The sequence below is a fragment of the Cupressus sempervirens genome, chromosome 2 (genome assembly GCF_028749045.1).
Source record: "Cupressus sempervirens isolate cs-2001-9-10 chromosome 2, ASM2874904v1, whole genome shotgun sequence".
NCBI classification, from domain to species: domain Eukaryota; kingdom Viridiplantae; phylum Streptophyta; class Pinopsida; order Cupressales; family Cupressaceae; genus Cupressus; species Cupressus sempervirens.
The window spans coordinates 669,213,216-669,285,304 of record NC_143119.1 but is presented as its reverse complement, the minus strand read 5'-3'; positions in this window follow the sequence as shown (position 1 = coordinate 669,285,304).

Here is a 72,089-nt window from a genome sequence, read left to right as displayed (position 1 = left end):
TACTGTCAAAACTAGGAAGAGACGAGCTATCCATTTTTGGAAATAGTTTTTATAGAGGTGGTCATTGGTGCATGTTATAGGGGGTTTTGTGCTTTTAGTGGGATTCTCAGTTCTAGGAAATGATTTCATTAATGTAGTTACAAAATTTAGTTGGTAGTTGGGATGCATTTGATTTGCTTGGTTAGATCAGTTTGTCAAAATTTGATGCATAATTATGTATTCTACCTCTAGCTTTTCACAATTCGTTTTCTTTTTTATGGAACTTCTTAGAGATTTTTTTCTTTTGCAATCAATTATGATTTCTATCAAATATCTAAGATACTTTATGCTTTTGGGATGCAAAATGATGAAGGATTTGATTCACCGATTGCAAAGAGAGATTAGAGAGATGTTTTGCATCTAGAGAGTGAAGTTTTCTAAGTGGACACATGTCAGATATAGAATAGATCCAAGAATTCATCCTCTTCTATATCTTGCTTTCTCTCATTCATTTTAGAGGTTCTAGTTTTGGATATTTTTCTCATTGTCGTGATACTAGGTTATTGTTGGATTTACTTCCTATCTAATTGAGTAGAGCTCTAGCAGTGAAGGCCACACATCCACTCTTATGTAGATTTCATTTCATTTTATGTCTTGTTTCTCTGAGATAAATGGAAATTAATGATAGATCATATGACATATTTTGAGTTTCATTTAGTGTTACTAGTTAATGTATTAATTATTCCCAAGGATAAGTACAAAAGGTGATTTACAATGAACTATTTGTGTTCTATTATTCTATCTCCTAATTCTTCATATGCTATTAGCTTTTTGATTGAATGAATAAGGTTCATTGAATCTAAGGAATCTTGCATGAGTTGTATGTCAGATCTGTTGTTGCTTTTAATTCGAGTTAAGTAAATGCTTCAATGATCTGATAATGTTTTTGGGTGCATGGAGGGGATGCTAGTAAGAATGGAGTTTGGGGATTTCAATTGATAAACTTAATTGTAAGGTAATCAAGATAGGTCATCCTATTGGTAGTGACTCTATGTTACAATGGATAAGGCACTGGTCACTAAATCAAATGCAAGCTAAGATGAAGATCATTTGCACAAATCTTTTAATCAAATTAGTTTAGTTTACACATTTGTAGTGGGCTGAAAGGAATTAACCCTCACTTAGCTTATGGGTTCATAGGTTATGATTTGTAGCTATTTCATTACTATGTTGTTGCATAAGTATTAGAAGATAAAAGGGTTTCATCTATTGTTAATAGGTTTAGATTATACATTTAATTATACTAGTACCATATATTAGAACCTCAAGGTTAACCTACCTAGGTCTTTGCAGAGCCTAAAGTGAAGAAGGAGTTATGCCTTATAGTTGGCCCAAGACTGCAGTTGAGTGCATCCATCATAGGAATTTTCTAGCCTTAGATGTATTTTTTTGATTTCTTGGTTAATTTTTAAATTTTTAAATGAGGAGCCAACACTTCAAATGTTCACACAAGTTTTCCTCAACCAATGGATCCAATCTGGTAGCATTATTATCATAAAGAGCCCAAAGAAGGGTAGGAGGCTGAAAATTCAATGGCATCCATAGTTCCTTTCTAATTTGTCGTCCCAATTGTATATACTTATCCACCCTATTAATAGCTACCTCATACTGATAGGTCTATGTGGTTCTACCTTTTTGAAGGCTTCTGAAAATCGGTTCCATCGATTCCTAGGCCTTGCAATAGCTCTTTGTAAGGCCATCATGCTTACATGATTTAGCCTATAGTGGTAATGGTTCAGATTTCTCAAGATCTCTATAGGTATCTAATTGCCTATCATAATTTATCTCATTGTGCATCCAGGACATTGAAGTTCTAAGGTGAACATCCCCTATGTAAAGTAGAGGATTCCACTCTGTCTCATGTGGAATTATGAAATTATGTAAATAGATTTCACACAACAAGTTCTTTTTCCATGAAGAAAAAGTTTGATGCACATTGTAGAAATCTTAAGAATTTTTAATTTCACAATCAACATCCCTTATTGTCATCATCAGTTGAAATAGTAGAAACTACTACTTCAGACAAAGGGAATACACCCTAGGTGGTGGCCTACAAGGCATCGTCTAGTTAGCTAACTTTAAAGCTTTATTCATTTGTTGTTTCAGTTTCTCATGTTGCTCTTTCAATGACTCAATTTCCTCATCTTTATCAAATATTATTTTTTTCATTTGGTCCCTTTCTTGCCTCCACAAAGCCTTTTGAAAAATGAAATTATTGTAGAGACCACATAATTTAGATTGAATTGTTGATGAAGGGAATTCTTGAGCCATAGATTTCTTCTTTTTCTCCTTAGCAACTTGCTAGAAGTAATGGTTATTCCAGGATGATCTATAAGGTATGATAGAAACATTAGAATATACAGGGAATGGTGGCATGGTAGGTTGATCATTTTTAGGGGATTTTTCTAAGAAAATAGTGGGGTCTAACTCACACATTTCCTTACTCCCCTATGGCATTTCATTAACAGACTCATTTTCATTTGTTTCCACATTTTGGGGTTCCAACTATATAGGAAAGTCATTTGGAATATTCTCAACTAATAATTTTGTATGAGATTTTGAAATTGAAGCATTAAGGTTTTTAGTGGAAGCTGGGGATACTCAATCTCACATGCGAGGGCTTCTATGCATAGGAACCTCTTTAGCTTCAACCATTTGGTGGGTCTGCTTTGGTTTAGGTGTGACTAGGGTAGATGCTGTAGGACTGGTTGCTATAGGAACAAACCTTTTTCTCTTTGTTACTTTAACAAAAGGGTTTTGGGCTTCCTTTTCAAGATTAGGGCTTCCTTTACCAACCTTATACTTGCCTTCATCTCTTGAAGAACTAGGTATATCACCTTCTAAAATAGGCTCAATAGGTTTATCAGAAGAGGGTAATGTTGGTTCTTTTTCTATTTTAGCTAGATTCTAACTAGGCATTATAATTTCTTCCTCATTCCCTAAATTTTGTGGAACAGGGTTGGCTTGAGGCTACAAGGTTTTAAATTCAACAAAGTATGTCCACAATATAGGTGAGGAATCCCTAAGAGACCTTTCAACTAAAATTTTGATGAAGGCATGATGAGAAATAGAATTTTAATTTCCTTTTTAAGATTACTCAACACTAATACACAACATATTATAAAGAAAACTAGGGACATTAACTTGAATTTTATGTCTTATACAACTGAGCAGCTTAAAATGGTGTACATGCAAGTTTGAAAACCTACCTTCACAGGTCAAATACCTAATGATATGAGTTTCCAATTCTAGATATTGAGCTAGAAGAGAGAGTCTTTTACACCCTTGCTTTGAAATCTCCAGTAGAGGGCCACCCCACTAAGAGAACTGCACCTGTGAAGACCTAGCATCATGTTCATTTGGATAATGCTCTGAATTAGCTAGTAGTCCTGTGACTTCAATTATCTACTCCTCAGTAGCAATTAATTTTAACCCCCATATTATGGCTTCCTCGTCATCAAATGTTCTCATAAACTCTATCGCTACTTCTTCATTGAGCTCAGTTAATTGCACGAAGTAGCCAAGCCATCCACAGGCATACAATCATTAGACTGCATCTATGTCTACAAGTAAAATATTACAAACAATCGGCTCATATCTTTGCAACTATCCTCCCATCTTCAAAATGCTTAGCCTCAAATTTCTCTATTCTCACCACCCTAATCAATTTTACCCCCTTTAACACTTCTACAAATACCCTCTTCTCAAAATTTCAAATTGATCTTTCTAAGAAATACCAATACCACATTCTCTTAACAAGACTCTGTTATGTTTGACATGTAAAATAATGATACAATTAATTATGAAAGACATCAAGGTTTAACTAGAACTGTAATCATAATAAATCATAGTCCTCATTTAGTCATGTGGATCACAAAAGATCTTTCCCAAAATTGTAATGAAAAGGTACAGCAGATACGAAAAGATTTTTAAAATTAAAATTAGACCACTTCCAAATTATAACCTATAACATGGACATGACTAAGGTGATGTGGAGATGACATTTGGAAATTAATACACTTTCTCGACCCCCCACTAAATTTTGACAAGTTTCCACACTTAAAAATTTTGGTATAGGAATGAGAAAATGGCTTAATGCTTAAATGATACATTTTATGCAGTGTTATATATAAATATTAAATCTATCCACTAAAAATGAATGATAAGTAAAAAAATGTTGTACCTAAAATTTGAGAGCATAATTTTGCATGCAAATTGATGAGGTGGTGAAGTCTAATTACTGCAAAAAAGGTGTTGATGGTATGGTTTATTGAAAGCAGTAAAAATAGAATTTGTGGGTGAAGTGGATTGTGAGAAGATGATAGATAAAGAAATGAGATGATATGATATGAAGAAAATGAAAAATGAATGAAAGAATGGACCTCAAATTAGATGAGAATTTATTATGAGTGCTCGGTGAGGGTTTGTCATGATATGGCTGCAAGAAGAAGGTTTTTAACTTCTACTACAAGAACAATGTCAACTAGTAAACTGTTTAGTTATTAACTATTGTAGGAACTCATCTTTGGTATTTGGTTTATGATAGAGTCAAAACCTATGGCCATTTATAGGTAATTTGAACTGGACAGGAGCAATGGTTGTTAACTAGACTGCTCCATTATTGAATACATGTTGAATTTCATAAGGCCCTAACCACCAAGTCTACAACTTCCCTGGATTCTCTTTGAAATGGGAATTGTATAGGAGAGCCCAATCTCCCTCTTGGAATTGTTTATTACTAATATGGACATCATGCCACTTCTTTTGCTACTATTTAATGATCTCTATTCTTTCCAATGCTATCTTTCTCTTTTCATCTAGTGAGTTCAAGTGGAGAAGTCTCTCTTGTTGTGAAATAGGAAGACTTATGTTCAATTTGAAGGTAGTTCATAGTGTTTTATGTTCAAATTCAATAGGCAATATTGTTGCTTTGTCATACAAAAGTTAAAATGGAGTGAATCTAGTTGTTGTCTTCCATGTAGTTCAGTATGCCCATATAGCTTTAGTTAACCTGTTGCTCCAATCCTTTCTATGTATTTGCACTGTCCTATCCAGAATAGCCTCAATTTCTATATTGGTGACCCCTACTTGCCCATTTTCTTTAGGGTGACAAGGAATGGATTTTTGGTGCCTTATAATGTATTCTTTCATAACTTTAGTGATCAAGTTTGATGTGAACTAGGTGCCTTGATCTGTGACAAGTTCTCTTGGTACTCCATAGTGTGTAAATATTTCCTCATATAAGAATTTACCTACTTTCTCATCTCTTGAATTTTTCATTTCCCTAACCTCCACCCATTTAGTTAAATAATTTGTGCATACTAAGATGTAGGATTTTCCATTTGATGGTGTGTCAATTGGACCTATAAAGTCCCACTTCTCAAAGGGTCTTACAATAATCTATGGATTGAGTGGCATCTCATCTAACTTGGTTGGTCAGCCCATCCTCTAGAATTTTTCATTTTTGGTGGTATAATTTGTTGCATCCTTATGTAATGTTGGCTAATAATATCTAGTTGTAAGTGCCTTCAGTGTTCTTTTTGCTACAAAATGTCCTCCACATGGTTTGTCATGATACACATGTAGTATGTCATGTATCTCATCCTCTTTGACACATCTCCTTATGACCTGATCTGGTCCAGTATAAAAGAGATTGTTATCTATCCATGAATAATAAAAACTTTTCTCTACTAGCTTCCTCCTGTCTTTGTGAGAGAAGTGTAGGGGCATTCTATTTGTAGCAAGATAGTTATCTATGTCTACATACCATGGTGTATGAGTTGTTATGTGGAACAAGTGCTCATCTATAAAGGTATCTTCAATTGGAGTTAAATCTTCATCAGCAAGGTGCAATCTGGAAAAATATTCAGCAACAATGTTGGACTTGCCTGGTTTGTCAATAATGGTAATATCAAACTCCTACAACAACAAGAGTCATCCTGCCAATCTAGTGGTTACAAAAATCTTGTTCATTAAGTACCCTATAGCAAAGTGGTTAGTATGAACAAAAATAGGATATCCAATTACATAATGTCAAAATTTGTTCAATGCATAGACTATAGCTAAAATTTCTTTCTTAGTTACTATGTAGTTTAGTTGAGGACCATGGTAGCTTTTTACTAATATATTAGATTTCATTTTCAAAGTTAGCAAGCTTCTGTCCTAATACAACACCTACAACATAGTTTGATGCATCAGTATATATATGAAATAGAATTGACCAATCTAGTTGCTTCAGAATTGGTGTCATGGTGAGGAGTTTCTTAAGTTGCAAGAAGGCTTCATTACATGTGGGTGTCCAATTCTGAATTTAGCTTCTTTACTCAATAGTATATACAAAGGACTAGCTATTTTACTAAAATCTTTGATGAAATGCCTATAATAGCCTGCATGACCTAAAAAAGATCTTACATCCTTTGGTTTTGTAGGTATGGGCAATGTTAGAATTACCTCTATCTTAGTTGGATCCACTTGTATTCCTGTAGTTGATATAAAATGACCAAGGACCACTCCTTCCTACATGAGTATGAAACATTTCTCACTATTGAGTGATAGATTATGTTCTTTGCATCAGACAAGAACCTTTTCAAGATTTATCAAGGCTTCCTCAAAGGTGACTCGAAATGTTGTGAAATCATTCATGTGTATTTCCATGTAGTCATGTGATATATCAGTAAAAAAATTGATCATAGCTCTTTAGAATGTCGCGGGAGAATTACACTAGCCAAATGGCAAGATAGAATACGCAAAAGTACCCCATGGGCATGTAAATGTGATTTTATCTTGATCTTAATGAATTATACTTATCTAATTGTAACCACTATACCCATCAAGAAAAGAAAAATATTTCTTACTAGCTAGAGTGTCCAGAACTTGATCATTGAAGGGTAAAAGAAAGTGATCTTTCTTGGTTTCTTTATTCAATTCTTTGTAATCTACAAAAATCTTCCATTTCCCTCCCTTTTTAGGTACTATAACTAGAGGTGATAGCCATCTACTATTAGACATAGGATATATAAAACCAACATCAAACAAATTTTGCAGTTCAGTTTTAACTATTTCTCTGAGTGTTGAATTAATCCTCCTTTGGGGTTGGTGGAGTGGCAGGCACCCTTCATTGATATATATTCTATGAGTGCATAATGTAAGACTTAACCCTTTCATATCCCATAGTCACATGCAAAATTCTTTTCATATTTTTGAAGAAACTTTGTTAACTATTTCATCTATTTGGGAGGCAATTTGTGATTGATATGGAGATTATGACTTTTTGACAACTCAACAATAGTTGTGAGATCAACCATAGCAATTTTAGAGATCGTACTTGTATCTAGTTCACATGGTAAGAGTTGATGGATAATGTCTGGCTCCTTAAGTAGAAAAAAAATCTCATTAAATTCCTCATATGCAATTAGCTTCAACACAGAACTATCAGATACATCCTTTTCTACCACACAAGTATTATTAAGAATAATTTGAAGTATTAAGAATATTTTGAATTATTGAATCTTCCTCTTGTAGCTTTAGAAAAGATTGTCCATGAAACATCATAAGTTGTGCTATAGAGTTTAACTCTTCCTCTCCATCCCCTAAATTTGGTCATATGGATGTCCTTAAATTTGGTTGGGGTTCTATTAGAGGATACAGGTCAAATTTCTTTGTTGCCTATCCATCTAATATGGTCATACTCCCTGACTTAGAACTTATATTTGCATTGGTTGTAGCTAACCATGGTCATCCTAAAATGATAGGGTAACTAGATAATGCTTGCTCATCCTCTCCTTCTATCTTGATGTACTCAATTGGAAGATGTTGGTTCTCCATGGTAGTGACCAATTTTCATTGACAATATTTCTTCTACTTCTAGGAGTGTGGATAGTACTTAACTAACTACACCTTAGCCTCTACATGCTTCTTCTTTGCAGTCATTGTGTCAAGATGTGTAGCATCATTTATGATGTCCTATTTGAAATCTAAGAGTAGATTTGATATCTCAAGCTTTGAAATAGCCTTACTTATCCCTTTAGTGGCTATGGACTAGTGTCCTCTACCTTTCTTCATAATTGACCTTGAGTAGTTAAGACATATTTTCTTGAGGTCATCCCAAGAAGATTGATATACATCACCACTAGCCATCAGGTCTAGTGCTTCTAGACAATTATCATTCACCCCTCTAAAGAAGAGTAGTTTCTATGAATCCTCTACCAGTACATGTTGGGGGTTATTCTACAGTGTATACAAGAAACATGAAACATAGTCTTCCAATATTCCATCTTCCTTTTGTGATAATCTAAAGATGCCATCTCCTCTTGAATTATTCTCCTTGCAATACTCTTTGTTTTTATCTAGAAATGGAGATTTTATTTTATCCCAAGTACTTGTTGCAGTGGCTCCTAAGCCCATGAACCATCATAAATCTGATTCTTTTAGTGTTGCTAGAAACAACTTGAGCTTTATGGGCATTGGTGTTATAGTCAAAGCTACAATAGAGTATGTCAAACACATACAAGAAAGTATCAAGATCTTTAGTTGCAAGGCCATAGAACTTAGGAAGAATAGCTATAGGTATATTTTTGAGGTTAGTATTGGTTATGAGGCTTGGGAGAGGAAATGGAAAAGTAGGTTGTGCAATTACGGAAGGTATTTGATTATGGGGTTGCTATTGAAAAGGAGCATTGACTATAGGATTGTTAACAATAGGTGGATTTGGTCTAGAACTTTCAAGAAAGTTGGCCAACATTTCAGTAAAAGGTCGAAGACCACTTCTGTCCAAAGGATCTGCTCTGGAGGAAGATCCTATAGGAAAATCAAGGCTTGTTTCCTCAAAAGGCAAGTCGGCTTCTTCTTCAATTTCTTTGTTCAAATTAATAAAATCCTATGGAAGAAATCTCCCATATTCATCTTGTTGTATTCCTCTTTGATGCATGTAATTGAATTGGTGACTTGTTAATCAAGCCCACAACTTTGCAATTTTTAGCTAATGACCTAATTTGAAATAAAGGACTCACGAATGTTCCTAGTTTGACACCATCCCTAGAAACAACACAAAAAATGTATGGGTTTCATAATATATGAAGATAATCACTCCATTTTGTTCCTCAAGAATACTATATCTATTTTGAAGACTATCTATTCCATCATGAAATGCACTTGAATTGTCAACCCAAGGATGTAAGACTTGAAATGGGTCAGCACAATATGTGCACTAAGTTCCTTTAAGAGTCTTAACACCTATGTTGTAGGAAAGTAAAATTCCTAAAAAGAATCTATACTACTATGATAAAATAGTAAACATGCTTAGACTAATAATAGATAACTATAGAAAGCTTTAGAAAATAAATCTAAACTATTTAACAACTCAAAACATCCACCATGATCATTTTCCACAAGTGCTACAGGAACTTTCACAATAACAATGTTGCAGGACTAATACAGTAAATCTATCTTGAAAATAGGAAATTGAAAGGAATGAATCTACTCTACCTAAATCTATTCCACCTCCCAAGTGGGCCCCCTTGGTTGGTTTCAACTAACTAAGAACACAATTATTTCAAAATTAATCTTTCATTAGAATCCTTCTTTGATTACATCGAATGAATAATTCATGAAGAGCAAAAAAAGAGTAACTTCTAAATCTTAAACTAACATTGTCTATTTTCTCATTACCATTTACTAAGATGATCCAAAATTGATTATATAGAGGATTGGATACTTATTAAAAATATGACATAAAAGCCTTGAACAAACATTGCCAAAAAAGAAGGTAGAAGATCAACCTTGACATAGTACATTTATTAAGCAACAGAATAACAACTCGCAGGAAATATAGCAAGTCAGATCTTCCTAGATTTTTTGGAATAGTCACTCATCTATAAGTGTGGCTTATCCATAGGAACTGAATTGTACTTTCCTTGCCATGATTTATCTCCATCATCTTCTTCCTTTAATATAGTAATCACCACCCTTTTGCACTACCTTTCATTTCCTGAAAGTTATAAACATCTGGAACACATATGCAAGATAATATTCCTACTCTTGTTCAGGTATTAGAACATAGCTTTAAATATTTATATTAAATACTACATTATATGTATAATATTGAGCAAAGTATGGCATACACACTACCCATAGGTTTAGTAAGTTCTAGTTGTCTCTTGCATAAGTTCACAAGATATTTAAACAAATGTTTTAGTAGTGTTTTTCACAAAGCACAAAGAGTAATTCTAAACTATAAAAACTATATCAAAATTAAGACATTAATATGCCTCATCAATGTCCATAATTTTGACAAATGTGGCAATATCTTTTAAATCTTTGTGTTCTTGAAGTCTTGGTTTCGTATTCATGTTCCTATTGTCCTTGCTTGTTACACTTATGAGAGAAACCCATTAATTTATGCATAGGGTTCTAATTCGCATTGTTGCTCCTACAAACATTTGTTGTATGACCTAAATTTCCACAATTATGAAAAGTATATTTGTAGTTCTTAACTTTGTTGTTTCTTTGTTCACCAGTTTTAGATGATTCTCCTTCCTCAGTATTGGTGTATCCCAATCTAGTAGTGCCATTGTTAGATCTAGGAAATCTCATCAATTTCTCAATGTATTTAATGGCTTCTCTAGATTTGTTGAAACATTTAGAAAAATATTTTTCTCTTCTTAGTTCATTCCTCAGTTGTTCATTATGTAACTTCAGAGCTATGGTCTTGATGTCCTTTCCATTCAATTCATTATTTTCAATCATCATTTGATACATTGTTTCCGGTTGCATTTTAGCAATCCTTTGTACCTTTGATGTCTTCTCTTCTAGTTTGTTGGTCAGTGTCCTTTTTTCATCTTTAATCTGACTTCTTCTTCCTCATATTTATTTTTTTGCTTGGTCACCTCACATAGCAATATTGATTTGACTTCTTGTTCTATCTTAATATTTGTAACCTCTTCAGTTAGGGCACCATTCCTTTCCATCAGATCTGCAACCGCTACATCAAACTCACTTGAGTTTCCATCTGCAAACAATTCAGTAGTGTCTTCCTCTTGGTAATGTGTGTCATTTCCTTGAATAGCTATCTATTTCCATATTTTTAATGAGTGCTTCAAGTGATCTATTGCTTTATTGAGTTGGTATAGGACAAGCTAGATTTTAATCTTTTGGTTCTCAATAACTTTTTCCAACTTGTAGATTTCCATCTTCAAGATCTTTCCTCAACTACAAAGCTTTCCTTTCCAAAGAACAAGGCTCTGATACCAATTGTTGGAATTAGCAATAGGGAAAGTAAACTCTAAGAGGAGGTTAAATCAACACTTCAAAACTTTAACTACAAAAATATTAACCACACATCCATCTCACAATTTGCATATAAACTGAAATACCAAACTAAACATATTCAACCATAGCATGAAACATTTAACACATATGACACAAGATATTTAGTTACCCAGAAACCTTCCAATGAGAAGGTAAAAGTGGGGTGGGGATGACACCCACAAATCTTCAGTACTGCATATGTAATGTGATGGGGACACAACCCAAGCACAGAATGGACACAACAGGAAAGGGAAAATTTTATTAACTATGAGAAAATACTAATACATTTAGTACAGAGAAAATAGATTTCAAAACATGCCCAAAGGGCTTACAATAGTATAAATCTAGAGATAATTTCTCCTTTTAGTACCTACTTTCAAACTCCACTTCGAACTGCCTTTTACAATACCAGAAATGTTCTTAAATAGACCCCGGAGGGTTAAGGATTAGGAATACATTCTAGAAAGTGCTAGTAGGAATCCACCAACCAAATAGAAGGCTCTAGAAGTCACATTAGAAGTTGGCACAAAATTAGAAGAATCCAAAAATGGTAACCGAACTTTCGAGAGGCATAACTTTTGAACCATAGCTCCGATTGACAAACCGTTTACATTTTCGAAAAGCTCTCAAAGTGCTCTATAGCCCTATGGACCAGCTTCACTCATCCCCCATTTTTTGGCCCTGTTCAAGGTCATTTAATGCTCCTAACCTGACTTTGAAGCATTCTTAAGATGTCTCCAAAAATTAAAAAACTGCGATAACTTTCAAACCATGGGGCCTTTTACCTAACTCTTTTTTTGGAATGCTCTAAATTACAATGACAATCTTTCGACCAATTTACATCTTCTAGTTCACCAAAATGATGGCTCAATTACATACTCCTATTTTTTTGGCATTTACACATATCCCAAGGTGATTTAAAACTCTATCTTAGAACACTGGTAGTGGAACTATGAGAGTTGGAACCTTTATTTGACCCAAATGGGTATCCAAAAATGAAAACACCTAAAATAGAAACTAAGTCTAAGTACATTTTTTTGAGTGACACAGGATTGCCCTTATACCTTTGGATGCTCCTGCATCATAATGTGTAGCTAATTAAGGTTACAATAAGTTTGATTATAAACTACACTCTACCTTGTAAAAGGTTTTCCCTAGTAAAGGCTTACAAAGACTATTAGACCTCTCACCCTATTAAAGGATTTCAACACACTACTAAAATTGTGTTTGGTTAAAGGACTGTAATTTACAATAAACTAAGCACCACATTGAAGGATTTAGAAAAGCCTACTAGGACTACTCGATTAAGATATTCTCACTAATTTACCTATTAGAATGTTTCAACCTTGATCCTTCAGTTAGCACCTTTTTGCTAGATACCAAATCTCCTCTTTCTTGATGTATACTTGATCCTCTTGATTAGATTTATCACTTCTATCCTCTCTCTACTTTCCTTTATTCCCTCTAATTGATTCTACAATTCAATACTTTTACATCTCCTTACTCACCATGAATTCTCTTTCTACACATGCAAAACCTCTCTCTTTGTACACTAACTCTTTTGTGGTTTTCCCTCTTAAATAAGATGTAGGTAACATAAGGTTAGGTAGGAATCAACGACTATGATTCACCTTTTTTTTTACTTAATTCATCCCTTTATCTAATTGGTTGCATTACTATATAGGGATTCTCAATGTAGATCTATTCTTATCTTTTAGAATCATAAAATAATCCTTAAGTCAGCTAAAAAAATCTTTAAGTCAGCCCAAAAATGGTTTACATAGTATTTTTTCTATTACAAACAACTATGTTCAAAATTGTTTACTTAGCACTTGACGCCTCTGATGCTCGGCATCTATTATATCTTTGATATTGTAACTCATCCTCTAAATGACTTGGCATCTACTATTCACTCAAAATTTGAATCATTTGGTATGTATTATCTTACTCATCACTAGAGTGACTCAGCATTAACTATCTGCTTGGCACATAATAGTGCTTGGCACATACTGGTGCTCAACACATACTGTATATTTTGTTCAATATGCATTATCTGACATCTTATGCTTGACATACACTAATTGTAGCAAGATTGTTGGAAGCATGAATGTTGATGATATTCCTATGGGGGAGTATTGTAGATATGTTACTATGATACTATGTTACATTCATGACTAAGTTTGTTATTGATGTCAACATAGTAGTTTTCTGGGGTATCTAATAGAAGAACAACAAAAAGATCAAGTTGGTACAGATGGCTAGTTGAGTATTCTAACTATTTGAGGTTATGGGAGATACATCTAAGTATCTAGTATATGTAGTTAACAATGGAAGAAGAAATGATAAGTCTAAAAGAAGTTATGTAAGTTTTGGTGATGTCTATTCTGAGATAGAGTTTATAGAGATATGTTCTGGTAAACTTGTTATATCTCCTAGAAAATTTGATATTCTAAGAATCAAGGTTGAGGATGTAAAGAAGACATGTTAGTGATGACATGGCTAAGTTAACTCATCATAATATTGTGTGTACAAAAATTTATTCAAGTTGCAAGGGAAAATATTAATGTTATTCCTAAGTTTAATGTGTTCTTAATGTGGTCTGATAATGATTAATTGAGAAGGTCTAATAGCCGACTTAGGGAATTTTTTTGAGGACTTGATATAAAGGAAGGACATCTTCCTTTATCATGTGGATATGAGATGACATGGAAAAGTAATTTTGTAAGCAGTACAAGTGTGAAATGCAAAGTTAAGCATAGCAAAGTGGAAGTGAAGGAAGCTTCATTAGTAGGGTTTCACTAAGTGATCTGAGGTTTGATATTTGTATCCAAGGTTTGATAGTTGAAATTTCATGTTTGGGAAATGGGCTCATCTTGCATATATTGTACTACAACTTCTAATAGGATTGTAATAACTCCTAATAGGGTTGGAATATCCTAACATAGATTCAAAGTTTCCTAACAGGGACTCTATGTACTAAATGTTGTAATAGACTCCTAACATGGTCCATCTGCTAACAAGGAATATTTATATTAGTACACCATCTTGTGGGCATCATTTCCACTGGGGTTTTCCCTCTGATCAAGGGATTCCCTAGTCAACATATCTAGTGTAATTGACTATGTGCATTTTATTATGGTTGTTGTTTACTTTGGTTGAATGGTTAAGTTTGTTTAAAGAAGATAAATGTTTTAATTTTTGGATAACTGATTCACCCCCACTCCTCTCATTTATCTTAGTAGACTATTGTTTCTAACAATTGGTATCAGACCATCAGGTCCTTGAAGATAAATTTTAACCACTTTGGGAGATCCATGGTGAGCATGTTTAGGAAAGATGGTCCAAATTTAGATGGAACAAATTATGACATCTAGAAGGAAAAGATGAAGACAAATTTTTTGTGTATGGGTACAAGATATTGGATCTTGACAAAATCAGTGAGGACAATCATTGTTGAAAAGAATTTGGAAAATTTTGCCAAAGATGAAAGAGATCCTTTTATGTGTGACATGAGAGCTAGAGAAGCATTATTGATTGTACTTCCTAAAATTGAATACAATCAGGTAAAGTCACTCTCTACTTCACATTTGATTTTGAAAGCTTTAGAAACTAGTTTTGAAGGTGATGCACATTTGAAGAAGTTAAGGCTACAAAGTTGGATTTGTGCATTTCAAGATGCTAAAATGATGGAAGATGAATCTATAAGAACATATGTAGGTAGGATATCAGAAATTACTGCAAGTATTAAATCTTGAGGACAAACCAAAGAAGATGATGAGATTATATGGAAGATATTGAAGACTCTAACAGCACCATTTAAGTCAACAGTTTAGATGATACAGTTATTGATATCTTGTACCAAAGATTTCACAAAGGATTCATTACTTGGAAGACTTGAATTAATTAAGAATGAGCTTAGAAAGTTTAGAGAATTGACTAGAACAAAGATATTTTTCAGCGCCTTGAATATTTGACCTAATTTATCAAGGAGCACAAGTGCTAGAGGAGATTTGACTAGAAACAACCGATTTGAGGAAGATAGAAAGATTGAAGAAGGAGTAGCCCTTCTGGTAAGAAGAGAAAAAGGAGGTAAGAAAATATTTAAATGAGTTTAACATGTTTTGTAAAGAAAATGAAATCAAAAGATAGTTATCAGCTCCAAGAACCCCTAAACAGAATGGCATTGTAGAGAGAGGGAATAGGTTAGGCACAAAGATAGTAAGAGCTATGTTATCTGAGAATAAGGTATCCAAGATGTTTTGGAGAGAACCTAAAAATACAATAGTCTACACTATGAATAGAGTGCAAGTCAAGAAAGACACAAACAAGACCCCTTATGAACTATAGTTTGGTCACTCACCTATAGTTAAGTATTTTAAGATTTTTGGCAGCAAGTGTTTTATTAAAAGGGATGATGATATTGGTAAGTTTGATGCTAGAAGTGATGAAGGTATGTTTCTTGGTTATTCATTTAAAGGAAAAGCTTATATTTTTATAATTAGAGAACTAAGACTATTATGGAAAGTGCAAATGTCAAAATTGATGAGAAATTTAGGATACAAGAAATAATAGTTTATTATAATTTAAATGATGATTTTGTTACTAACCCAATGAATGATGAGGCATTTCTTGAGATTAACAATGATTTTTAAAATGAAGAAGAGCTGAGGTAGGAACAAATCTCAGAACCTTTGGTAGAGCTGAGAATTGAGATAGAAACTCCTACTTCAAAAAAGAATATGATAAAGAATCACCTATCTGAGAAAATCATCGAAAGAAAAGATAAAGGTTTGATGACAAGAAGCAAAATCAATGAAGAACTATGTTTGATATCTCAAGTTAAACCTTAGAATGCAGATGAATCATATAAAGATGATTATTGGAAACAAGTTATGAAAGAGGAATTGAATCAAATAGTAAAGAATGAGACATGGGAATTGGTCCCTAAACCAGCATACAAGAATGTGATAGGAACTTAATAGATATTTAGGAACAAGATTAATGAACAAGGAAAAATTGAAAGGAACAAGGCAAGAATGGTATGTAAAGGTTACTCATAGCAAAAAGGGATAGATTATGAGGAGACCTATGCTCCAGTGACTAGAATTGAAGGAGTAATATTATTTTTAGCCTATGTAACACAAAAGAAATTCAAAGTGTATTAGATGGATGTCAAGTCAGCATTTTTGAATGGAGAAATTGAAGAAGAAGTCTACATAGAGCATCCTGAAGGTTATCCATTGACAGATGATAAGGACATAGTATGCAAATTCAAGAAAGCATTGTATGGCTTGAAGCAAGCACCCAAAACCTAGTATGCAAGGTTGGACAAGCACTTGACAAAGCTTGGATATAGAAAAGGTATGACATATAGTAATCTGTATTGGAAAGAAATTGATGATGGTTTGAAGATTTTGGTAATATTTGTTGATGATATCATATTTGGAGGAAATGATGATGAAAGTGACAAATTTTCTAAAGAGATGAAGAAAGAATTTGAGATGAGTATGATAGGAGAGATGAAATATTTTGTAGGATTACATATTGTACAAAATAAAGAAGGAATATTTATTTCTCAAACTAAGTACTTGAAGGATTTACTGAAAAGGTTTAGTTGAGAAATATGAAAAACCTTTTGGAATAGCTATGGTAACTAGACACAAGTTATCTACAAAGGATGAGACACCTACTATTGAGCAAAAAAAGTATAGATCTATGATTGGAGGATTGTACTATCTAACTCACACAAGGTAGGATATAGCAAATGCAGTTGGAATTGTTGCAAGATTCTACAATGATTCTAGAGAAGTACATTATGCAATAGTTAAAAGGATATTTAGATATCTAAAAGGAACATCTGAGTTCATATTGTGGTATGATATATATAATGATTTTAGTCTAAGTGCTTATACTAATGCAAATTAGGTAGGCAATATTGATGATAGAAAGAGCATCAATGGTGGAGCCTTCTTTCTTGGAGGAAGATTAGTTTCTTGGTTAAGCAAGAAGTAGGATTGTACATCACAAAGTATAGTGGAAGTAGAGTATGTTGTAGTAGTAAAAAATTGCAATCAAGTTGTTTAGATAAAGCAGATGATGAAGGATATAAGGATAGAAATTATTGAACCATTGTGACAACACAAGTGTAGTAAATATGTATTAGAATATAGTGTTTCATTCAAGGACTAAGCACATTTATATTAAGTATCACATGTTGAGAGAAAAAGTTGCACAAAAGGAAATTAGGTTGGAGTATGTGAGCACTAAAGGATAGATTGCAAATATATTCACTAAGCCTCTTCTTGAAGAGACTTTTGATTATTTTTGAGGTATGTTTGGGGTTATGCCCCTTGCTACATCAAAGTAGAAGATGCAAGAGTGCATCAATACAGTGTAACAAAGCACCATTATTGTCTAGACTAAATGTTGATGCTTCCTGTATGAGGGATTATCTATGATGGATAGAGTCATCTAGGACTCTTGTTGGATATTGAATAGTGTCTTTGGACATGTAAGCCAATAAGAATTAGTTGTTGCTAAGTTTTTTGGTTGTTGAAACTTTTGACATTGATGTTAATGGGGGAGAAGTTTGGCATGAAAAATAGCATGCTCAAAATATGTACAAAATCACAGTTGGAGAAGTTTGGAAGAAGTACAACATGGAAGGATAATTTTACAGAAAGCACATTAAGGTATATCAATGGGGTAGAATGATTGATGAAGAGGATTTGAAAAGAAAGATGAACAGTCCTTTGTTGGTATTCTTGGAACTAGATGTTCTTCATCTATGTTGCCATTAATTCCAAAGGGGGAGATTGTTACAAGATTGTTGGAAGCATGAATGTTGATGATATTCCTATGGGGGAGTATTGTAGATATGTTACTATGACGATATGTCACATTCATGACTAAGTTTTTCATTGATGTCAACATAGCAGTTTTCTGTCGTATCTAACAGAATAACAATAGAAGGATCAAGTTGGTACAGATGGCTAGTTGATTATTATAATGATCTAAGGTAATGGGAGATACATATAAGTATCTAGTATATGTAGTTAATGTCAAAAGAAGAAATGATAAGTCTGAAAGAAGTTATGTAAGTTTTGGTGGTGTATGTTCTAAGATAGAGTTTACAGAGGCATGTTCTGGTAAAATTGTTATATCTCCTAACAGATTTGATATTTTGAGAATTGAGGTTAAGGATGCAAAAAAGACATGTTGGCAATGATGTGGCTAAGTTTTCTCATCATAATATTGCATGTACAAAAATTTATTCAAGTTGCAAGTAGAAGATTAATGTTATCACTAAGTGTAATGTGTTCTTAATGTGGTCCTATATTGATTAATTGATAAGGTCTAATAATTGACTCAGGAAATTATTTTGAGAACTTGGTATAAAGGAAGAAAAAAATTCTTTATCATGTGGATATGAGATAATATGGAAAAGTAATTTTGTAAGAAGTACAATTGTGGAATGTGAAGTTGAGCAGAGTAGAGTAGAAGTGAAGGAAACTTCATTGCCAAAGTTTTGTTGAGTGATCCAAGGTTTGATATTTGGATCTAAGGTTTGTGACCTAATCTATAAGGTCTAAGAGTTATTGGTTTGGTTGATAAAACAAAAAAAAGAACATAATAATAAATTGCATGTTTGAGTAGTGAGCTCTTCTTGTAGTTGAAATTTCATGTTTAGGCAGTGGGCTCATCTTGCATACATTGTACTACAACTCCTAATAGGGTTGGAATCTCTTAACATAGATTCAAAGTCTCCTAATAGGGACTCTATGTACTAAATTTTGTAATAAACTCCTAATAAGGTCCATCCTCTAAAAAATAATATTTATATTAGTACATCATCTTGTGGGCATCATTCCCACCATGGCTTTCCCTCTGATCAAGGGTTTCCCTAGTCAACATAGCTGGTGTAATTATCTATGTGTATTTTATTATGGTTTTTTTTTTACTTTGGTTGAGTGGCTAAGTTTGTTAAAAGAAGATAAATGTTAATTGTTGGAAAATTGATTCATCCCTTCCCCCCCCCCCCCCCCCCTTCTCAGTTATCTTAGTGGACTATTGTTTCTAACACTAATTTCTCAGAATTCACTAAGTACTATCAAGTAATGACTGAAGTGTATTGTCACTCATATGTCAAAACAAAAAATGAGATCAACATCCTCTTTTCAATATCTTTGATTTGATCTCCTAATCTGATACCTCTTTTTAGTCCTTTACTGCTCTGATTTCTCTCTTTCTTATTTTCTTTGAAACTTTGTCTTTTCTCTTCATGTGTGCATACACATATTCATTCCTTCATTTTTTTATTCATACCTCATGATTCTAGGGTTAGAATCCTCCTTAAATAGATGTTTTATGAAGGTTCTAGGTGTTGATTGATGATTTACAGTTCATCATCTTTTGTCATTTCTATTTGAATTTTTTATTGGTTGAATTACATACCTTGGGATCATTACCTTTGAAAAAGATGCATGATTATCTCCTTAACTGGCTCTACAAATATTAAAATTCACATAGAAGTTGGCCAAAATGGTTTACATATGTTTTTGTGCCATTACAAACTAGTATGAAAAAATTGAACTACTCAACACTTGAATGCTCTGACACTCGGTCATGTTGACTCATGCATACTATCACTTGGCTTCTATATACCTACTTTCTTGGAAATCATTAACTATCCACATGAATATTATTCATGCCAAATGAATCTATTGAGGGTTTTTATATAGAATCTAAATTAATTTCCTTCTACATGCCGACTGAGCTCAAGAAACTAACTTTGGACCAAACTTTGAAGAGTTTACAACTATCAGGACCTAAAATAGAGAAAAATTAGGGGCACACTATGCCCCTAATAGAATAAATAGGAGTACACTAAACCCCTAAAAACCAGTGCAAAATCCCCCAAGACCATCTTGAGACCCCAAAAATAAGTCCTAAAATCTGAAAATCAGGTCCAGATTTTGAGGAAAGCCTATTTTAGTGCAATGAGGTGTTATATTCATTGAAGAGAAAGGAAAAGGGAGAACCTATATACATAAAACCTACCTCAAATTTTTCTTTTTGGAAGTGGAATGTTGAGGACAAGTTATTAGGTCCTACCTAGATTCTATTTAAGAGGAGGATAGGTGAGAGATTTAAATGCAATTTTATTGTAAAATTATATTGAATGGGTGCTAAATGGTCATAAATTGAATTGATTACAATTTAGGATGGTATAATAATATAGGACATCAATATATTACAATTACACCTTACATTACAATTTAACACTTCCCATTAATATTTTATTAATAGTCAGCTTCATCGGAAACATCTGCTAAAAAGTATTTGCCAAACCTCATAGAATGAACATATGTTTTTTTCATCTTAACCACATCATCTTGAACATGTCTCTAACCTTCTTTTAACATATCTTTAAAAAATTCTATCTCTTGTTAAAGATGCATCTGATTTACTAGTACCCACTTTCCAAAAACACTCTCTGAAAGCTACCTCCAGAAAGCATCACATAACTCTAACATAACTTCATATTTTTCTGCACAATTAACTATAGCATCTATAAAAATTACTAAATATCTCCTTAAGTTCATGGAACCTAACTCATAATCATCTGATTACATTGAATGTATCTTCCTTTGCAACTCTAGAAATCTTTATAGAATAAAGTGTGTGTTGACATCAATGAAAACTTCTATCATGAATGAAACACATAAGAATTGAATCATATCTCCATCAATACTAACATACTCCCTCATATTAATATCATTAGCATTCATTCTAACACTATGAACTTTTGAAATTTGAAAAAACATCACAAGTGAATGCATGAGCGAGCAAGCAGTATTTGACCTGTAACTGGAAATCGGAATGAAACAAAGGAAGGAATGAAACCATTTAGAATGTTGAACCTATAACCCCAATATAAGGATAAATCATAGTTTTTCAAACATAATTGGACATAGGAGTGGAGTATTAACTATAAGTTAGTTTAGAGATTATAATACTACATGTTTACTATAGAGATGAAGCCGAAGATAGTGACGCAAGGATAACTTTAAGAAAAAACCCTTCAAAAAAAGTATTAAATCTTGGTAAATCCAACATTATTTTAGGGGGGAAAAAATAATTCTATTGGAAAAAAAATTTTGTCATATGGAATTTCTATAAAACCCTGGTGAATCTTTAATTATTAAAGAAAATTGTGATCAAAAGACAAGTACCTAGAAACCATATCTTATATAATCTAAAATATTGTAAATCATTTTAATAACCATTAGATGATTATAAATCGATGGCATAAATCCTATTTTGGGCCTAAATGTTTAAGGACAACAAGTTTTAGAGAAAGTTGTTGGAAATAGAGATGGAGTAACTGAGAGGGGAGGGGTGAATCAGTTACCACAAAAATAAATCCACAGATCCTTAGGCGTCTTAAAATATAGTTGTTGCTGATACTCGGTAACCATAAAAATAAATGCTGAAACTTGATAGATGTTCTGTTAACTTATTTAGCATTTAAAGTGATTAACATGCATGCATAAAGGAAATAACATGAACACAAGAGACACCAGATTTAACGTGGAAACCCAATTTGGGAAATACCACCAAGTAACTAGTTACCAATTTTCACTCTTCTAAAGTGACCCCTATTAGGAGCCAACCCTATTAAAGGTTAGAAAACACACTGTTAGGTGTGACCCTGTTAGAGGATTTAATCACCCTGTAAGGAGTGGCCTTGTTGGAGGTCTTAAGAACAATTCAACTAAATTGTCACCTTGTTAGAGGATTTACAAAATGGCTGTTAAACCAACTCTATTAAGAGATTTGAATCATTGTTACAATGATTAGAAAGCAACAATGAAGTGATCTAAAATATATTCAACTTATCTTTGTTGAATACAGATCTCTATTCTGCTTCACTAGATCCTCACTGATCAAATACAACTTTGCAGCTCCTTAAGGATATCTAATCCTTTCACAACATTCGCTCATATCTTCAATATTCGCTTATTCCATATACATTCGCACTCTTATACATCCACACTCCATATTCATGAATTCACAACTTGACCTTTCATATATACCTTATAGATTGTCAAGTCGGCTCAATTACAAGTTATAACAACTAAAAAATATTAAATCAGTCGGCTACAAACTTTGTACAAAACTTAATTCTTTAGAACAATAAAATTCTTCGCTGCCCGACCCAGCTCGGTGACCACTGCTCCAGAATGGTTTCCCCGGTGTTAACCAAGTGAAGCTCGGTAAACACTGCAAACCTTGCAACTTCCTTTGCAGACCGAGTTAACTCGATAAACACTGACCTTCCTTCGCTTACCGAGTGAGCTCGGTAAAAGCTAACTTTTTCTTTGATGACTAAGTGAACTCGATAGATATTGATTTTCCCTTTGTTAACCTTGGGAGCTCGGTTAACATTAACTTTCTGCTACAAAATCCTTTGATGCTCGAGTGAGCTTGGTAAGAGCTAACTTACTATGTAATGTTCAAGAATGCTCAATAGTCACTATAAATTGCTTTACTAACCATCTAAGCTCAGTAGACTCTATCTAATGGTTGATATGAAATTTGTATAACATCAAAGACAACACACAATTAATAATTGTATCCAACAAAAGTCTCCAGAATAATGACACATGTCCATAATCAAATCCATTTCGCAACAAAGCTTAAAAGAATAAAAAATTACTTGGAAAGTCTCTAGAATAGAGACACACGTCAAGTATATGTACTTATCATATAACCTAGCTTAAAATTTTACCATATATTATCGAATGTGACCATGGAATAAGACAAGCCTCAAAAATTATGGGAAAAAATATTTAAATTACCATGTGGAAAGATTAGATACTATTGGAAAATTCATCACAAAAATAAAAATATTTATGTATCATTATTGGTTATTGGTTTTGTTGGCATTCAAAATCATTTTCTCATTTTGAGCATCTATTTGAAATTTTGAATCATTTCATATCCTATAAATGCTTTTAAATGAGATTATACCTGGTTGTACCTTTGAAGCCCCTAAGGTGTTTGATATTTCTAACACCCTGCATTTAGTGCATCTAAGTGTCCTATGAGGTTAAACTGACATTTCAAATCATTTCGTGAAGTCTTGTTTCGAGCAAATGTCAATTCTGCATTTTCACTTGTGTCAAATAGTGACAGGAGGTTGTGTTTTCCTTTGAATATATTTAACCAAGAAATGTTTCATGATAGGTTGCTTTGAGAGTGTCTAGTGTCCATACCTAAGAACCTATGTTTTAGATTTTGAGTCATTTTGAGTCTGTTTGACTAGGTTTTGAATCCCTCAAAGTTGGTCAGTTACTATTTTCATGCTTTTGCAATTAATTCTAAATTTTGGGAGGCCCTGTTTGACGAGTTATAACTTTTGACTAGTTGACCCAAATGCTAGAATTCCTTTTGCATTGCATTTTAGATTTCAAAGACTTGTTATGTTTCATGTTTCAGCTATGATGAATCCATTTGATTAGTTTTCAAATGCAATTCCAACTGCAATTTCTATCTTTTTACTAGTGTCATAAAATGCAAATTGATTGGAACCCCTATTCATGATGTCATAACTCCTAATCCATGATAGATGAAGTTGAATGGATTGTACCACTATGTTGTACTCTAAAAATACTCCAAGTGTGTCAATTTACAAGTCTTGACAAATCCATTTGCACACTTTTCCAAGTCAATTCCATTTGCAAAAATCACCTTTCTGTCATTATTTCTAGTTAGAAATTCTGAGTAGCTCACTTTGACCACTCGCCATTTGCACCTTGTTATTCTTCATAAGCCCAAATCCTAGATTTATACTCTCTTCATGACAAAGAACCAATGCCCCAATTTTTTGAAGCCAAATCCTAACACAATTTAGTGTTTTCTAACAGGTTTACTTGCAAGTAGTTCTGAGAGGTCAACTTTGACAGCGAATATCTTTTGACCCCAAATTCATCATGAGACAAGATTTGACAGGGTAAAAGTGAGTGGAATAGAGAATCGATGTGCCAAATTTCAAAGCCCAGTTATTTGTTTGGGTCAATTTTTAAAGCCATTCAATAGGCCCTATTAGCAGAAAGTTGTAGTTTGCAGATAAGTGGTAAAATAAGTTTTAATGATGTTTCAGTGATGGATTTTGATTCAAATCAGTGCCAAATAATCAATGGGCTAGTGTGAAGGTTTAGTTGTTCACAAAAAAAAATCTTTTTAGCTGAACCCACTTTGGGGCCTGACTAATTTCGCCTGATTGATAAGATGAAGAGTAAATTGCTCAATAATGATTTCTATGAACATGAATGAATTCCTTTCAAGAAACCAATTAGAGCCTAAGCTTAAAGGATTGCAAAAAAAGGTTAAAAAATATGAAAAAGGTTCTATGAAGGCTCCTTTAGAATCCAAGGCACAAACACAGGACAATGGGAACCAATCTCATAGTTTGAGGCATAGTTCAAATTTTTCTTCCTTTCTTCTTTGTCAAGATAGAGTTCCTTTCTTGATGTCATCAAACATTGATCACTTATTAGAGGCTTCAGTGAAGTTATTGAGTTCTACTATCTCCTCTTCTAATCATTGTAGCTAAGGAACATAGGGAGCATATGATTTCATTTACTTACCCATTGACTTCAAGAATAAGTCTAATGTTGACTACCCATTAATCAACATAATCTGTCCATCATGAATCATACTATTCTTTCAGGTTTTCAATAGTAAGGAGTAAAAAATTCAATAGTGAAAAAGTCATGTCTCTTCCATATGCTTGAATGTAGGGAGGATCTTGTGTTGTCCCAAAGGGAGAACTAAGTGCATTATCCATATGAATGAAGGCAAAAAGTTGTCCCTGGCACAAAACTAACAACAACTTCTCTGATTTTGGGTGTCTAAACCGCTTGAGTGATTCTCCCTCCCAGTCTAGCCATAGTTCTAGAATGAAAAATAAGTCGATAATATAATTTGTAATCAGGCTAGGAGGCATACACGTGAGAGAAAACTCATTTCATAAAGGTCGACAGGCTTGTCCAAGTGATAGCCATAGTAAAACAAAGGCAAAGGAAGCTCTGAACATGGCGGCTTCGAAAATAAAGAACATGTAGTTAGTTTTGGAAGCCACGATAGAAGATGAGGAAAGGCAAACCATATGAACAAAGATCAACACCAAGCAAAGCATGTCCACGGTATGTTAAAGGAGACCCTACGCTAAAAAATGGTAGCCATGTTAGAGGAAAAGCAATAAGACCTTTATCCCACATTGGTTGGGGAATAAACATTTTGAGTCTTTAAATAGAATCCTTTACCATAAGCTTAATGAATTAAAGATAGAGGCTTTTGGAAGCCATGCACTAGGTATGGGGCCAGTTTGAACGTGAAGATAGCTGGCAGGTCACCGAAGAAAGAATTTTAGACAAATGTGCCCATGCGCTGATGTGGCAAGATATTAGCTGATGTTGACATGTGGCTTCATCCTACAGTGGGCGCACGCCCACATTTTCAAATTGCTCACCCATTAAGAAATGTGGAATTTCATGATTCTACCATGTAGTAGTGGGTCTCAGCTAGTCATGAGGTGGCACCAAAGGAATAGTTTAGGATGAATTCACCAGATGTTGCCACATGTCTAGATCAATGGCTAGCACATGCCCGCTTCCCAGAGTTGCAAAGAAGATAAAAATGCGAATAACAAGTGATTGACATGTGGCACCAGGTCAGGATAGATGATGACATGGCATTTTATGAGCAATGATCAACCAATCAGAGGCTACCACATGGCAAAAGGACAGTCAAAGCCTGTTGACCCGGATGGAAGCATAAGGGAAAAATTTAAAATGTTTGAAAATGAAAAAATTTTAAATGTTTTTCAAATGATAAGTGCAGGGTCTTTTAAATTCAAAAGTTTATTTTCTAAAGTTTAAACTTTAGAAATTTTGAATTTTTAAATTTTTTTAAAGTTGCAGACCAAGGCTTTGTAATAGGGGAGTCATTTTCAAATCAACTTTCAAGGGGTTTTTGAGAGGCTAATATAGCGATGTTATATATCACCAAAATTATGAGAAGATGAATTTTTCAAATATGGAATTAGTTTTTGCACAGAACACCACTAGTTCATGCTACAAGAGGTTTTGTCTCTCTGGTTGATTTGTGTGTTTCATCAGGTGTTTTGAGTTGCCAGTCAGAGAATTCAATAAAGAAATACCTTAAAACATATTTAGTGGTCCTTGTATCTGATTTGATAACTTGGCACATATCCAGTTTCAATTATCAAATCATTGTCTTTCATTGAGATATTTCTTACTTTTGGAAACCAAATGATGGAGATTTGATTTTGGTAGTTAAGGAGAGAAGGTAGAAAGATTATTTTCATCTTCTTGAGGGAGAATTTTGAAGGGACACATGTTGATTGCAAATTCAATCCAGGAATTCCTTCAACCTATATCTTTCTCATTCTTTCTCATTAGAGGGGTTCCAGTTCTTTGGAAAAAATTTGCACATTACTGTGAGACCATATTCTAGTTCCAATTTTGATGTATTCCCAATACTGAGATGCCATTCATTCAGCAATTTCTCTTTTGTATGAACAGTAGTAGTGAAGTTAATTCAGCTAGTTTCAGATCTATTAGGTGTTTGTGTGTTTTGAATTTCATGCATTTGAATGTATAATTTCAAGGAAATGAATATAAGTGAGCCAAAATTTCTTTAGTTTCATTCTAATTTGTGTCTCTTATCTCAATAATTTTCAGTCTTATATGGTCTAGGAACAAAGAGTTGAGACCCATTTGCATCCCTTTAAAGTTGTATGTCAGATATGTTTTGTTGTTGGAACAAAGGGCCAAGTAAATGCTTGATGTGTTTGACAAGGTTGCTAGTTACTTTTAGAAGGATATTTCATAAGAATGAGGTCTTAATAAACACTGATGTCTAAATCACAAAGTGATAGGATGGATCTAATATCTTGGTGTATGAAATATGTCTTGGATATCACAGATGTATGTATTCAATTCATGGAATTACCCAATAGATTAGGCACTGATCATTTTTAGGATCAATTCGTTCTTATTATTGCATATTTGAGGATTTGTTGAAAATCAACATTATTAATCAAACATTTTGTCCCTTTCATGTTGAAGAACCTAAATGTGATGCCCTCACTCAGCTTATGAATGTCATAGATTTGCAATTTGCTACTGTATATCTATGGTATTGCATGAGTTATTAGGAGATATAAGGGTTAAATCTGCTAAATAGATTCAAGGATATGTTTTGCACTGGTACAATATTAATTGAATCTAAGGTCCACCCACCTAGGTCTTGCAGAGCCTGAAGTAGAAGAAGGATCAAGCGTTATAGTTGGCCCAGTGCCTAAAATGGCATGTTGAAAATGGGAGTTAGCTGCCCCTAGATATTTCATATTCTCATGGGGATAATTGAAAACCCTTTAGCATTTTCAAACACCAATAGGTTTGAGCATGGGACCCAATTTTTATAAAGTACAGGCAACATTGCCACCCCAAAAGTGCAAAAAAATTGCCAAATTCAAGGTCCTTGATGAGTGAGATTCACCATTTGGCGAATATTTGGCACTAAAGTTAACCCTATAGTGAAGGATTATTTAAAGGATGATTACTAGATGATAACAATGAAAGAAGAAATTGATCAAATTGAGAAGAACAAAGACCTGATCATTGGTACCTAGAACAAATGATAAAAATATGATAGGAACTATATGGGTTTTCAGGATCAAACTAAATGAAAATGGTGAAGTGATAAAAAATAAGGAAAGAATAGTTTGTAAAGGATATACACATGAAGAATAATTATATTGTGGAGAGATGTTTTCAAATATTTCTAGATTGGAAGGATTAAAAATATTATTATCTTATGTTTCCATTAAGGATTGAAAAGTTATCAAATGGATGTAAAATTTTCTTTCTTGAATAGAATAACGGAAGAAGAAGTCTACATAGAACAACCTAAAGGATTATTATAAAAAGGGGTAAGGATTTGGTTTGTAAATTACAAAAAGTATTATATGGTTTGAAGAAAGCAACAAGGATTTGGTATGAAATCCTACACTCTTAATTAAGATTGGATTTGAAAGAACAAGTGATAATAGTAATGTTTACTTGAAAGCTGAAAATGAACACAAAATCTTGATTTTAAAATCTTTGTTGATGATATAATACTCAAAGGAAATGAGTCAGTGAGTAGAATATTTTTTGATGAAATGAGAAATGAATTTGAAATATCTATGATATGAGAGATCAAATTCTTTATTGGTTTGCAAGTACAATAGATGAAAATGGCTATCTACATAACTCAGTCTAAGTATATTAAGGAAATGTTGAAAACTTTTGGCATGGAAGATTCAAAACTTGTTGGTACAACTATGATTACTAGTTGAAAATTATCAAAATATGATGATTCTAAGGAGGTGAATGAAATATTGTACAGATCAATGATAGGTAAGCTAAAAATATGTTTTTCAAAGTGGACTGAATTTAGCTCATGCAATGGGTGTAGTTGCAAGATTTACATCAAATCCTAAGGATTCACATATGAGAATTGTTAAGAGGATATTATAATATCTAAAAGAAGCTTAAGATTATGGTCTATGGTATGAAAAAAGGAGACCTTGATCTTAAGGTATATATAGATGTTGATTGGGATAGAAATGTTGATGATAGAAAAAGTACGAATGGAGGAGCTTTCTATCTCAGTAGCAGATAAATCTCATGGAAAAGAAAGAAAGGAAATTTTATTTCATAGTCTATAGCTAAAGCATAATATATTATTTTTTTAATTTATTGTCAACAATATTAGGATTAGTGAGAAAGAAATAAAAATTACATGCAAATATATCCAATATCATAAAATAATAAATTACACAAAAGACAACACAAGACACAAAGATTTAATATTGTTCACCCAATACCTCAACTACATCCAACAAACAATGAGTCTAATATTCTTATTATCTAGTGATTACAACTTGATTACAATCTACAATCCCTTACAACTCAATAGCACCACAAGAAGTTACAATCTCATTATACATTATCAAATCCCTAACCTTAAGCATTTTTATAAAAGATATTTTTGCTAACAAAATTAGGGATAGAATAAGTTGTTCGATAAAAAAATGGCAGTTGACACCTTTTACAATAATAAAGTCAATCAAGCTTTTGGACCCTATACTGTGACAGTGAGCACACTTTGGGCTCTGCCCTAGGACCCCCACAAGAGGCATTGCCCCATGATGCCATCTTGGGGGCATTGACCCAAAAGCCTTATAGTAATAATCTGGGGGGAAAGTTCATTGAATAAAGTTAGGGAAAATTAACCTTTGAGTCTAATTATGTTCCACATCACAATAATATCCCTCTTGGAGACTGATAAAACTCCACAATAATAACCTCCCACTTGGAGGTCAGTCATAGAATCACTAAACTTGTAGCTCTCATTGGAATGTAAAACCAGCAGGATGTTTTTGTACTTTATTTTGTTTAGTCTAGATGACCAATTGAAGCTAAAGAGGAGTTTAGATTCTCTCTTTTCATTATCTTTGTAAACTGTATGTATCTTCTCTAGCTTTAACTGTCCATCATCCAAAAGTGACCGAATATATGCTTTGTCTTTAAATGTAGAGAAGAATTCTTTACAAGATGAATGACACTCTAGCTATCTATAAACAAATAATTCTCAATTTGAAGGCTCCCTAACTCTTCCATGAAAAATTAAAGTCAAATCATCTCCTTGCTTGTCTCTGTAGAAATAACATACTTTTCCTCTATAGTGGATAAAGCATTAACCTTATGCAACCAATAAATCCAATTCATTGTTGTCCCACCAACAAAAAATACATAACTTGTAGTACTTCATCTAGTATCAAGATCCCCTACAAAATATGACTCAACACTTACTGGTGTTGGAAATATAAGGTAGGAAAGGTTACTTAGAGGGGAGGGGTGAATCAAGAACCAATAAAACCTTCTTCTTCTTATTCCACCAATGAATCATCCCTATAATATTATGATCTAATTGCATGCATGAAAGAATGAAAGAAAATAAATGTTCATAGCAAGTTGACACAAGATATAGTGACCCAAAAACCTTCCAACTAGAAATTAAAACTGGGGTGGGGATGATACCCACAAGCTTTAGCATTGTAGGATAAAGTTGGCCTATTAAGGCTTATAATTGATCATTTATGATGATCTTCCCTGTAAGGAGCAATAAGGACTATGAGGTCCACCTTGTCAAAGGATTTACAAAACATACAATGAAGTATGCACTTGGTAAACAAATTTTTCATAAGATTATTATGTCTACCTTGTTAAAGGATTTAACTAATACACCTGTTAGGATGAACCAAAGGTTGATCTCTAATCTACAACTCTAATTTGTTGGTTGAGATTCCTTGAATTGTAATGATCACCTTGCTATGATAGATAAATCTTTGTTGTCCCTTGTACTACTTATAGCCTTCTTAATTCACACTTTTTCTTATTCCATACTCATGTGATACTCATTTGGATATAATAAAATGCTTTACATATATACCATACAAATCAAAACTTATTGAAGTTAGCTATAATACGGGTTTCACCAAAACCCACAAAGTCAGCCCAACTGATGTAACTTAGATTCTGGACATGAACTCAGTGATGTTTTGATACTTGGCAACCATTATCAACACTTAGAATCATCTAGCACTCAGTTGATGAAGAGGCTTGGTTCATACCAATCACTTCTAAGTAGCTTCAACTTGGTCAGCACTATGTGATTCAGTGAACACTATGAAACTTTGTATTTACTAAATCACTCAATTTACACTCCATGGCTCGATCAACACTAGATTCACATCAGCTATGAGCTTGGTAGACATTGGAGAGCATGGTTAACACTACATAACTTAGTTAACACAATGTAACTCTATTAACATTATGGAGCTTGGTTAACACTAGAGTTCTCATCACTTGTACTAAAAAACTTGATAGGCATTTCTATACTTGGCATCAACTATACATAGGTTCTAAAGCTTGGTAGCAATTGAGAAACTTGGTAGAAAATATATATTGACTACTTGTCTTGGGAGCAAGTGGAGCACTTGCTTAATACTACAAACTGAAAGATAAGCTTGGCAGCAACTATAGAGATTGGTAGAAATGCAACTAATTGACTAAGTGTGAGTCACTAATAGAGGAATTGACCTTAATTTCAACAATTAGATGTTCCTCTCAAATATATAAGAATCCATTTTACTACATTCCAATGCTCAATTCCATGATGACTCACATACCTGCTAACAACTCCCACTATGTTTGTAATATCTAGCCTAATACATATTATGGTATACATCAAGATCCTTGCAACTGAAGCATAAGGTACCTTGGACATTTTGGTCTCCTTTTCTTGTGTTTTTGGACACATCTCCTTAGTCAAATTTGAATGGCCTGGAAAAGGTGTGCTAACAACTTTAGCATTCTCCATAGAGAAACATTGCAACATCTTCTCAATATAATTAGTTTGAAATAATGGAAATTTTTTGTTCTTCCTATCTTTGTAAATTTTTATACCAAGGAGTTGTTTATCTACCCTGAATCCTTCATAGAAAATCAATGTGCTACCTTTTTTTTCAACCCCTTAATGCGATCCATATTAGATCCAGCTACGAGTATATCATCAACATATAAATATAAAATAATGTAACCCTCATCATGCAACCTCTGAAAATAAACATAATGATCTTAATGAAACCTAGTATATCAATGCTCATGTGCATAAAACTATCAAATTTAAGATACCATTGTCGAGGTACTTGCTTCAATCCATATAAATGTTTCTTCAATTTGTACACTAGATTCTCTTTACCTTTGACCTCAAATCCATGTGTTTGTGACATATATATTTTTTCATCCAGATCACCATAAATAAAGGTTGTTTTAACATCAAGCTACTCTAAATGAAAATCTTCAGTAGTCACAATATTTAAAATAGTATGAAGAGAAATCATTTTAACAACAGAAGAAAAAATCTCATCAAAATAAATGCCCTTTTTTGTGAAAATCCTTTGACAACTAACCTGGCTTTAAATTTTTTCTTACCTCTATTCTCTTCTTTCTACCTATAAACCCATTTATTCTATAAAGCTCTTTAACCTATAGGTAACTTACATAAATCCCAAGCTTGATTTTTCAGCAAAGAGTCCATTTCTTCTATCATTGTAGACTCACATTGAATCTTCATGTCCACCTACACAACTTCATCATAACATTTAGGTTCACCAATATCTATTAATAAAATAGAATAGAAAGAGGGAAAAAATTGTTTGAAAGTCTACTTAGCCTTGTTGATCATCTAACATTCACTAGGGTGTGTGGTATTTATTGTTGTGGTTATTGTAGAGCATGAGGGACTACTAGAACATCGTCCTTTTGAGTATCATCTAGCACTACATAATAATTTTCTTTCTTCTCATGTTGTTGCAACATTTCTTTGCACAAAACTTTCTCATTGAAATGACATCCCTACTTCTTACAATTTTACAATTTTCAAAATTCCAAAGCCTGTAACCAAATTCATCAATGTCATATCCAAAAAATACACATTTATTTGACTTGGATACTAGCTTGGTTCTATTTTTAGAATCTATATGTGAAAATGTTTCACAACCAAAAGATTTGACAAAAGAATAACTCACCTTCTTACCAATCCATGCTTCCTCTAAAATACCACAGGCCAAAGGAGTAGAGGGACCTCTATTAATCAAATATATAGCAGTATTGATAGCCTCTATCTACATATTTAAGGTAATCCCAGCATACAACCTCATACTCCTTGTACACTTTATTATTGTCCTATTAATGTGGTCGGCCACTCCATTTTCTTGTAGAGTCCTTGGAAAAATCTAATGTCTATGAATACAATCAGTAGAATGATAATCTTAAAATCTTGGGTGCAATACTCACCAACATTATCAAATCTAAGACATTTTTACTTTTTACAAGTCTCATTTTCAACCGAGCATTTCTATTTCTTATAAGTTTGAAATACATCAGATTATGTCTTAGAAAATAAACTCATACTTTTTTAGTTGTTTCATAAACAAATGTAATATAAAAATGAGAGCCACCAAGGGAAGATACCAAAGATGGTCCCTATACATCTATATGCACAAGCTCTAATTTCTCATATTTCTTTTCCTTCCTACTCTTCACAAAACTAAATCTCTTTTCTTTTCTATATAGACAACTTTCATAGAAATCCATATTACACATTTAAAACCTTGTAAAACTTTATTTGAATGAATTAAATTTGTGTCTTTCTCACTCATTACCCTAAATTTGTATTTCCATAGAGATGTATCAGAATCTATAGTATTTTTTTGTTCTCCTTGCTTAACTACAGTAATTATTCCTAAACATTCATTTTTCTTTGAAACAATTAAATTAGAAGAAATAGTGTGACCTATACAAAGATATAAGGTGTCTACTTTCACACCCTTTGCTACTACTAAAGAACCTTAAAAAACCTTCCAATTTTTATCATTAAAAGTAACTGTGTAACCCTCATCACCCAGTTGTCCTAACTAAATTAAATTCCTACTGAGTCTTGGAACATGTCTTACCTCTTATAATTCCAATAATTCTCATTCTACAACTTAATTTTAATTTAGCCCTTTCCAACAATCTGACATGGTTCATTGTCCCCCAAATAAATGAGCCCAAAATCCCATTGGACATATTCAATAAAATAACCTCTTTGGGGTGTAGCATGAAATGAAGCATTTGAATCTAAAACCCTTGAATCATCAACATTTTCTAAGGAGAAAAGTATCCTCTTCAGAATTATTACTTACCAAATTTGTCTCCTTGTTTCCTTCTTGTTTATCTCCTTCATTGTTCTTCTAAGTCCAACAATATTTCTTCGTATGCCTTAATTTTCCATAGTATCTATTGGTTTGAATTTTCTCATGATAAAATTCCTTTGTCTAGGTATAGAAAATTTAGATTGTATCCATTAATGGTGATTAGGGTTTTTAGCTAAGTCATCCTTTTGTTAGCCTTTAAAAAATTTTGTGAAAACCCTATATTTCATTCCATTCATAAATTTTCAGGCACGAAATATTTAAAAAATCAATGTGAGTGAATATTCTATTTTGTTTTTATTTTTTGCGCCCCTGAGTTACCTTTTCTCTTAGATTCCTCACTATCTGATCTGAATAGATCTACTGTTGTCATTTCCTCGCTATAAGAACTTTAGCACTTTTTACGTATAGTGAGGTAGCAAGTGCCAAAAAGTTATAAAATGGGACCGCAAAATGAAGATATGGTGGTTAGAGATTTTTCTTTAGGTCAACTTTTCAGTCACATACACCTTGCCAATACTATCAAAATAGGAAAAGGGACCCAGTGGAAGCAGTCAGAAGTCGGCACCAAAATGAGGGTCTTTTTGATGCCTCACTACCTCACTATTAGAAAAACTAAGAATCTTTCCATTAGCAAAATAGTGAGGTGCTATGAAATCAAAGACACGGTGGCCTCAAAAATTCTCAGTAACCATGGTCTATCCAGGTGGCATGACTAGTAATAACTACTATTGTCAAAAGCAGTTAGTGAGAGCGATGGTGATTCAATGGGTCATTATATTTCACGGTGCCAAGTTTTATTAAAGTTGTCAGAGCTCACTACCTCGCTATCGAAAAAATTTGACATCTCACCATTAGCGAAGTAGCAAGGTGTCATGAAAAGAACATCCAGTAGGACCTCAAGTGATATGTAAGGGTGACTAAGATTAAAAGAAAGGTTTGGTTTGTGCTAGTTGTGAAAATTTTCCTATGTCACCAGTTCCCTGGACCCACGCCCCATTCAAAAATCACATAAGGGATCTTGATTGTCAAATCAAACAAGAATCAACAGTCCTCACTACCTTGCTATGGAAAGTTGCAAGTTTTTTAATCCATGCAACATAGTGAGTATGGGACCCACCACTCTTCAGGGTACTTGGTACAATTTCTCCACCTTTGATTTAATCTCAAATCAATGGTCATAGTTGTCTCGCCATGAAGAGTTGCTTGGACGATACTTATAGCGATCTAATGAATGAGGGCCCACCACTATCCATCTAAGCATTACAATAATATATCATCCACAAGATCAAGATCAAATCAATGGCTGTCACTGCTTTGTTATGGCAAGGTGTGTGTTCTTTATGTATAGCAAAGTAGTGACCTATTAACACATGTCCTCAGTCACCAATGGGTCTAGACAGAAGTGCCATCAACATGGGTAATTTTCATTGGATCGACTAGCCAACTTGTCAAGTGTGACACCAAGTTGTTTTTTTCCATAGCCCATGATTGTAAGATTTTTAAAGATTGAATGTAGAAGGTGGTTCCACTTTGTGTATTAATTAGACATGAAAGCTTTGCATGTGAGGAAAAATAGAGTATAATATAGAAAATTTTATCAATTTCACCGTATGTAAACAAAGATTTTTGAGCTATTCTTGTGTAGAAGCAATTACTGAAGAAAATCATGCTGGAGTTTGGTAAGTTTGTGAAGCAGTTTGTTCATGGCAAAATTTGCAGGAATACAAAGGAAAATGAGGAAAGAATTCAAGTAAGTAATCCTACTGTAATTTCTGTAGGTGTTTTAGTTTTGTAAAGCATAATCAAAGATGCCTCTAAAGAAGGGATTTTCAGGTCAAGTAAATTACTTGGATAGAAATGTACATGATGACTTGCTTGAGTTGCTGCTTGAGTCTACTGTAGAGACAGTGCAAGTTAAAAATTTGACCTCATTAAACCTTAGGTTGAGGATAGTTGATGGATTATATGATAAGGGTAATCAGGTCCAGGATGCTCAAACTTCACAAATTGGTTTGAATTTGTTCAAAAAATGGTTTGCAGAAAGGAAATTATATGCCCCACATGCCAATATATAGAATTTTGACCTGGGAAAGCTAGTTGTTTCCAGTGTGTTTATGGATTATGACCTCCTTGAGGCTATGGTGAAAAGTTATGATCAAGCCACTAGGGTAGTGAGAAGAGTAGATGGTGAAATTCTAATCACCATCAGTCCAAAAGAGATTAGGGAAGTTTTCCGTTTGGGACCTCTCACTAGGTATCATGTGACCATTGATTTGACAGATTTAGAAAAAGAATATATGTCAAAGAAGGATGTAGTTAGAAAAGGTGCACTAAAGGCCCACAGGTAGAATTGGAAACCTACCAACAATAACATCATCCTCTAAAGAACCTTTCAAGAAAGCATGTTCAATGCCAGGGTAGTAGAGATATACAGGACCCTATGCAAAGTTTTTGGAGAGGGTGAAGAAGATTTTATCCCTATGAGCTTCATGTATATCATCACTAAAATCTCCTCATTCGGTGTGGAAATAATTTTTGATTTTGCTTCTTACCTAGCTGATGAGATTCACAGTGGATTAGTGGGGATTGCTAAGGGCAAGGTGGAGAAGGTCTAGGGCCAATACTCCCTATTGATGTACATGTTTATGTTTAAGGGTGCTACATACTTTGGTAAAGAAATGGTTCTAAATAGAGAACAAGAGGGGGGAGCACTGCCAGTTCAATTATGGAGTGCAGATATGACTAGGGAAGTAGAAAATGCTTGTTTTGTTACATTTGATAGGCACTTTGCCTCCAAACTAAGATGCCTCATATTGAGTGACAATCCCAGAATTCTTAAGGCACTAATGTACCTCATTAGGCCTATGGACAAACTCCATAATCTGAAAGTTTCACATAATTGGGAATATATTATCCCATATTCAATTTCAACTGTTATCAAAATTTATGGATTCAAGGGAACACCCCATGTACTACCTTACCAAGTGCCCTTAAAGGTAGGAGTAGCTAAATTATTGTGGTAGTTGGGAGGAGTAGAAGAAGCCTTTTTGTACAAAAGGGGAATAGGATTAATTTTTCCCACTTGCACAAAAGCCCACTAGTTTGTAATAACCAAGGAAGGGTGGGTCTTCCTCTACAAAATTTTGGAGCAGTATAAAATAGCGATATCTCACTCTCATTTTTGTGATGCAGAAGGTTTCTTTAATTTGGCCCTTAGGCATAGGATCAAGCTTCATCCAATTGAGCATGAATTCTATTTCCCTGAAGATGTAATAAGGAATGAGTACTCTCTACAGGAGCAAGAAACAAAGAAAGAAAAATGGAGAGTTTATTCAAAAGTTTTGGATTTTATTAATTGTTTTGACAAAGATTACAGCCCTCTTAGTAATGTTGTAACTATTGCAAATAGAATAAATAAGCTTATGAGTACATTCCCCAAAATAATGGAGGTAATGAATGAGAAGAAGCAACATTTCATTGATTCTTTTCCAAATAAAGCCAGGGAAATAATGAGAATATTGGGCTTCACTCCCAATATAGAGGCAAGCCCACTAGTTGTGCAAAGGAGGTCAGGGTATATCGTCATTCAAGATCAAAGGCCCATTGTGAATAAAGGAAAATAGATAGTTGAATCTACTAGTGCTTCTTTTGAAGAAAGGCCACCTGAACCTTCTCCTAAGAGAAGAAATATAATAAGGAAAGAGGAATCACATGATGAAAGTTACTCACCTTCCCAAACCCCTATGAGAATTGAGGAGGAGCAGCTCACTGATGAGAAAATTGAACAAATTGGATCACAAGGGGGAATTTTTGTTACCCAGGCAGAGATTGATGAAGGGAACCCCCAAGAGCCTCCTATGAAGTTTTGAGTTAACTACAGTAGATTTCAGGGGAAGGGAATTAGACCCTATTTTGGAACAAGCTAGTCAACAATTTTTATCTGATGACAATTTTGTAAAATCTAGGGCTTTCCAGCAGTTTGCTTGGAGGGAAAACATGCACATTTTTTAGGAAAGATGTAAAAATATGAAAGCAGAGCATCCAAAAATGGATGAAGCCTCCATTCAGAATCAAATAAAGGAACAAATGATACAAGAGTTCTAGAATATAACCCCTAAAGAGGGGAGACAAATGGTAAAGGCTGTAAATATTTTATTATTTCCCAATTGGGACATTGTTGATGCCTTGATTTTTAATTTTGTGTCAAATAATTTGGGATTACAAGATCCATATAAAAAGGAGTTCTTGGGAACTACATTTAGTAATGACCAAGCTAATCTTGTTATGTGGTCATTAAGAAGAGGATCCAAGGCTACTCCATCACAGCCTAATGATTTAGGACTAATAGGGAGTATCATTGTGAGGAGATTTGTTGATAACTTACATGTACAGGCAGCCCACATGAATGTGGATTATTCTCAATTTTCCATGGCTACTTCAAAAAGGGAAGAAAAGTAGATGACTGAGTTGTAGAGAAAGTATAAAACAATGGTGGATGCCTACAATAAAGAGGTAAAAAAGAGAATTGAGATTGAGAAAAAGATATTGGGAAAATCCACTAGGCCAAGAATAACATACCCCTGCCCCCCAGTTGAACCTTTCAAATCCACCCCTCTCATAGAAAATGAAATACACCCCAAAGGTGACAATACTACACTGCTGAGGATTTTCAAGAAGAAAAAGGTAAACTATGGGCCTTATATGTAGAATTGGAGTCCAAATATGAAGATAAACTAAGAAAAGCTCTCACATATTTCGGGGACAAAGTTGAATGGATACTAATTCATGATCAGTTGGCCAAGGTGATCAGTAGCTAGGAGGATTCGAAAGCCATGATGAGGCTCTAAAGCCTATTGTGAATAAATGGGTAAGGAGGGAGAAAGAAATGACATTTTTGTGTTTTTCTGTAATAAGGGCTTCTTATGTTCAAATTGAAAAAACTTTTGACATTGTTTCTAATCTTTTTGATTTTGACAATAAAAGGATTCATTTACAGAGAATAATAATAAGCTACTTGAACAAGTACAAGAGCCAAAAATTTAGTTTGTTTCCTTGTGCCCTAGATAAGAAAAATAATTTTAGAAACAAAGATAATTGGGAAAAGGAACTTGATGATTTATTTTGTTTAAGAATGAATCCAGTCATAAATGAAATAGGGCATGCATGGTGGGCTACCACAACAGAAGAAATGGTGACGGCCCAGATATTCTTTGATTCTTTAAAACAAGAATTTGTTGCTATTAATAATGAAGCTGAGTATGTGCTAAAAAGGAAAAGGGATATTTTGCTATTCAATTGGCTAGATGACACACTTTTTGACAAGTGGATGGCATAAATAGCTCTCGTTGAATAGTTTGATGAAGACAAAACTAACAGTGATGAGGTGCAGGATGAAGAGATCCAAATCATTGATAGCATCACTACACAAGCCCAAATGGAAGAAGAAGACAAGAATAATTAGTCACCTTTAGTTGTAGGCCTGGGCCCATAGGATATTGATACAACTAAAGAAAAGATAGAGGTAGAAGTTACTCCCACCATACAGGGTAAAGATGATGAAAGCCCACAAGTGGAGATTAGTGTGCCATCATCAGAACAAGCTTCATTGTTGGCTAATCTAGCTATTGCATACAAAGAGGAATTAGAATAGCAACCAACTCAGCAATGTTAAAATATGTGATAGAAGCTGACCCACCAAAAAGAATGTTTTGATTTGGACATCTTCTGTTACCCACTTTTTTGTCATTTTGTGATAGGTGTATGTAAATATTTCTTTTAAAGGACACCTATCACTTTCTCTTAGCCTAAAGCTTGTTGCATCTCACACTATATAAGTGAGATTCTAGGGCTAGAGAAAGGGTCTGAATTCTTTTTTTTAAAATTAATATACTTAGTCTATTTTTGGTCCAATGTTTGGAGAAATTTTATGATGTATTTTCTCTATTAGTTCTTGAGAATACATGAATAATAGAATGATTTTTGTGTTTCTTCCTAAGGTCATTCTGAGTTTAATGTAAATATATACAATTTTCAAAGAAAATGAATACAAATTATGAGTTTTCCCCATATTAGTTCTTTCTGAATTTTGTCTCCTTTTGACTACTTGGTTATCTTGATATTGTATGAGTAAAGGCTTGTGCAATTGAATGTACTCTAGTTAAGTTGTATATCTATTCATCACTGCTATTAGTTCAATGGATTAAGTAAAAGCTTTGATGAATTTAATAAGGTTGTTCTAGTAGTGGAAAGGATTTTTAAATGATGAATTCTAATAAGAATTGCTGATAAAATTTATTGTAAGACAAAAAATTAGATCTAATGATTTGTAGTAGACTCTAAGCCCTAATGGAATAGGCATTGGTCAAATTGATTCAGCTGGAAGAGAAATTTTTCATAAATGTTTTCAAATGCATAATTATAATCAATTTTACTTTTATTTCCTGAAGATTTTTGAAGTTGGACTATACTTGTTTGCATGGAATGTTTTAGCTTTAGTTAACCACTATTGCTAAGAACACGTGCAGACCTATAGAAGAATTTTGGCCAGATCTGTTATATGGGATGTGTTTATCGAATTGTCATGAATTATGCATGTATTTGAGGATTTGAGATGAAAATTAGAATGAAACTAAAATAATCCTCATACAGTGTTTCCCAGTCTTGAATCATCCCTGGGTATACCCACCCTGGTTTTGCAGAGCCTAGAGAGTAGAAAACCACCCTTGGTTTTGTTGAAGTTGGGTCCAAATGATTTGCACTTATAATTGTTGATAGGAATTGGCTAGTCCTTAGATTGTATGAGTGATATCATTTTGGTATTGAGCATTTTGTTGCTTGGTGGTTTTTGAAAAAACACCAAGAGTACCAATAATCTCTTAATCCTTTGGATTGAGACCTCTTTCCCTTTGATTTCCCATGATTTTTAGAATTATTTCCTCTTATTCATTCTACCTCTACTTTGTGTATTCAAAGAACTTCCTGATGTAGATCTATCTGATTTTTTCCTACAAGTTTCCTCACTTAGAATAACACCAATCACATCATGAAATTTTAAGGTATTAGATCTAAAACAAAATTACGTAGCCATTCCAGCTTTCAAGCAAAGAACACAAAATAAAGAGAACCCTAATTTTTCTTCATCAAATTTAACATTTGCAAAAGATAATTGGTAGGTGACCATATTAAACTCATTTAAATGATCTATAGTAGATCCACCTTCTATCATCTTCATATTAAATAAATACTTCATGAGAAATGCCTTGTTTGAAGTGGAGGGCTTTTCATACAACCTTGCTAGGATTTGCATCAACTCTTCAGTCATCTTATCTTTTGTAATATTAAATGCCATCAATTGTGCCAACCATAAAAAAAATACTTCCAAGTGTCTTTCTATCCAAAATATCCTAGTCCTCATCTATCATAGTTGTCAATTTCTTGGATTTTCCTTCCAATCGCCACCATAAATCCTTTTGATAAAGATAGTCCTCCATTTGAATTTTCCATAACTGAAAGTTCTGCCCATTAAACTTCTCAACCTTTAGCTTACCCAATTATGTCATTTCTCCCACTCAATTACGAGACCTTTCTGTAGAGAATAACTAATAAAAACCTTTCTCTTACACCAATTGTAAGGATTAATGGGATAGAAGTAATAATTACATCCACATATATCAAATATCATAAAATAATAAATTACACAAAAGAGAACACAAGACACAAATATTTAATATGATTCACCCAATCCTTGGGCTACATACACCAAACCACAAGTTCAATAATCTTATTATCTAGTGATTACAACCTGATTACAATTTGCAATACAGCTCAACACTGTTACAAGAAGCTACAATCTCATCATACATTATGAAATCCGTAACCCTAAGCATTTTTGTACAAAAATTTTTTCGCTTACAAAATTAGGGATAGAATAAATCTTCCAATAAAAAAATAGTAGTTGATGCCATTTACAATAATAAAGTTGATCAAATCCCCATCAGTAGATAAATAAGTGCTCATCCCTCTTTGTTTCCATGACAATTCTAACTTTTGATTCAATTTGCACAATCACCTCGACGATCAACAAGAATCACACAATGTTGAATTTGCTACATGCTTTTCTTAGGAAACCTTTACTTGCATACTACCTCAAGCTTATAGATCATCAAATTATAAAATGTATTACTCACATGGTTGTGCTATCTTGTCACCCGTTCTAAGCCTTTTTGCTCATGCCACACAACAAGTCACCCAATATACCAATTCTTCATGGTTACATCATTATAGTGTATACATATAGTCTTCACCACTAAAGGATCACAACAAGGTTGTCAAAACCTTGATAAACTCTAACGAAGTTGTCACCCTTACAATTTTCACATCTTTCTTCTTCTACTACTTTCCTTTCCAATTTCAAAAACTCTACATCAAGCCCAGAATAGGTTTTCATAGCCCCATCAATCCCCAACAAATTTCTCTAATCATTCTTATGTTCTGAATAAACTCTTTATTCCAAATTTTTCAAGGGTGTTTCTTTTGTTGTATCTTTCAAAATTAATTTTCAAACATTTTTCTAATTTAAAAAAATATTTCACAACCACATAATGACCAAATAAAGAACTCACTACTATAGAAACTTTTCTAACTACTTACAAATATAAGTTTCAAAATCTCATTTTATTGCTCTTTAGCTATGACAGATGTTCTCAACCACTTTTTTTACCCCAATAAAGTTTTTAAAGCCTAAAATCACCAATCATCAACGTCAAGAAATTATTTTACACCTCTTTAACCTATGAAAATTTGTGTTATTGTCATGACATAGAAAAACATGCATCAAGCATTACACATACACATGTTAGTCTACTTCACATACACACTAGCTCAATGGATGTTCACAATTTCATAATCTTTAAAAAAAATGTAGATCCACTTTCATAGAAATATGTTTTCCTAACTTCATATATGTATGTTACACTATCCAACATTTCATAAAATTTTGAATTTTCCATATGTGTTTCTCAACCAGATACTATTGGCAATACAAACAAAATTTTAACAATATTGTTAGTGTAAATTATTATTATTTACACTTTACTTAAGTTTACTTAGATGAATGTATTATTTATTAGTTGTCATCTAAGAGTTAGCATACTTTTATGTATTGACTTGTTGACAACATAGGAGTTTTTTCCTATCTTTTCATACTTATCCTCTCGTCTACGTGGAGGATAATCCACCTTTTGTGGATGTATGTCTTTTTGTCTTAGTTATCTCCTAGTGCTTTCTAGCTCATTCTAGAAGCTTCCTAGAGGCCTTTATAAATAGGCTCTCCTATTGTATTTTTGTACAATAATTTCATTTTTCATTGTTGGAATATATTTTCTCTCACTCTGTTGAGATTCTCCAAGCCCTACCTTTCCTTCTTTAGTTTCTCTTTAGCAGGTTATTTGCATGCAGGTGGTCTTGGCGATTTGTGAAGTTGGTTTTCACAACTTCCACATGGTATCAGAGTGTCCCTATTGCTTCTTGGTTTGAAGATTTTTGAAGCCACAATTCGGAGACACAAACCCTAGCTTATTTGAGGTTTTCCTCTTCAATTGGGAGGAAGTACATTTTTTTGGGGCACTTTGAGCAAAAATAGATGCTACCATTATGCTCAAAAGGCCTAGTATAGTCAAAATTCATATAAAATTTTTTGAATTTTGGTCAATGTAGTGTTAGGAAAAAAAATTTGGCCTCCCAAAGGGTCGTATGAATGACATTTAAAAAAAAAAATTTAAAAATATACTAAAAGGTAGCAACACAGGCTGCTTAGCCTAGTGGCCACCACTCCACCACCTTGGGGCTGCTACAATGCTACCCACACTTGGCCCAAGAATAGCCACAGTGGACCGCACAGTCATGGCATAGCCTACACCTAGCCACCACTGACAGGCCACCTTCTAGCCACCACCACTTTGCTAGGTCATTGCCTCCACCATGTCATAGCACCAATCCACCACCAAGCCCCCACCATTGGTAGTTGATGTCACCACTCCGTAGGTTGACATCATTTTTAGACTAGTGACATCATTTTTTCAATAGCATGTCATTTTTTTGCCAAACATGTCATCATTCCGGCCAAATTTTTCTGTTGATGCTAACATCATTTTTTGATGAGGTGATGTCATTTTTTTGTCACTAACATCAGCATTCTAGCATCCAAATCTTTTTTCTTGGCAATGGCTAGTTGATGGCTATACAGGCATCAATTTTTTTTGTAGTGACTGTAATTTTCCAAAGAGCATAATTTTGGAGTAGTAGTTGGTTTTTAACCATAACTTGATCATACAAAGGTCTTTTCTCAATCCAAAAGAAGCACTAGAAAGTTGGTTCTAAGATAGAGACAATGATGTTAGATTCATTTTGTTCCAAGTTTCTTTGATTTCCCAATTTTGGCATTGAAGTAGAGTTTTAGTTTCCTCCTTCTCTGCATCCAGAATCTAGGTTCTTTTCTCAATTGTTGTGCTTTATATAGTTGTTTCTTTGGTATTTAAGGTATATCTTTATACATTGTAGGGGGTATTTTATTTTCTAGAAATTACTTCAAACTAGACCCTTCTACTTCTATCTTCTTCTCTCAAATGTCGGATCCTTCCATGACTCGACTCACACCACACAACTATCACACCTAGAAATCACAAATTACTAGGCTTCTCATGTCACAAGGCTTATGGTCATGTCTAGATGAGAACCAACCTGTTCTGTAGTGCCCTTTTGAGGTTCTTGAGCACAAAAACAAAATGGATGAAGCCATGGGATTGATTGCATTGAACATCTCAGATAGTCTCTTGTTTCACTTGGATGGGTTGATCACTCCTCAGGCTATTTGGACTAAGTTTTGTAACTTTTTTGGCACAGTGAATGAGTTATGGGCACAACAGCTTGATGTAGAGTTGACTTCTTCGACACCTGCTAGCTTTCCCACCATTGAGGACTTCTTGATGAAGTTTGAATATCTGTGTATAGTTTTGTAGGGATGTGGGAAAAATAAAATAGATGATGATTGTATATTTTTTATACTCTCAAAGTTGTGAGGATAGTATTAGATCTTCTCTTCTACTTTCTACTCCACTATGGATGCCTTGGGTAATACACATCAAATGCCTTCTTTTGAGACATTTTATGATCAATTGACACAGGAATAGGTAAAGATCCAATAGGTGGATGCCTCTAGCTCTTCTAGCCAAGTATTGGTTGCTCACTCTTCTAGGGGAAAATCAAAAAAGAAATCCAAACTGAAGAAAGATATACCAAAAACTGATTCTACACCTCTAGTTAACCCTTCCAAGGGTAAAGATTCTTTGAAGTCTACTAAGTCTACCTCCAAGATCAAGAAGAAATAAAGTGAGACTTGCAATTTTTGTGGCAAGGATGGACATCCTATTTCTAGTTTTTGGAAGTGTTTGGAAGCTTTAGAGGAATCCATGTAGGAGCATCACTTTTTAGCTCTTAAGTTAGCATTCCCCCCGTAGAGAAAGGTCATGCTCTTACTACTTGGGCTATGACTTTTGGGCCTACCTAGATTCTTGATTTTGGAACCTCTTACCATATGACAAACACTTTGAAGTTGCTCACCTCACTTGTTCCTTGCACTAATTGACAAATTACAGTTGGGAACTCATCGCATCTTTCCATTATGGGTTCTAGTTCTATTGCATTAGTCGGGGGTTCTCTACAAGATGTTCTTTTTGTCCTTGACATTTTGAAAAACCTATTATCCATTTATCAGATTTGCCACTCTGGATCTGGTAAGATAGTTAAGTTCTCACCACATGATGTGGCTATCTGGGACTTACATGATTCTAAGATTATTGTGGCTATTGGGAGTGTTGACTCTTTCATCTTGCCTTTATAGATTTGATGGATTTGAGTCTTTTGATGACAGAGGTTCATGTCTTGTTGCACATACAAATTTACCAAGAAGACTTTGGCATGAGCATTTGGGCCACATCAATTATAGATATCTTTAGCAAATGAGCACATAGGTACTTGTTCTTAGGCTTCCCCATATTTCCTCTACAGATGGTCTTTGTCAGGGTTGTGCACTTGGCAAGCAACATAGAGATTATTTTCCACATGGATGAGCCACTTGTGCTTTGGTACCGTTAGAGTTGATTCATAGTGACCTCATGTCATTTCCCACTCCTTTTTCTAGTGCTAGATATGTGCTTACATTCATTGATGACTTCTCCAAATACACATTGGTGTACTTTTTGAAGTACAAGTCTGATGTCTTTGATTCATTTTGAGTCTTCAAGACATTTGTGGAGAAGTAGTCTAGTCTTTCTATTCAATGGATATGCATAGATAATGGACGGGAGTATGTGAACCAAGATTTTAGGGATTTTTTCTCTAAACTTGGTCTTTAGCATCAGTTTTTAGTGCCCTACACCCCTCAAGAGAATGTTGTGGTTGAGGGAAAGAACAAAACATTTTAGGAGATGGCTAATTGTATGATTCAGTCCAAGTCCATGGATTCATGTTTTTGGGTAGAGGCAATTAATTGTGCCAACTATATTCAAAATTAGATGTCTCACAAGGCAATTTGACATATGACTCCTGAGGAGGCTTGGTCTCATGTCAACCCTGATGTATCTTCATTCTGAGTTTTTGGTAGTGCAATGTGGGCATTTGTACCTAATGCTTAGAGAAAAGTAATGGAGCGAAAGATTTGACCCCTCATTTTTGTTAGTTACTGCAAGGATGTTAAGGCTTATAGGTTGTTTGTTCCTAATTCTAGAGAGGTCCTATTTCTATGGGATGTCTAGTTTGATGAGAGCCTTCCTGCAATTCATACCCCACCTCTAGCACCTCCTTCATTTCCAACTACTCCCTCATCTTTTCCAATATTTTTTTTAGATGATGAGGATGATGATCTTGGTGATCCCCATTTAACTCCACCTCAGGATCCTCCACAGATGCCTAAATGGGCTTAGGCTATAGTTGAGGCTGTAAGATCTCTAACTAGTGACCCTTCCACTTTTTGTCACACTCGATCTCACACTGCAAGTTCTAGTCTTCTCAGTCATGTTATTTTTTTATTATCCTTATACACTTGAAGTAGTGATAGGATATTTAGAGTGGGACTGTGCCATGGAGGAGGAGTATTCTTCTTTGATGAAGAATCATACTTGGGATCTTTATACTCTTCCTAAGGGAAGAAAACTAGTGTGATGCAAATGGATATAGCATACTAAGTTTGTTGTTGATGGTTTGATTCATAAGCACAAGGCTTTTCTTGTTGTGAGGGGTTTCTTGTAGGTTGAGGGTATTGACTACACCAAGACATTTTCCCTTGTCACCAAGATGAACTCTATTCACCTTGTCTTATGCCTCACAGCTTCATAAGGATGGCCTATTTTTCAGATGGATGTGAAGATTGCCTTCCTACATGGTGATCTCACTAAGGAAATTTACATGGTGCAGCCTCTAGGATTTATGTAAGATTACTCCTTGATGTTGGTCTGATTTTTTACGTGATAAATTTTTCCAATCCAAGTATAAAAAATCAGATTTTTGTCCATTTGTTAGAGACAAGGGTTTTCGGTTTTTGGTCTTGCAGTTTTGATACCCTTTGAAAAATCTTTTTTAAACCCAAGTTTTGCTCCTTTTGATTTAATCCTATAGTAAAATCTTTTAAAAGAGTGAATATTCCTTCCTACTTAATTTTGAAGTCATGTTGAGTACCTTTTTCAAAGACTTTCTCACTGTTTGATCTTGGTTAGATCCACGATTGTCGCATCGTCATTATAAAAAAGTGCAAGGTTTTTTACCATCGTGACATAGCAATTGTCAGAAAGTTAAGTCATAGTATCATAAAGTGAAAGCTAGAACCAAAAAGGTGTATTATCTTGGAAGGGATTCATCATTTAATTCATGATAGAGTCATTAGTGTTAGAGAAGGCACACATGGAGCAAGTTGTAAGTGGTGTCATCAAAACACAGATTTTCCAATGAGTCACTATGTTGTGACCAAAAAATCTATGTGCCCTACCAGTTGCAATGTAGCGACTAACCAAAAAATGAAGTAAGTGGTAACCTTTAAAATTGATGGTGACCACAAAATTCCCATGTAATATCATAAACATGCATGTTTACTATTCTAACAATGGTGCTAATTGGTATGATTATGATTGACATGCCATCTTATCTTTGTCACCAAAATACAATTCTCAGTGGAGGTTGCTATATCACGACTAGGAATTCATTGTACCTCACTAGTAGCAACATAGCAATTAGCCAGATAATAGAAAGGATGGTGCTCTTTTGAAATGGGTAGTGATTATGAAGATTCCAAGAAAGATATTTTGGAAAGTGTGCTTTTATTTATGTGTCTTTCATATTGATTATTATTACCATGTGTGAGGTTTTCCCTAGCACCAGATTTTACTGGATCACCATAAGTCACTATGTCGCAACCAAAAAGTTAATGCCTTTCGTTGGTAATGACATAGTGAGTCATTGAAATATCATAATGTAAAAACAATTCCAAAAGGTGGGCCCCAAGGAATGCTATGTCAAAACTAATTTATCTTCCCAAGGCATGATGGTATCCTACTAGGAACATATGCTTCAAAAAATTTGAATCCACTAGAGGTAACTATGTCACGACCAGAAAAGCTTTGCACTTTGTCGGTAGAAATTTAGTGACTCGCCTGAAAATAAGAAACACAACAAGGTCCCAAAGACATGATGTCACAAAGTGGATTAAAAAGTAATATATATGCTAGCATGTTAGGATAGCTCAACATCATCAAGAATGTGGACCCACTTCCAAGTCAGGTAGAAGATGAACAATGAGGATCATTGGATCAAAGGCAGATCAACAATCATCGCCAAGTCATTATAAAAAATTGCACTCTATTTACTCAATGTAACTTGGCAACTGAGGGACCCACCATAGTTTATATGGTTGAAGGGCAAGCTCCTTGTCATTAGATCAAGTAAGATCTACAACTATCACATAGTTGCTATGGAGAAGTGCTCGAATTTTAAGGGTAGCAACATAGCGAGAAAAGCCAATGGATAGTGGACCCACCATTTTGTATTGAGAAAATGAAATAATCTTCCTCCACTTGATCAAGGTAAGATCAACAGTTGTCACTATCTCGCATAGGTGATGTACTCACTCTTTATGCATAACGAGATAGCAAGATGAAGACATGTGTCCTCAAGGAAAAGTGGGTCCAATTTCAAATACCAATAGTGAAAGAAAGATACATGAGGAGACTTTGCATTGGTTTGACCACTAGTGTTTCAAGAAGAAGATGATTCATTTGTTGGATAATGTTGTCCTTGATGTCACACAAATGTCATATCAGTCATTAGTCTCAAGTTCACCGAGCTCACTCCATCATCGAAGGAAATGTGGAAGACAGTGTTAACCAAGCTAACTCGATCAACAAAGGAAAGGTGAAAGACAGTGATCACCAAGCTCACTCATTCAATGAAGGAAATGTGGAAGTCAGTGTTAACCGAGCTTCACTCGGTCTCCAAAGGGTAGTTTCCACTGAGCTCACTCGGTCATCAAAGGAATCATGGAGAAGTCAGTGTTAACCAAGCTTCACTTTGTCTCCAAAGTGTAGTTTCCACCGAGCTCACTCGGTCGTCAAAGGAATCATGGAGAAGTCAGTGTTAACTGAGCTTCACTCGGTCTCCAAAGCGTAGTTTCCACCGAGCTCACTCGGTTATCTCAGGAAACTCAGTACTTACCGAGTTCTCTTGACGATTGAAGGATTGTCACGAAGTTCGCTGTATTAATCGAGCTCAGTCGATTAACACAGGAATTATTTTTTGAACAAAGTTTACTATGCAGGGTCGGCCAGTATAGGGATTTAAAAATTAATTACTTCTAGCCAATTTTTGTAATTGTTTGTTTAGTCAGTGACTCAAGCCGACTAAGATAGTCTAAAAGGTATATATGGTCATTCAAGTTATGAATTAAAGTTTGTGATTGTGAAAGAAGTTATGAATGCGAATTACAGTATGAAATGAAAAGGTGAATGTTGAGCAAAGTCTGATGAAGGATCAGATGTGTTGAAGGAGTTGTAAAGATGCATTTGATTAGTAAGGATCCAGCCAAGCACAACAGAGATCTGTAATCAGCAAAGATAAGTTGTACATTATATCAGGTCACTTCATTGTTGCTTTCTAACCATTGTAATAGTGAATTCAAAATCTCTTAATAGAGTTGGTTTAACAGCCATTCAATAAATCCTCTAACAAGGTGACAATTCAATTGAATTGTTCTAAAGACCTCTAGCAAGCCCACTCCTAACAAGGTGATTAAATCTTTTAATAGGGTCACACCTAACAGTGTGTTTTTGTAACCTTTAACAAGGTTGGCTCCTAATAGGGCTCACTTTAGAAGAGTGAAAAATAGTATCTAGTTACATTGGTGATTTTTCCCATATTGGGTTTCCACAATAAATCTAGTGTCTCTTGTGTTCTTAATTGTTGAATTTCTTTGTGCATGATAACATATCAGTTCTTAATATTTGTCATTTACTGCATTATCAAGTTTCAGCATTTTATATTAATCAGATCAAGGGTATATTCAGACATCTTAGGGACTATGAAAGTTTTTGTAGTAACTAATTCACCCCCTCCCCCTCTCAGTTACTCTATTCTCATTTCCAACAATTGGTATCAGAGCTTTTGGTGCTTGCAAGAAGAGATTTCAAGGATCTAAGCCAAAGATCAAGATGTCTTACAAAAGAGAAATTCCAAAACTCAACAGAGATAACTTCTCTGCATGGCAAGGATTGATGAGACTTCATCTAGCTACTTTTGGTGATACTGGACTAAAATACCTTGAAGAAAAATATGAAGAACCTCCTGGCACATTTTCTGTCAATGACATTGCTAAAAAGAAGACTCACAACAATATGATGATAGACATAGCATCCGCTCTCAGTTATGAAGAATTTGATGACATTAAGGACTGCAAAACTGCCTTTGAGATGTGGAACAAGCTAAAAGAGATCTATGGAGGAGATGATAATGTGAGAAGAGAAAAAGCAGAAAGTCTAAGAGGACAATTTGATCAAATGAGGATGAGAGAGGATGAAAATATTGCAAAGTATGTTGAAAGAGTTAAAGCATGTGTAAGTGCAATCAGAGCATCTGGAGGTGATATCAAAGGAGAAAAAGTTATAAGCAAAGTTCTCAGAACCTTGCTTCCTGTTTATGCAATCAGAGTTTTTGCAATTCAGGAAAGAAGATGTGAAGCAAATAATCAAATAAATCTTGAAGCCATAGTTGGAAGACTAACTGCATTTGAACTAGATAACTTTGACAACTATGTTCTAGCCTCCAAGAACATTGAATCAGCATTTCAAGCCAAGCTCTCACTCAAGGAGAAAAACAAAAAGGAGAAGGAATCTCAGTCAGAAAGTGAAAATGAATCAAGCCAAATTTCAGATAGTGACCTCGAAGTGATTGAAGCTCTACTAGCAAGGAAATATTCTAGACGCAGAGGAAAATACAAAGGTAAAGTTCCTCTAATCTATTTTTCTTGTGAAGAAATTGGTCATGTTGCAGCAAGATGTCCAAATAAGCAAAACAATGATGAAAAGAAAGATTACAAATGGAATGGCAAGAAAGACTTCAAATCATCCAAGAACAAAGGTAAGAAATCATGCTTCATGGCTGAAAATTCTAAAGATTCTGATAATAGTGAGGATGAAATTATTTATATTATTGTTAAAGATGATTCTGATAGTGATGAGGAAGATAAAATGGTACTTGTTTCTCATATAAGTAAGAATGATACGTGGATTATAGACAGTGGTTGCTCACATCATATGACTAGTGATAAAACTAAGTTTGATCAGTTTGAAAACTATGATGGTGGCAGTGTAAGGTTTGGTAATAATGAACCTCATTTCATAAAAGGAAGAGGAAGAATATGTCTAACCAAAGAACTTGTATGTAATAATGCCTATTGGGTTGAAGGTCTTAAACATAATTTTCTAAGTGTGGCACAGTTACTCAATACTGGATTCAATGTGGAATTCATGCATGGAAAGGCAAGACTGTTGAATAAGCAAGGAAAGCTGATAGGATCTGGCACCCAAACTAAAGGTAACTTGTTTTATCTAGAACTTGGTGAATGCTCATGTTTTATTTCTCAAATTGAAGAAAGTTGGTTATGGCATAAAAGGTTGTGTCATGTCAATTTTGATAATCTAGTAAAAATAAGCAAATTCAAGAAAGTGAGAGGCATTCCTAACATTAAGAAACCTGAGGTTGGTCTATGCAAGAATTTTCAGATTGGTAAAATGGGAAAGACTAGTTTTAAAAGTAAGAACTATCAGTCTGAAGATATATTAGAAATTGTGCATACTGATCTATGTGGACCCATTGGAATAGAAATCTATACTGGAGAAAAAATTTTCATTCTTTTTGTTGATGACTACTCAAGAATGATGACTGCAATATATCTAAGGAATAAATTAGAAGCATTTGAGAAATTCAAATGGTATTTGGCAAGAGTAGAAAAAAAATAGGAAAAAGACTAAAATTCTTAAGGTCAGATAGAGGTGGTGAATTCATCTCACATGAATTCAACAACTTCTGCATTGAAAAAGATATTAAAAGACAGGTCTCAGCACCAGGAACTCCTAAACAAAATGGAAACAAATCCATCATGGATTGTCTAAGAACCCTGATGATAGAAAAGAACATTTCTATCAAATACTGGAAGGAAGCCATCAGCACTGCAGTTCATACCTTAAACCGAGTACAGTTGAAAAAGGACTCATTCAAAACTCCCTATGAATTATGGTATGGCTACAAACCCAATGTAAGTTATCTGAAAGTATTTGGAAGCAAATGTTATATTTTAAAAGAATCTAGAAAAGGAAAATTTGATGTAAAAGGTGATGAAGGAATATTTTTAGGATATTTTTTGCAAAAGCAAAGCATATAGATGTTTAAATCTATCCACTCACAAAGTCATAGAAATTGCACATGTGAAAGTTGATGAGTTTGCAGACAAATCTAAAGAAGAAAGCAAAAAGGTACCTGAAGATTACAAAAGATTTGTTTACATTGAACCAGATACTATACCAAGCATACCGTTCACTCAAGAATCTTCAACTCTCAAGTCATCAGTAACCGAGTTGCAAAAATTTCAAACTGAGCCACAGCAACACTCAAACATTACCGAGCTAGTGTCTACCAAATTTAAAGCACCCGAGCCAATTCTTATCGAGCCAGAACAGCTTGAACATGAAATTGAAGCACAAGAAAAAAGAAATGAAACTCATTCAAGAGGAAAAGAACCTGTATTAGCTAAATATGTCAGAAGACATCATGCATTAGATTAGATCATTGGAGACAAATCTAAAGGAACCTTGACAAGAAGCAAGCTGAAAAATACTTGTTTACTTGCTGATTTTGAACCTAGAAGCATTAAAGATGCATTTGCAAATGATAGTTGGATTGAAGCAATGAACAAGGAAATAGAATAGATAGAGAAGAACAAGACATGGACTCTTGTACCCAGGCCTAAAAATAAGAATGTAATTGGAACCAAGTGGGTATTCAGAAACAAGTTGACTGAAGATGGTAAGGTATCCAGAAACAAAGCCAGATTGGTATGCAAAGAATACTCTCAAGAAGAAGGCATAGATTATGGAGAAACCTTTGCTCCTATTGCAAGATTGGAAGGAGTCAGAACCTTACTTGCATATGTTGCTCACAAAGGATTCAAAGTTTATCAGATAGATGTCAAGTCAACATTCCTCAATGGAATACTAGATGAAGAGGTTTACATTGAACAACCTGAAGGTTTTGTTGATCCAGATAAAAGGAACATGGTTTGCAAATTACACAAGGCACTATATGGTCTGAAACAAGCCCCTAGAGCATGGTATGAAAGATTGCATAACTATCTTATTCAGATTGATTTTCAAAGAACTAATGATAATAGTAGCTTGTATATAAAGGACGGACCAGATAATAAGATTGTCTTGGCACAAATATTTGTAGATGATACTGTTTTCACAAGGCATGATGATCTTTGCAAAGAATTTTTAGAACAAATGAACAAGAAATTTGAAATATCTATGTTTGGTGAAATAAAATTCTTTTTTGGTCTTCAAATTCAACAAAATAAGAATGGCATCTACATCACTCAATCAAAATACATCAAGGAGATATTGAAAAAGTTTGGTATGGAGGACCGTAAACCTGTTGGAACTCCTATGTGTACTAGATTGAAACTTACCAAAGATGATGAATCCAAAGAGGTAGATCAAACATTGTATAGATCTATGATTGGAAAGTTGCAATACATAGTTCATACCAGGCCAGATATTGCCCTTGCAGTTGGTATTGTTGCAAGATTTTCAGCAAAGCCAAGAGCAACTCACCTACTGGCAATCAAAAGAATAATGAGATATTTGAAAGGAACTGAAGATTATGGCTTATGGTACAAATTTGGAGTTATTTGGATTCGAAAGTATTTACTAATGCTGATTGGGCAGGAAACCTTGATGACAAAAAAAGTACAAGTGGAGGAGCATTCTTTCTTGGAAAAATATTAGTTTCTTAGACAAGCAAAAAGCAGAATTGTATATCCCAATCTACAGCAAAGGCAGAGTATGTTGTTGCAGCAGTAAACTGTTCAAATATTGTTTGGTTTAAGTAGTTATTACAAGGAATGAAGATGGAAATCAAAGAACCAGTTGTCATGTTCTGTGACAATACTAGTGCAATCAACATATCTAAGAATCCAGTGATGCATTCCAAGACCAAGCATATTGCAATAAAATATCATTTTGTCATAGAATTGATGCAAGACAAGGAGATCAGATTAGAATATGTCCATACAAAGGAACAAATTGCTGACATATTCACAAAGCCTTTACCTAAGGATGCATTTTTGTATCTCAGAGGTAAGTTAGGGGTCATTCCCCTATCTAAAGTCCACTAAAAATGAGTTCTAGTGATGCATCAACGCATACAATATTGAAGATCTATCTGTTGATGTAGTTTAATCAGAAATTGTTGCATATGAATCAATACTTAAGGTACATTACAATTCACTTAACTTCTGTTGTGTTTGGCATGTGTTGTCAAAGAGGGAGAGATTTACTGTCATGTCCTTCTGAAATTGTGAGATTTGAAAAGTTTTCCATGAAGTCCCTTAACAGAGGGAGATTATTGAAAGAGGGAGAAGTCTGTTATCTTGTTGGACTTGCTTTCAAAATGTCATTCTGTTATGACATGTTGTGTTGCCATCAATGCCAAAGAGGGAGATTGTTGGATAATGGTATCCTTGATGTCACACAAATTCCATATTAGTCATTAGTCTCAAGTTCACCGAGCTCACTCCATCATCGAAGAAAATATGGAAGACAGTGTTAACCGAGCTAACTCGGTCAACAAAGGAAAGGTGAAAGACAGTGATCATCAAGCTCACTCGATCAATGAAGGAAATGTGGAAGTCAGTGTTAACCAAGCTTCACTTGATCTCTAAAGGGTAGTTTCCATCGAGCTCACTCGATCATCAAAGGAATAATGGAGAAGTCAGTGTTAACCGAGCTTCACTCGGTCTCCAAAGAGTAGTTTCCACCGAGCTCACTCAGTCATCAAAGGAATCATGGAGAAGTCAGTGTTAACCAAGCTTCACTCAGTCTCCAAAGGGTAGTTTCCACTGAGCTCACTCGGTCATCAAAGGAATCATGGAGAAGTCAGTGTTAACCGAGCTTCACTCGATCTCCAAAGTGTAGTTTCCACCGAGCTCACTCGATTATCTCAAGAAACTCAGTACTTACCAAGTTCTCCTGGTGATTGAAGGATTGCCACAAAGTTCATTGTATTAATCAAACTCAGTTGGTTAACATAAGAATTATTTTTTGAACAAAGTTTACTGTGCAGGGTCGGCCAGTATAGGGATTTGCAAATTAATTACTTCTAGCCGACTGTTGTAATTGTTTGTTTAGTCAGTGACTCGAGCTGACTAAGATATTCTGAAAGGTATATATGGTCATTCAAGTTATGAATTAAAGTGTTTGATTGTGAAAGAAGTTATGAATGCAAATTATAGTATGAAATGAAAAGGCGAATGTTGAGCAAAGTCTGATGAAGGATCAGATGTGTTGAAGGAGTTGTAAAGATGCATTTGATCAGTAAAGATCTAGCCAAGCACAACAGAGATTTGTAATCAGCAAAGATAAGTTGTACATTATATCAGGTCACTTCATTGTTGCTTTCTAACCATTGTAATAGTGAATTTAAAATCTCTTAACAGAGTTGGTTTAACAACCATTCAATAAATCCTCTAACAAGGTGACAATTCAATTGAATTGTTCTAAAGACCTCTAGCAAGGCCACTCCTAAAAGGGTGATTAAATCCTTTAACAGGGTCACACCTAACAGTGTGTTTTTGTAACCTTTAACAGGGTTGGCTCCTAACAGGGCTCACTTTAGAAGAGTGAAAAATAGTATCTAGTTACATTGGTGGTTTTTCTCATATTGGGTTTCCACGTTAAATCTGGTGTCTCTTGTGTTCTTAATTGCTGAATTGCTTTGCGCATGATAACATATCAGTTCTTAATATTTGTCATTTGTTGCATTATCAAGTTTCAGCATTTTATATTAATCAGATCAAGGGTATATTCAGACATCTTAGGGACTGTGAAAGTTTTTGTAGTAACTAATTCACCCCCTCCCCCTCTCAGTTACTCTATTCTCATTTCCAACATCATTCCTATTTTCACTCCTACATCGTAGGATTTTCTAAGATCAACAACATAGATTTGAAAGGGGAAGGTGCCTGCTCTATTTCCCTTATAGTTAATTTATGAGGTTTGAAGGCTTTGCATGCAAGAAAAAATAGAGTATATTGCAAAGGATCTCACCATTTTCATCTTATGTGAACAAGACTTTGAGCTTTTTGAGTAAAAGAAATCATTGAGAACATTGTGTCAAGCTTGAGTAAAAGGTGAAATAGTTTCCCAAGTGTTTGTGAGATAATTGCAAAATTACAGAGCAAACAAGAAAAGATCAAGTAAGTTCCTATACACAATAATCTCTGTAACTTTTTAATTTCTACAAATTATAGTCAAAATGCCTCCAAAGAAGGTTTTCTCAAGGCAAAAGGACTATTTAGCTAGAAACATTCATGATGACTTGCTAGAATTACTCCTAGAATCCACCATTGAGACTGTGCAAGTTAAGAAATTAACTTCCTTAAGCCCTAGGCTAAAAATTGCAAATGGCCTATATGATAAGGGGAACTGGGTTAGCGATGCAAAAACTTCTTAGTCTAATCTTGCTTTGTTCAAGAAATGGTTTTCAAAGAGGAATTTATTTTCCCCACATGCCAAAATTTGAAATTTTGATTTGGGAAAGTTAGTAGTTCTTAGTGTTTTTACGGACTATGACCTTCCTGAAGCCATTGCAAAAAATTATGACCAAGAAATTAGAGTAGTAACAAGAACTAATGTTGTGCCTCTAGTTACAATTAGTCTGGAGGAAATTAGAGAAGTATTTCATCTAGAGCCATTGACAAATTATAATGTGCCAATTAATTTGCTAGAATTAGAAAAGGAATACATGGAAAAGAAGGATGTGATTAGGGGAGGTGCATTGAGGGCACATATTGGCATGATTGGGAATTTTCCAGTAATTACTACAGCCTCTAGGGAACCCTTCAAAAAAGGATTTTTCACTTCCCGGGTTGTAGAGGCATATAGGACCTTATGCCAAGTTTTTGGTGAAGATGAACAAAATGTCATGCCCATTAGTCTCATGGATATGATGGTTTAGATTGCTTACTTTGGTGTAGATGTTATTTTTTCATTTTTCCTCTTATTTGGCTGAAGAAATTCATACTAGCCTAGTTGGAGTTGCACAGGAAAAAGTAGAAAAAACTTTTGGCCATTACTCTTTGTTGATGCACATGTTTTTGTTTAAGAGAGTGACATATTTTGGTAAAGAAATGGAGTTGAATAGAGAGAAGGATGGAGAAGATTTTTCAGTCTAGTTATGGAGTGTAGATATGACCTGGGATGCAGAGAATGCTAGTTTTGTTAGGTTTGATAGGTATTTTGCTTCCAAGTTGAGATGCCTCATATTAAGTTACAATCCTAGAATTCCTAAGGCACTAATGAGTCTAATTAGGCCTATGGATAATCCCAGTGGTTTGAAATTTTCACACAATTGGGGAGATATCATCCCATACTCCGTTTCTACTATTATAGAAATTTTTGGTTTTAAAGGAAGCCCTCATGTGTTGGCTTACCAAGTACCTTTAAAGGTAGGAATGGCTAAAGTTTTGTGGCAGTTAGGAGGATTGGAAGAAACTTATCTATTGAAAAGGTAGCTGGGGTCAATTTTCCCTACTTATACTGTGGCCCATCAATTTGTAATTACTAAAGGGGTTTGGCTCTTTTTATATTAAATTTTGGATGATTAAAAAATGGTTGTTTCCCATCCCCATTTTTGTGATATTGAGGGATTTTATAATTTGACCTTAGAGCATAGAATTAAATTGGGAAAGGTAAAACATGATTCATATTATCTAGAGGACATCATAAGAAATGACTTCTCATTATAGGAATAGGAAACCAAAAAGAAAAAATGGAGAGTCATTCATTGTTTTCATAAGGATTATAGTCCTCTAAATAATGCTACTATAGAGGTAGATAAAATAAATAAGCTCATGAATACTTTCCCTAAGATAATGGAAGTCATGAATGAGAAGAAAAAAAATTTTGTTGATTCATACCTAGATAAGGCCAAGAGGTCATGAGGAGGTTGGTTTTGTTAGTCTAAAAATGGTTTTGACGCTTGAGTTTCAACACACTTAACCACCTTTCACATTGAAGCCGAGTACACTGTGTATTCCGAGCCACAGCATGTGCCAAGTCAAGAAATTCAACAAGTGTTGAGCATGATCTTCAGGTGTCAAGTGAAGATCAGTGCTGATTAAGTACAGGTGCCGAGTCTTAAAGGATGCTGAGCAAGATAGGAGCATATATAGAAGCCGAGTTATAGTAGATGTCGAGCATTAGGAAGCAGTAAGTGCCGAGTAACTCAGAATTAGCATATGAGTTTGAAACTTCACAAACTCAGATGTAAACTATTTTCATAGCCAACATAAGACAAATCTCAAAAGATTTAAGTGATAAGATCAAATCATTTATATTTTCTATGCAATCTACATGCAGCCAATAAGAAAAATGGAGAAGGCATGCAACCAATAAGAGATGTGCAAGGAAAAGAAAAAATCAGAGATTAAATATGGATCGTAGATCCATACCTAACCCTAAGTCTTCGAGTGTCTTTATAAGGAAGATGAAATTAGATTGAGATGAGAGAGAGCATGAAAAAAGTGTATAAGGAAGTCTAATATTAGAGAGAAGAGAATCAGATCATAAAGGATCAAGATCAGAGAGAGCAGATCAAGTGCCTATATTCAGCAATCAAAGGATTGTAAGCCATCAAGTTTATCATACCTAATACTCTTTAACCATTGTATTAGAGAGAAAATCCTATGATGATAGGTTAGCTTAGCAGCTATTTTATAGATCCTTTAACTAGGTGACTAAATCCTTTGATAGGGTGACACTTCATGTAAAGTGTTTGTAAATCCTTTAACTAGGTCACTATTGATACAGTGTAAAGCCTTTGATAGGGAAGGCCGTTAACAGTGCAGACCATTAGAAGTGGTTAAACATTATTACTACAGTGATTTTGTGGGTATCATCCCCACCCCAATTTTACCTTCTTATTTTTGGAGGGTTTCTGGGTTATCAAACCTTAAGTGTTATGTGGTGATGCATATTGGTTTCTTATGATTGCTTAATATTTATATGCATGCATGTTTATTCCAAAAATATGTTATTAAGGATTTGAAATAGTTAAAAGGCTAGTTCTTATGATTCCCCCCCCTCCCCCCCCCCCCTCTCAGAAGCATTCTTTCCAACAAGACAATCCAACAATTGGTATCAGAGCCCAGTTTCTCTCAAAGAGAAGCCTAACACCTTGGAGGAAAAGATCTAAGGATGGAAGTTTTAAAACTTGGAAAGATCATTGAAAACCAGGTGATAGATGTGCATCTTGCTCTACAAAAGGTAGAGGAAGCTAGAGTGGAATTAATAAAATCTTTAAAAAGAAGAAAGGAGATAGCCATAGCTGAAAATGATGTACACTACAAGGAGATTGACACCACACAAGTGTTTGCCAATGGAGACACTAAAGAATTTGATGCAGCAATAATAGAACTAATGAAGAAAAATGAAGCTCAAGCAAATGAGATAAGATCTCTCAAGATGGAACATGAATCATAGGCCATAAGGTTATGTGAAATTACTGAACAAAAAAAAAGAGCAGTTGAGGACAGAGTCATGATGGAAGGTGACAAAAAAAATCTTGCAAATAGACTGGAAGAAAAGAGTAATGAATTAACAAGGATTTCAAACATGCAGATGGATACACTTGCTCAAATGATGAACCTTCATCATGAACTTAATATGAAAGATATTGAGATCTCTACTCTGAAGATACAAAATGAACAATTACAGAATGAACTGAATAGAGAAAAGGAGATAGTAGAAAATCTCAACAAGTTAAGTGAAGCCATAAAGTACTTTGAACAGTTGCTAAAATTCCCAAGATCAACTCATGATACGTCAGGACTTGGATAAAATAGCACTAAGGTTGGTGAATCATCAAAGAGTGTTGAGCAAAGAAGTGACAAAGATAAGGATTCTAAACCCACTTGTCATTACTATAATAAAAAGGGACATACTGTTAATATTTGCAGGAGTAGAAGAATCAATCAACCAAATAAAAGAAAGAGTTATTGTCACAAGTGCAAAACACAAGGACATATGACACAAGACTATAAATCCAAAACCCCAACTACTCAAAGATTTGATGGACATTGTCATAACTACAAGAAATATGGACATAGGGCATTTGAATGTAGATCAAAGCCCATGTGGACATCAAATCAACCAGCAAAAGGGAATGAAAGCCACTAGCATTGGGATTATAATACCAAGTACAGTTGTCACTATTGTTAGGAATATGGACATACACTCCAAAATTGCATAAGAACACATTTCAAGGAAAACTATAAAAGATGGTTGAGCCAAACTACATGTTTCAGTTGCTTGAAAACTTGTCATACCAGCAAGAACTATCCTACAAGGTCCAAAGCACCAAATACTGAAGCCAACAAAGGAAAAGAAAAGATTGATGTCATAAGAGGACAAATGAATAAGATTTGGAAGAATAAAGATGAGTGCAATACATCAAACAAAGGGATCACTTCACCTAACGGGTCAAGTGATCACACTTCATCAAACTAAGCATAAGGAAGATATATGGGACTAATATACAAATATATATCATACATCAGTCCCAAGACAAAGAAGCACCGAAAAGAAGAATTAAGCATAAGATAAGAGGCTAAGACTAAAATTCAAACAATGATGTCGAGTCATCCTTGAATGTCGAGTAAAACTACTTTGGATGCTGAGTTAATCAGCAAAGTTAGTAGATGCCAAGTAAGCATAGCTGCCAAATGGATGCCGAGTTGACAAACATTTGAAAGCCGAGTGATAGGTGTAGGTACCAAAATGCATTAAATGCAAAAGTTTCTTTTGTCATTTAAAAGTAAACTTTGAATTCATTCTTGAGACATTCAAATGAAGAGCAATTATTTTGAGCACATCTAAGCAATTTTCAAGCTTTCAACTAGTGATTAGCAGCAATTCAGCATCTACCCAAGTGATCAAAGTATCTATACAGGTATTTCCTTCAAGTGCCAAGTTTTACAATTTGAAAAGTTTTGCTTTAAATTGTTGAAACCCTAGTTCGGATACAAATGGTGATAAGCTCAAAAATGACCCAAGAGAAAATGAGTCATGAAATTCAACTTGTCAGCAACGAAGTAAAGAAACTTGAGTCTAGACCAATACCAGAGGTTGCATACAAAAATGATCCCGCTAGTGCCCTATCTGCCATCCTTGAAAAAGTTGTTATGGTTAAGATGTGCGAAAATGCTATAATTGTAAAATAGGGGCCATAGGAGATTTGGAAATCTTTAATGCCTATGACAAACTCTGTGATAATGGTATTTTGAAAGATGAGTTTTTTTTCATAGAAAAGAAGGGTTTAACCAAAGCCCTAGTCTTTCCAATAGTATTAAAAAATGAGTGGATATGCATTATACTCTGCAAAATCCATGATGGATCATTCTAGTTAGAACAAGGGCAAGTCAATATTACCAAGAAGATGGTTCATAGGGTTACTAGCTTTCCAACCTAAATCAGCCAAAAACCTTGAGAAGCGAAAAGAAGGAAACAATTGAGAAGAACACAGGAGAAAAGTGGAACAATAGAGGCATGACTATAGACACCATAACTAATCCCCTTTTAGATTTTTCTGTAAGGATCATATCACATAAGTTTTCCCAATCCAACAGGTTAAATAGTGTACCCTACATAGCAATAGACGTGGCACATAAACTTGTAAAGAAAGATCACACTTATGATCTTGCAAAGCTCTTGTTGCAACAGATTAATGAAAATCTTGGAGCTATTAGAAAATCCAAGGGAGCACAGTGCAAATTTGGTTCAGTGTTGGTTTGTATGTTCTTCTATGTAATGAAGGAATTTCCTTCATTTGGTAAAGTCAACTAGAGTCAAAATAAAACCATTGTTGATCAAATTAATGATTTCATTGTACAAATGGGAGATAGCTTTGATGATCAAATGTCTATCTATTTTGAAGATTTCAAAAATACAATGAAGAACAGAATGAGGATACCAATCTCACTGGTATAAAAGCATATAAATGACATATGTTTTCTTGTTGATATTGATTACACCTACATTCAAGAGGTCCTTCCAAGGACAAGATGGCTTAGACCATTAGGATATGAGCTTGATGTTGACCAAGGTTCTGCAACCATCACAGATTTACTTGCAGAGGAAATGGACAAATCTACCAAGGCATTTGGAACATATGACATTGTAAAATCAAGAGTTGTTACAGAACTCAAGACAGCCTCAGCAGTAAAGAAAAAAGATAAGTTGGTAAAATAGATAAAGAAGAAATTTGGTGTTGAAGAATCAAGTGCAGCAGGTGAAGAAGGAGAGATTAGTGAAGGAGAAGAAGAAGGTGAGCCAGAACAAGAGCCACTTGAACTGCCTCAAAGACAAGGAGAAGAAAAAGATGAGAGTGTCAAGGAAATAAAAACCAAGGAAGCACCCATCAGAGGCAAAGTCATTAAAAGGAAAACAAAGACCTCTCCTGCTTCTTAGCCCCCACCAAAGAAAGTTGTTGTACAAACATCAAAGAAGCCAACAACCAGAGCTACAACAAGGGCCTCTACCCAGAAGGCTAAAGAGGAAGCCACAAAGAAGAAAAACACAAAGGCATAAGAAGAGCCAAAGAAAAGGAAAAGATATGTGGCCCAACCTGATACTAATGAAGAAGATCAAATTGAAGAGGTAAGTCCTCTTAAATCCTCAATTGATATATTATGTAAGAAGATTAGGAATGGAGACATAAATTAAATGAAAAAGATTGATTACAATAAGTTCAGTAAAGAGGAACAAAATAGCATAGAAGAATTAGTCTATGCATTTATGGCACAGTTCAAGTATACACCTCTTGAACTAGATGGACAATTGCCAAAGGAATTGTCTAAAATTATAGAAGACAAATGGCATTTATATCTAATGATGGAGAAAGAGATGAGGGAATCAACCCTAGCAAACTTATTTCCTAATTTGACAAAAGAACAGGTAACTCAAGCAATCAAAAGGCATAACAAAAGGTTTACACCCAAATATAGGGCATTCTCCATCCTGCAAAACAAAATTGAAGAAGTTGTCCAGAGAACAACAAGAGTATGGAAAAACTTTTACAAAACATTTGAAGATGTTCTTGAAGAGATATACAAAGAAGAAGCTGCTACCAAACCTAAAGAAAGGAGGAAGAGGAGAGAAGAGAAAATAGAAGAAGAAGAAAAGGTTGAAGAAGAGGAAAATAAGAAAGAAAGAGAGGAGGAAAGAAAAGATGAAGACAAAGGAACTAATGAACAACAAAATGTGCAAAGCACACATCTTTCACCTCCTAGCTCTCCTCACTCACCTACCACACCTGCAGAAATCATAAAGATTAAGGATTTTGTTGATACTACATGTCAAAACATCAATCCATTAACTACAGCGGATCTTACTAAGATCCTTGACCAAAAAAATCTACAAGCACAATTGTGTACAAATCCCATATTGGTTAGTGTGGATAATCTTCAAAAGTCGGTAGAAAAAATCAAAGAGGTCAAGGTGCCATCACAAAAACCACCTCAGATCATTCAAACTACTGAGCTTACATTTCTACCACCTCCGTCACCACCAAGATTAGTTACTCAAACTCATTAGGAGCCGAGTGCAACAATAGAGGTAATCACAGGGACAATAGATCAGACAGTGAATACACCTCCAGCAACAGTAACACAACAAGAAGAAGACAAGCAAAAAGAAGAGGAGAAGGAAGAAACCCAAAATAAAGAGTCAGCAATACAAACTTTGGTTGAATTACCAAAAATAGCAACTCCCACAAAACCCAGTCATGAGCAAAGTACTGAAAAGATAATTTTATATGCCAGTACACCAAGTTCAAGTTCTACAAGGGTAGCCAGTACCATACATTATGGTATTCTTGAGCTCGATGAAGAAATCAAAATACCCTATTATGATTCAAGCACTCTTAATGAGGAGAAGATGAATGAAATACAAAGTGCATTGGATAAGAGGAGGAGACAAGAGGCAATGAGAAAAGACTACAAATACAAGCAGGCACTGAATGAAATAAAAGATATATTCATGGATGCTTTTAATCTTCAACCTCCAAATGCAAATAGGCCAATACTTGAGCAATTATCTGATATAGTTGACCAAGTAAATAATGAAGACCATGATACTAATGCAAAACTATTGGAATGGTCAAAAAAGAAGTTTTTAGGCAAAGTCAACCAGAAAATAGCTAATAACATAATTTTGGGACAGGTTGACCTAGCCAAGAAATTGGAAAATGTAAAAAGTGTATTAGGGAACATATTTTCCCTTTACGAAAAATTGTATGATTTTTCTAGGTTCACAAAAAAAATAAATCAAAAAAAAATTGAACCTTGAGATTAAATTAAAACTCTCTAGCATGCAACTACCCTCAGATCTTGCACAGAGTGAAAAGCAATTTGCTCATACATTACACACTCAGAGGGAATTAGCTGCATTATCAGCAGAAGAGGCCACTATCAAAGAAAAGTTGATGCAAATTCAAGCCTCCATTACTCCTCACTTAGAAGTATTGAACAAGGAGAAAATGTATGCAAAAACAGTCTTGAAGAAGGATCCTAATATTTCTACACATGAAGGACTGGTTGATCTCACAGTAGAGCTTGCCATCCAACAAAAGTCATTGGATATTGCCTTAAATAATTGGGATGCAGCTCTCCAAATACTCCTTGAGGTAAACAAGACATTTTTGGCCAAACATGGCATTACTATTTAGGACCCTTTGACATAAGTATCAAAAAGGGGGAGATAATATGTTGAAGATATATTAAAGAGAACATTAAGCATAACAACACAAGACATTGGCATGATCAACTCAAGGGGAGTCACATTTTTTATTAAGTTACACATTTTTGATAAACCTCTATATACATATCAAGCAGATCAGAAAGCGTACTCATAACATCAGATAAATATTGCTTAGTTAAGTTTTTTTGACACTCATGTCAAAGGGGGAGATTGTTAGTCTAAAAATGGTTTTGACACTTGAGTGTCAACACACTTAACCACCTTTCACATTGAAGCTGAGTTCACTATGTATGCCAAGCCACAGCATGTGCCAAGTTAGAAAATTCAACAAGTTTCGAGCATGATCTTCAGGTGCCAAGTGAAGATCAGGTGCTGAGTAAGTACAGGTGTCGAGCATGATCTAAGTATTGAGCATTATTCAGGTGCCAAGTCTTAAAGGATTTCGAGCAAGATAGGAGCATATACAGAAGCCGAGCTACAATAGATGTCGAGCATCAGGAAGCAGTAAGTGCCAAGTAACTCAAAATCAGCATATGAGTTTGAAACTTCACAAACTCATATGTAAACCATTTTCATAGCCGACATAAGACAAATCTTGGAATATTTAAGTGATAAGATCAAATCATTTATATTTTCTATGCAATCTACATGCAGCTAATAAGAAAAATGGAGAAGGCATGCAACCAATAAGAGATGTGCAAGGAATAAGCAAAAATCAGAGATTAAATATGGATCATAGATCCATACCTAACCCTAAGTCTTCAAGTGTCTTTATAAGGAAGATGAAATCAAATTGAGATGAGAGAGAAACTAATAGATTTGGCATCGATTTGCGATGGCTATGTGTCGCAATTATGATAGCAATGTGTCACCACTACGACAGATATTGATGTCTTAGTTATTTAGTCGAAATTTATGATGTCTACCCTTGCCATCACATTTGCGACACCTATCCATCGCTATGCAGCCACCTTATTGGGACATCAACCCCATCACAATTCTTGTATTTTCCATCACAATTGCGATGGGGTTTTCGTCGCATCTATAGCAACTCCATCGCAATTACTGGGTTTTTCGTCACAATTGTGACAACAACCCTAGCAATTGCGATGGAGTTATCGTAGATGCGACGGCAACCCTATCACAATTTTTGGGGTTGCCATCGCAATTGCGACGGTAAAAGAAGTAAAAGAAAAAAAAAAAAAAAATCGTGTCTATTTACTTTGGTGCTCTATTTTTCATCCTACTTAACATCATGTTCAATGGATTTATAGAGCTATCTATTACTATGATTCACCTTCTCGTGTTCTACAAGCAAAGAGATTCAAAGTTGTATCTTGCCTGGGCTTATTCACTTCCTACATGGGTCATGAGAGTTCCTCTCTCACTCTTGGAATCTTTCATATGGGTCATTCTCACCTACTATACCATTGGCTTTACCCCAAATCCCCAAAGGTATTAGATTCAAGACCATTTGTTTCCTCATAGCGCCATCAATTTAGCATTTGATGACTCTAATCCATTCTCTCATGCAGGTTTTTCCAACAATTTTTACTATTAATCATCCTACACCAAATGTCTCCCTCGCTTTTTTGTTTAATTGCGGCAGTCGGACAGAGTAAGCTTGTGGCAAACACCTTTGGAACATTTGTACTACTAATTGTATTAGTCCTTGGCGGATTCATTGTATCTAGAGGTACCATACCATTTTCAACAAAGTAGAATAGATTCTAGTAATCCAGACTTGAAATAATTTGACATTCCTCATAGATCTTGTGTTTGCAGAGGACATCAAGCCCTGGTGGATATGGGGTATTGGATATCTCCTCTAATGTATGCTCAAAATGCCATTGCAGTGAATGAATATCTATCAACACATTGGTTGAAGGTTAGGATTGTAACTGTGTTATAACATATATAGATCAAAAAGGGGCATTGATGTTTGTTTTGTGTTTCAGTTGAGAAATGTTATCATAATGTGATGACCGGTTATTTTTGCAGCGCAGAGCAAGCAATGAAACAATCGGTGTGGCAACATTAGAAGCTTGTGGATTGTTTCCTGAAAGCTACTAGTACTAGATGACCATTGGAGTACTGGCAGGATACACAGCCCTCTTTAACTTGCTCTACACCCTCGCATTGGCCTATCTAAATCGTAAGTTGAATTCTTGATATCCTCTTTCTCTTGATTGTATTGGGTAATTCAAATTATTTAGATTGTAAGTTGAATCCCTGAAATCCCCTTTCTCTTAATTGAATTGGGTGATCCAAAATACTCAAGAAAATAATGAACTGCCTATCCATGTAAATCATAGTTTTTTTAGAGTCAGTTTTTCATCAACATTTTGCATCACATCCTGAGGATGGATCACAGAGTGTGTTCCGAAATATTGATGAAAAAATCCTTTAACAATCGATTCTAGAAGCATCAACTAAAGAATTCTTATAAATTGTAAAACCTTACTATTAAATCATTACTTATACAGCTCTTGAGAGACCTCAAGCATTGATTCCAGAAGAAGACTTAGAGGAAAGCCAAACAGAAAGAGAGACTACAAGAAATGAAACTTATCTCTTCAGCTGGAAGTAAGCTTGTTTGAAAGTTTTTTCTATGTTGTTTGAATCAAATTTGGAGTGGGTAGGGAGGGATTATCAGTAATGTTTCTAAGGTGTATTGTTTGAACTTTGGTCTCAGCAATTAAAAGGGGAATTGTGTTGCCTTCTATTGCAAATTATGATGCATTGTTGTTATAATTTTTCATGGCTCCACTAGTCCTTACTATCCTAGATGTCTTATATAGATTTGTGGTGACATTGAAACTTATTTGTCAATGGAAAAGCAGTCTCCTGCCATCAATAAGAAGTGTTGAATGTTCTAACTTTTATATTATTCTATAATTAATTTAGGAGAAAAGTGGAGAAATAAACAATAAAACTTCTTATAGTTTTCTTTATGAAATACAAATTATAGCCATTCTCTTCAAATAGTTACATGTTTTTAAAAGTTATAATAGATACACTGGATGCAATCTTACACCAACATGCTAACCCAAATTATCATTCTCATTAGTCTCTACCTCTGGTCATTATATTTGTTTGAGCAATATAGTACTCATACAAATTATCATCACAACAAGAACATAAAATGCTCCACCAAATCGATGCTACAATTAGCATATATGGCTGTCCACGATTAAATCAGGAAAAAGTTGTTCACCAAATAAACTATCTACACTCAATACTCTATTAGGTATATCACAATTAAAATAAAATTGATGGATCCACACAGTGTAAGAAAATCCTGCATAATAATTGATATAATATTACAACATAAGCAATCCAAGTAGAGAGTGTCATGATTATCTCATATCAAAGTTGAACTAAAAGAAATTACCATTGTTGTGGGCAATAATAAACTTACTTGTCAAGTACTTAATAAATTTCCATACATATGAATTCAGTTATGCGAAAGGAACAAGTTAATATTTGGCCAAAGACATAGTCTTGAAATTTGGCAGATAGAGAAAATGCTCATTCAAATATATAGGGCTCATAAAGCCTAGTAATTATAACTTCTGCATTTAGTGTCAAAAAATCACATTCTTGAGAATTGGGGAAATTACCTAGTATGCAGTCAAAGAGCCGAACCTGCTATTGTTTGTGTCATCGCTCCCTTGTTCCTGTGGCGAAAAAGAAAGCATTGTTACATCATGCGGCATTCAAAGAAGTGAGAGCAAGAAAAAAATTTGACAGGTATGAATATGCAGGTAATAAAGGCTAAGAATTATCATTACGTATTGTGCATGTTGCAAGTTTGATAAAGCATGTATTCTGTTACAGAATTACCTAGAAGCCATTGTAAAGTCATTATCCATTTAACATATGTTTGAGTGAATAATTGCTATCTCAGTATTCATTTTTATATTTATATCATAGGCTTTCTTTTGGTTGTGTTGCATATTCTTCATGGTGAGTGTAGCTTGTAGAATTTTTTCAATTACACATATCTAGCCAGGAAAATAGAAGCCAGACTTGCAGGAAAGAACAGAGAAAAATAGAGCAGCACATAGTGACAAAACAACTAGTTCTATAATGAAAAATGGAACTGCCTGAATTACAATGATGGAATCCACCGAATATAACAACACATTACGGTGATGATGTTAAGAATTAACATTAAGTCCTATTCATAATTAAAGCATAAAATCATGCAATTTGAGAAAACATTATGCAAAATATTGCATGATAGATTGATGGATCAAATTGGGTCTTCCATAAATTACCTTTTGAACTGAATTATCACCAACAGATCACCGTCAAGAATGAACTAAACTGACAGTTGGAATTTTGAATGCTAAGAATATTAATTTATATCTATCTAAATTTAAATAACACTCTAACTTTCTGTAACTATTTACTCATAACTAAGTCCTTGGTTGCTAATATGGCTTGTGGAAAGTGCTTCTCTCTGGGAAAAATTAAATGACCATCATAGTTCCTAGGTTGTTACATACCTTACAAACATTTCCTAGATTAAACATTTCACAGTATTCCTTTGTTTTACTCGATTTGTGAGTAGCATCAATAGTTTGACAGTTACTACAAAAGCATGCCGATAAAAGATATTATTAATATATTACATGGAAGCACATACAAAGTGATAAATGATTGTTTTTCTTAGCAACAAAACATAGAACCTATTGTTGCATTCTGTCACAAAGCTATGAGCATTTGATCATGATGCTTCAAATGCAGCTGATTATGACTTGCTTCTTAATTATTTTTCTCTCTACCATCGGCTTTCACAACAAGATGTTTATATCTTGAAATTTAAAAAAACTAAAACAAAGACTTCAACGAAGCATTCAGTCAGGAAACTATGAGAATTTTCTCATGATGCATCAAATGAAGCCCTTTATGACTTATTTCTTAATTAATTTCATCTCTATCATCAGCTTTTACAAGGAGATGTATGCATCCCATATTTATAATAAAAAAATACAAATAGACACTTCAAAATGTCAAATATTATTGTATTAGTCCAAACAAAATAAAAGATATTCTGCTATGCCTAAATATCCTAAATAATCTTTTATCATTTTCCCTTTCTCAATAGTTCCTACACAGGTAGCTTCTAGCTTCTCTAAAAATTCAAGTAGTCTTGGATTTTCATCTAGTTTTGCCCTGCCATAAAACTAGTAAAAGTAATTAAACATAAAGAAGATACTGGAAGTGAATCTAGATCATTCTTAGGATGAATTCTTGTTAGATCTGAAAGAAGTTAGTGGATACACTATCATGTAGATGTTGGTCAAAGCCATAAATAGAATGTGGATCACCCATCAATCATTGAACTTCTGAACCAGGTGCTCGTACCTATGTGCAAGCCCATGTGTCCATGCAAAGATAGAAGCTATGTTGTTTGTAGTTTCACCTCCCTTTTGATGAACACAAAAATGTCGAGTTACTGTACCATGAGATGCTTTAGCCTCAATAGTCGTTCCATCAGGGCAAACCTGTGAAATAACTAAAATCAGGAATGATTTGCGAAGAATGGATTTGGAAGTTTCAAATTATTCTACAAGTCCCACAAGGATAATGGTTGCAAAAAACTAAAAATATTCTATATGTAGACATTAAATTTGGGAAACTTCAACAAACTAGCAATGCAATTAGACTTATGAAAATAGACAGAATTAAAACTGCATCCAAATTTTAGTGATTGACTAGAACATTTTTAGTCTTCTAACAAAATAAATGTTCTGCGTTGTTAGGAATCTTCTGGCCTTGTAGAAGATTAAGATTTGAAATTTTGAAAAATGATGAGACAAAATTAACTTAGATATAGAGGATTTTGGATCTTGGCTAACAACCCAAAACAGGTCCTCTTAAAACTGGAATACATGAATCATGAGCCCAACTTGAGCTATGCCATTGTGCATGTTTATATTCAATCACAACAATAAATATTAAAAACCTCTGAAAGTTTCACTTTTGAAATATAAGCTCTTCATAGCCACAAAAATACATAGAATTATGGAAACATCTGCCAGACATTTAAATGCATGTAGTTCCACCAATGGATAAAAGTGGCAACAAATAATGTCCATGTAAAGATGTCATGGTGTGTACATGCAGACAAGCTTGCTCAAAAATGAATGCCATGACAAATGATAGGCAATATCCCAAGTACAGGATATGAAAATTGAGCTTAATTTAGA